At 39.0% G+C, this 72,089-nt stretch overlaps 4 protein-coding genes across 4 annotated transcripts; all 4 read right to left on the bottom strand.

The window, feature by feature from the left end:
- Positions 1 to 8,851: 8,851 nt before the first annotated feature.
- Positions 8,852 to 9,542, bottom strand: LOC106095768 (homeobox protein Hox-B1a). Its single transcript, XM_059361540.1, has 3 exons — positions 9,465 to 9,542; positions 9,221 to 9,371; positions 8,852 to 9,150 (listed from the first exon to the last, which is right to left on the bottom strand). Exons 1-3 carry the CDS (start codon positions 9,540 to 9,542, stop codon positions 8,852 to 8,854), a joined length of 528 nt encoding a protein of 175 aa, XP_059217523.1.
- Positions 9,543 to 31,338: 21,796 nt separating this feature from the next.
- Positions 31,339 to 32,683, bottom strand: LOC131994712 (uncharacterized). Its single transcript, XM_059361539.1, has one exon. The coding sequence runs from the start codon at positions 32,681 to 32,683 to the stop codon at positions 31,394 to 31,396; it is 1,290 nt and encodes a 429-aa protein (XP_059217522.1). The 3' UTR covers positions 31,339 to 31,393.
- Positions 32,684 to 33,843: 1,160 nt separating this feature from the next.
- On the bottom strand, positions 33,844 to 40,217 carry LOC106095801 (uncharacterized). The gene is made up of 3 exons (XM_013263174.2): positions 39,813 to 40,217; positions 36,974 to 37,274; positions 33,844 to 35,161 (listed from the first exon to the last, which is right to left on the bottom strand). Exons 1-3 carry the CDS (start codon positions 40,193 to 40,195, stop codon positions 33,899 to 33,901), a joined length of 1,947 nt encoding a protein of 648 aa, XP_013118628.2. The 5' UTR covers positions 40,196 to 40,217; the 3' UTR covers positions 33,844 to 33,898.
- A 9,841-nt stretch (positions 40,218 to 50,058) lies between these two features.
- Positions 50,059 to 71,848, bottom strand: LOC106095798 (uncharacterized). The gene is made up of 4 exons (XM_013263166.2): positions 70,540 to 71,848; positions 66,796 to 67,273; positions 55,805 to 56,132; positions 50,059 to 52,112 (listed from the first exon to the last, which is right to left on the bottom strand). Exons 1-4 carry the CDS (start codon positions 71,597 to 71,599, stop codon positions 50,877 to 50,879), a joined length of 3,102 nt encoding a protein of 1,033 aa, XP_013118620.2. The 5' UTR covers positions 71,600 to 71,848; the 3' UTR covers positions 50,059 to 50,876.
- Positions 71,849 to 72,089: the final 241 nt, after the last annotated feature.

Below are 72,089 nucleotides of genomic sequence, written 5' to 3'. Positions count from 1 at the left end.
TGCAAACTGGCTATATCGGTTTAAATTTAGATATAGTTCCCATATAAACCGATCGGCCAATTTGATTTCTTGAGCTCCTGAAAGCTCGAATTTTTTCCAACAACTGTGCCAAGTACGGTTTAAAGCATTCTATAACCTGACTTCCGATCTCCCGATTTGACTTCTTGAGCCTCTGGAAGCCACAATTTTTGTCCCATTTGGCTGAAATTTTGAACATAGTGTTCCGTTACGACAACAACTGTGTTAAGTATAGTCCAAATCGGTCTATAACCAGATATAGCTCCCATATTTTTACAGAATCCATGGTGGTGTGTTCCCAAGATTCGATCCGACCGAACTTAGCCCGCTTTTACTTGTTTTAATCTACCATATGGTTGAACTGTCTCCACATTGTAGATGATATTAATCTTGAGGCACCACATTGTCAGTAGTAGGGATGAAGTAGTGGCAAAGGTTGACCTAATTTTTGTCGTATTAGAACCTAAAATTCCGTCTCCTTGAATTTCAACATGGAAAAAATCTATTGACATATGCTATAAATCAATTTCTTTTTTCCTGAGGTTGGTTATAAATAGACTTTCGAATTAGAATCCTATTTTTACCAATACCAATACCAAATCCTTAGAAATAGAATGAAAGTTAAGTTGCCCTGTGTTTACAAGGTGGCAACAAAATATTGAATAAGTTGCATGGGAATATTACCATGTGTTCACTGCGTCCAATGTACAACTATTTCTTTTCTTCTTTCTTAAAAGTTTTCATTATTAATAGAGCTCTAAAATTTCTTAATTATTTTGAATTGGTTGGAAAAAAACCTTGAAAATTAAAAATTGTTTTTGTTGAAGTTTTTTTTTTTTGGATTTATTTTAATATGTATCGTGTGAATTTTTCCGGCAAACGATAATTATACTTTTTTAATTTCTTTTTAATGGGAAGATAAAATCTTTCCTCTCTCTATAATGTTGAAGTGTGTAAGAAAAGACTTGGATACATTAACATAGATATTGCTGCAGACCACATTTAACAGAAGAAACTGGGGATATTTTTAAGGTTGATGATGGGGGGCTAATTTCGATATATAGAAAATACTTTATCTCATTTTAGAGTAAATATTTAAGTATTGTTCCGCTCGGTTTTTTAGTCAGAGTAAATAGTATTTGATACGTGATAGGATAGTCATTTTTCAAGTTTTTTGCCATTAACGACCAAACAAAATTTTTATTTATAGCCTGTTTGTCTATCTCGAAACGAATTTTTCGCTTAGCTCAAGATTTTGTTTAAACTGCAATTCGAACAAAAAGGGAAGAATTTCAATGTATAAACAGATTGTTCAAAGTCAAAAGGGCCAATAACTCATCAAAAATAAATACTAAAATTCGTCTATATAGACGAATATAGATCGGAAAAAGAAGCCCAGACGAACGAAAAGCAACCGCTCGACATCGACAAACAGGCTATCAATTTTTATTTCTTAAATCTCATTTTAGTTCTCTTTCGAGGCGAGCTTAATAATCGAAGATTTTTTTGCAATTATTAAAGCTAGAAGATACCACAACACCAACCTACCAAAGTTTGATGCGTTTCGATTCTGGGCTAAGGAAATCTTATCGAATACTTTTATATCATTTATCATTTAATCGTCATGAAACATAAGGTGCGAAGGTTTCAAATGTCGTACAGGGATGTGTTGTATTCATCTCGGAATTCTAACAACGCTTACTAAGCTTGACACTTTGTCTTACTGGCTGTGTAATTTTTCCAATGCGTGTGTCTTTTATTGTAGCGTACATTTCTTTTCCCCATACCTACAATTGTTTCCAGGGTATACACATGGTTTTTGTGCATCGTTTAAAAGTTGTGTTGATGGGCCCGAAGGCTTAAGCGGCGGCAATAATTCATTGTTGCCCGTACATCGTGGGTTCAAACCACAATCTGGCTCAGTCGTATTTTTTTTATACCCACCACCATAGGATGGGGGTATACTAATCTAGTCATTCCGTTTATAACATCTCGAAATATTCGTCTAAGACCCCATAGAGTAAATATATTCTTGATCGTCTCGACGTTCTATGTCGATCTAGCCGTGTCCGTCTGCCGAAATCACGATAGAGGTCGAACACGTAGAGCTAGCCGCTTGAAATTTTGCACATATATGTACTAATATTGATGTAGGTCGGGATTTCAAATGGGCCATATCGGTTCGGATTTAAATAAAGTTTCCATATAAACCGATCTCGCGATTTGTTTTCTTAAGCCCCTAGAAGCCGTAATTTCCCAATCCGATTTGGCTGAAATTTTGCACATAGTGTTCTGTTATGACTTCCAACAACTCTGCTATGTACGGTCCAAATCAGTCTATAACCTGATATAGCTCCCATTTAAACCGATCTCCGGATTTGACTTCTTGAGCTCTTACAAGCCGAAATTTCATCCGATTTGGCTAAAATTTTGCACATAGTGTTCTGTTATGACTTCCATCAGCTGTGTTAAGAACGGTCCAAATCGGTCTATAACCGGATATACATAGTTCCCATATAAACCGATTTCCCGAATTATCTTCTTGAGCTCTTACAAGACGCAATATTTGTCCGATATGGCTGAAATTTTGCACGTAGTGTTCTGTTATGACTTCCATCAGCTATTTTAAGAACGGTCCAAATCGGTCTATAACCTGATATAGCTCCCATATAAACCGATTTCCCGAATTATCTTCTTGAGCCCTTACAAGACGCAATATTTGTTCGATTTGACTGAAATTTTGCACGTAGTGTTCTGTTATGACTTTCAACAACTGTGCCAAGTACGGTCTATAACCTGATATAGATCCCATATAACCCGATCTCCCGATTTGACTTCTTGAGCCCTTGAAGCCGCAATTTTTATCCGATTTGGCTGAAATTTTGTGATGTTTTTTTTCTTTGTAGGCACCACCCGTCTTTTGACTTGTCTTACTTGTTTTGCATGTAGTGTTTTATTACGACTTCCAACCACTGTGCAAATCGGTCTATAACCTGATATATCTCCCATATAAATCGATCTACCGATTTGATTTTTTTAGCCCTGAAGTCTTACATGTAGTGTTTCGTTAAGACTTCCAACAAATGTACCAGGTACGGTCCAAATCGGTCTATAACCTGATATGATAAAGTATAGTGTAAATCGGTCTATATCCTGATATAGCTCCCATATAAATCGATCTACCGATTTGGTTTTTTGAGCCCTTACAATCCCCATTTTTTGTCCCCTTTTGCTGAAATTATTAATTTTATTCCAACAATTATTTTGCTTCTCATTTACTTCTACCCATAAGAATATTCCCTGCACTTGTTCCAAACCATCTCATAGTAGAATAAAAATATTTTTTTTCAAAAGGCGGCAATAGCATACAACCAAATATAACTCAATTCCCAATTTATTTAATCAAACCAAAATCTAAGGCGTTTAAGATCAAAGAATGATTCTATTGCCCCAATTTCACATGCTCTTATTGCCGCCAAAGGAAATTATTAAATCAAAAGACCAACCGGCGCACTGACATGAAGCCAACCAATGCGGAAAATGGATAAACAGTGAAATGAATACCGCCGGACAGACAAAAAGCATTACAGCTACTGGGCTGAGTTAAGCGGATTTGGTAATTGTTTCTAATGTCTGCTACCTTTGGGCAATGTATTGTAGAAAAAAAAAAAAACATTATCCAAAATCCATGTGGTGATCTGTAGCCGCACAGAGAGTGCATGCGCATTTTCATGTTGTTTGTTTTCAAAACAAAAAACTATCAAATTACACACATCTTTTCACAAACATATCACATGGTCTGCCGCATTTTATATCCTTACATCCTTATGCTGATGGATAGACTACGCTCCCGTTCTCATTGCAAGAATATTAGAATACCAACTTATGCATAACTACTTCCGCAAAAAAGTTGACCTCCATAGATTCTTTCTTGCCATTGTCTTTAATCCTGTTGTAATACAAATGTTTCTCTTTTTTGTGGGCTCATTGGATCATGTTATGAAAGCCTACTTCATATGTAGGCCACTTCCCAGGGAAATTTTTTGCATTGTGTTGAGTTGAGTAATTTATTTAAAATGTAGCACAGCGCCTTTGGATTACATGATGTTGCCCATTATTTGCCCTTTCGGATCATGCATCACAATGCATACTCGTATGTGTGTGGGCTGGGTTTAAGGCCTAAGTGATCATCTCGTCTAGTTTAAATAAGTTTAAGCCAAATCTCACGTTAAGTCCATGCTAAACCGAAAGCTGAAAATATTTGCACATTTCGATGGCATAGAAAAATTTTTATTTGAAATTAGCTGAACCTTCTTTTACTTTATATGGAACAAAATTAGCCTTTGAATATTTTTTTTCGACAATTAAAGAGCTTTTAGTGAATACCATGCTAAGAACATAGTAAATGTATATCGCTTACTAACAGTATAACAATATAAATGACCCTATCTGTATCCCATATGACTTTTGTATCCCATATGATTGGTCTATGAATTCGCTCGGAGGGTTTAGGATCATTTAAGTTTGAATGTTAGATGTATTCCATCATGATAATATCGGGCTCAAATAAAGTTAAAATGCTTTATTTGAGCCCGATATTATCATGATGGAATACATCTAACGTTCAAACTTAAATGATCCTAATGAAGGCTTTTAACTTTATTTGAGCCCCGGGGCTGAGCTGGCCCCAGACAATTGGCCCTGAAAAAATATCAGCATAGTGCTGCGGTTGTTTTCCCCTCCTTATGCTGGCAACATTTGTGAGGTACTATGCCATGTAAAAACTTCTCGCCAAAAGAGTGTCGCACTGCTAAACACCATTCGGACTCGACTATAAAATGGAGGCCCCTTATCATTGAGCTTAAACTTGAATCGGACGGCACTCCTTGATGTGTGAGAAGTTTGCCCCTGTTCCGTAGTGGAATGTTCATGGCCAAATTTTGCAATTTGAATAGTGCTCTTCTCTCAAATATCATTTATTTGAACCCCATATTGCCATTGGCCACAAAATTGGATATCAATTTCGTTTTCTTATCTCAAATACCTTTCATTTAAACCCCTTAATGCAAAAGTCAGCAAATAAGTCCGGTTTGGAATATGGACCCTAAAAACTATCAATATGGAGCTCCACTCTCTTTAAGACCCAAATTGTCATGGTGAGCAAAAACGTCCTATTTGGGGGTTGTTATGGGGGTGGACTGGTCCCTAGACAGTTGGTCCCGAATGTTGATGTCAGATTCGGGGTCTGCTCCCAAATACCTTTCAAAATTACGCAATCCCCAATAATCTAAAGTAATAAGAAGTAATCTAATCTCTCTGAAACTCTACTATCTCTGAAAATTGCGTGAAAATCGCTTCAGTTGCTTTTGAGTTTACTTGGAACAAACAAAGCGCAACACTTATATTATATCCATCACCATAGGATGGGGGTATACCCATCTAGTCATTCGATTTGTAATACCTAGTCATACTGATCTGAGGTTCTATAAAGTACATATATTCTTAATCGTTTTGACGATCTGACTCGATCAAGCCATGTTCGTCCGTCCGCCTGTGAAAATTGCGATAGCGGTCGAACGAGTAATCATATACGCTTAAGATTTTCCACAAATATTTCTTATTGATGTCGATCGTTGGTGGTTGCAAATGGCCCATATCGGTTCAGATTTAGTTATAGCTCCCGTATAAATCGATCTCCCGATTTGAATTCTTGAGCCCTTACAAGCCGCATTTTTTGTTCGATTTTGTTAATTTTCTGCATGAAGTATTCTGTTACGACTTCCAAAAACTGTGCGAAGTACGGTACAAATCCGATCTCTCGATTATAAGCTTTAATTATTGCCTGGTTTGGCAGTAATTCGGTGCATAGAGTAAAATTATGTCCTTCAACTAAATTTATTTTGTACTTTTTGGTTTGTTCGGCTCGAGGTCATGAAAACAATTGTTAAAACACTGATGATATTGTGTTTGAAAATTGTTTTATTATTGAAAAATCCAATATTTCGAAAACCACCGGTTTTCTTTCTCAGGGACTTTCTTCTAACAATGTAAAACTTATACATTGTTAGGAGAAAGTCGTAAAAAAGTTAACCATCACAACACAGTAAATTTATTTTGTGTAAATTTCTAGCAGAATCAATGGAGGTTGGTTTCCAAGATTCGACCCGGTCGAACTTAGCTCGTTTTAAATTGTTTTCATAAAATAGATTAGCTACATCCGGCCCGCTTCACTGCGCCTTGATTAAAACCACGCGAAATATATGTTATTTCCAACTGCTTCTTCTTCACAAAATAATTTGTGAGGCCGGGATTGTGATTCATCTCCTTCTGGCACTTGTGTTCAAATTTGAATGTTAGGTTCGGTCTTTACCTAAAAATATATATCTCATTATCCCCACATTGTCATGATCGGTCAGTTAATCTTTTTGGGGTGATTTAAGGGGTAGATCGCCCCCTAGATACTTGGACACAAATTTTAATTTAATATTCGTAATCTACTACTAACTACCATACATGCGATCCCCATATTAGCATGATCGGCCATTTTGGGAGAATTTTAGGGAATTGGGGCAGTCCCCCATTACTTGGACCTCATTCTAAATGTCATACTCGCAATCTAATTTCGAATACTTTTCATTTGAGTCCCATGTTGATATCATCGTCCAATATACCTATTTGGGTTGGTTTTGGACTTGGGGGGCTCCCTAGGTACCTGAGTCCCATATTCTCCCGAACGGTCCACTTTTCATTTTGGGACTCGTACTCAGGTACTTGAACCCAAATTTTAATATTGCATTCATACTCTACTCCCCAATACCAAACGTTCAGAATTCGGTCAGAAGTCTGAGCAAAAGTCGTCCAATTCATCCGAATTCGAATCCGAAGTCTGTCCAAATTCTTAACGAAAAATATATGGTGTGGTTGACACGATTTCGAAACGAAATTGCGGAAGGAAATCTGATATTTTTGTCGTCACTTCGCACAGAATTCTGGTATAAATTGTGAGAAGGAAAATTAGAGCTGTCGTACAGATTTCCAACCGAATTCTGAAATGAACTCGGATGTATGTATTTTCCAACGTGTCGTATCAAATTCTCCCCGAATTCGGAAATAACGTCTTATAAAATTCGTATGGAATTTTGAAGGAATTTCTTGATCCTAAACATTGTAATAAGTTTCATAAAAAATCCTGTCTTCATGGATGAAAAAATACATACTTCTGCATCTTCAGAGCTCTCACATAAAACTAAATGATAAAAATTAATTTTTTAAGAAAAACACAAACATCTTTTAACGACTTTAAATGGATATCGATTACTTCCAAATAAAAAACCATCAGCCAAACAAAAAATAAAGAGAACACAACAAAATTCGCAATAAATACTATGCAAATGCAACATAGCAACGTAGTTACGTAGGGCCCTTGAAGTCATCACACCTAATATGGTTGAAAAGTCTTCTAACCAAATTTTTAATTTAATTATCTTCGCCCTAACAAACAAAAAAAATCTTCAAAATGAAAAAAAATCGACAGAGCCCGGCCGGGTTTCGAACCTGGGCACACGGAGCAACAGCGAGAGCCGTTGCCATTGTCCAACGTTCGAAGCCATCAATGCAACTTCCAACGGATGCACAGAATCATGTACATGCCATGGAAGTAGTGTAATTGTTGCAGAAAAAAAAATCTGTCATTACACGAAAATACAAGCATTGGAAAAAGTACAGCTAACAGACATGGCTGTCGAGCGTGGTTAATGTGGTATTGTATCATATAGGCGTTTTCGCAATAAATACGGTACAAATGCAACATGCCAACGTACGGCCCTTGAAGCCATCACACCTAATTTGATTGAAAAGTCTTCTAACCAAAGACGAAACGCGTCCCATAGTGGCTGGGAAAATACGAATTTGAGGTTTATGTTTGGGTTCATGATAGGTTTTTATGTCACGATTCTCAGGTTGGTTTATGATATTATAGGAACTTGTTAAATTGATAGCATATTCGACGAAAGTGATCATTCTTTGCAAAATTTGTTGTTCAATGTGTTACACGTAATTATTAAAAATAATTCTACTTAGAAGAAATTCTGACTCATAATTCATTACAAAATTCACATTCAACATAGTTCCTCCACCATCGATCGAATTTGTCAAGTTCTGAATGACTATTTTAAAATATGTATAAATATATATGGATATGGACCGTACGCGTCGATTGGAACTGATCCCAAAACACCACGTGCAAAATTTCAGCCAAATCGGATAAGAGTTGCGCCCTCTAGAGGCTCAAGAAGTCAAGAACCAAGTTCGGTTTATATGGCAGTTATATCAAAACATAGGTCGATTTGGCCCATTTACAATTCCAACCGACCTACTCTAATAAAAAGTATTTGTGTAAAATTTCAAGCTGCTAGCTTTGCTCCTTCGAAAGTTCGCGTGCTTTCGACAGACAGACGGAGGGACATGACTAGATCGACTTAAAATGTCATGACGATCCAGAATATATATACTAAATGGGGTCTTAGACGCATATTTCGAGGAGTTACAAACGAAATGCCGAAATTAGAATGCCCTTATCCTATGGTGGAGGGATAAAAATGTAAAAATTTCAATCCAAATGCGAAGATTTTGTGTTAGATATTTAAAAATATTTATTTTGATAACAATTATTTGTGGAAGGCCTTATTGATTGGAGTACAATTTCTCTTTTTACATTTTATAACATGACAACCTACGAAAAACTAATTAAATTATTTTATATACATTGCAAAATTTTTACATATTTACAAGAAAAAAAAACTATCACAACAACAAAACACGAAAAACACTTCATTTACACAATATCAATAACATCATCAGGTTCAGGGCTGGAGGCATTCGATGATAGAGTAGAATCATAGGATTCATCCTTTTCTCTACGATCCCGTCGCTCACGGGCTCGGCGATTTTGAAACCATATCTTGACGCGAGTATTGGTTAAATCCAATGAGTCGGCAAGTTTGTTGGCATCTTCGGCACTCAAATAATTCGAAGCTTTGTAGGCGCTTTCCAAAGCTTGCAATTGAGTGGGGGTAAAGGGTATGCGGGGCAGGCGACCGGGGGTACGTTTGGCAGGTCCTTGGCGTAAAGTTCCTTTAAAAATAGAAAACAAGAGTGTTAATTACTTGGTGAGCTTTCATTTTGGAGCCTCTGCAAAACCTACTTTGTAATTTGGGAGGATGATAGCGGGTATATTGTAACCAATCTAAAACTGGTATTTGATCCATAAATGTTGCCTGCTGATTGCCTTGCAACTGTTGTAGCTGATCATGTTGCTGTTCAAGATGCTGCTGCTGTTGCTGTTGTTGTTGTCGCTGCAAGCGTTGCAACAATTCCAATTTCTGTTCATGTCCATTGAAAGGCAGTATACAAGGATGATAACGCTGCTGAGGAAGCTGTCGTCTAACCACTCCTAACGATCCATTGGTACCATCATATTTTTCACCAGCTCTATTTAAAATATATTCAATGCTAAAATCACTCATATTGTCTTGATGCTCAGCTCTGTGCTAGATCCTTTGGTGGTGAATGCCAAATTTGCACTGTGCTAATTTCGCAAATGGTCCTTGTATTTAAGGGATCCTTTTGCCGCCATCATTCATGCACTTCATTGCCCGAAAATAAACTCCATTTTGTTAGGCCATCTCGCTCTGGCCTAACCACTCCCAAAGCATAAACACCATAACCACCACCGAAAAGCAAACAAACGATGTCCTTTTCTACTTAAATCATCTCATTCATGTAACGACCCGCCGGCCGAACCTTTGCTGCCATTCTTTATTGATAAATTTAAAGTCTCTCAAAAGGCACTTCATAATAAGGGCGTAACTGTGCCACCGTAGCAATTGCAACCACAAAAATACCACAAAGGATATGGAGTTAAGAATTTAAATGCTAAACATCTCAGGTAGTTAAAGGAATATGAAGGTCATATTGCACAGTGGTACAAAAATATTTTAATCGAAATTAGTAGGCAGTTTGAAATTAAATTATTTCAATATTCGCATTCAAGGCCTCTGTGTTATGGAAGATTCTAGCTTTAGGCAGAATGCCACCTGTACACTATAAATCCGTACAGTACATTCACACATAGATCTGTGCGGGGATCAAAACGGTGGATGAATGAATGAATGAATATCAGCTAACAAAGTGGGAAATCTGGTAACTGATACAGATTGTGTGATACAGAAATTTTTCCCCAGGTGCTAGTGTCCGACAATAGCGGCGAAGAGTATATCGCAGAACAAATTCCTGAGGATGCTATAGAATGTTTGCTTCATAGTCAGAATGTGGTCCAAGTAGCAGTGATACGACTGAAGAGCAATAAGGCAGAAGGAGCCGATGGGTTGCCCGCTACTATTTCCAGAGACCAGAGGCGACAAACTGATAAGGCGTATGCATCAGGGCGTCTGTGCGTTATGGCTAGAAGAACGATGACTGGAACCTCAGCATACTATGTCCCGTACACAAGAAAGGAGACAAAACGGAATGTGCCAACTACAGAGGAATAAGTCTCCTCCCCATCGCATACAAGATACACTCGAGTATACTGTGAAAGGTAAAAACCTAAAGTAGGTGAGATAATTGGCCCCATCAATGCGACCAGAAGCAACATACTGAAACGACATATGCACCAGCTCGTCTGCGCGATCTGCGGAAGACAAGAGGGGTAGATCAACTACCATCTACAAAGCCGCTTTCGACAGCCCTAGACGTTCAAAGGTATTTCAAGCCATGTGTGTAGGTAAATGCAAATTTGCCCATGAACATTCCACTAAGGAATAGGAGCAAACTTCTCACATATCAATGAGTGCAACCCGATTGAAGTTTAAGCTCGATGATAGGGGGCCTCCTTTTTATAGCCGAGTCCGAACGGCGTGCCGCAGTGCGACACCTCTTTGGAGAGAAGTTTTACATGGCATAGTACCTCACAAATGTTGCCACCATTAGGAGGGGAAAACCACCGCCGAAATTAATAAGACTCTGAATGATGATGCTTACTAATTGACGTTCCTCATTAAGAATAGGAAAGAATCTTTCCGAACCATTCAATATTAATCGTGGTTTCATACAGGTAATTAGGTTATGGTGTGATCTCTTACAAATCCTGCTGGAGGAGATTATACGAGATGCAGAAGCGAATGGCAATATCATGGGTCGGCCACCCGAAGTAGCAACTGCAGCCTTTGAAACTATCGACAGAGAATCAGTAATCATTCCAGCAGATCTTATATACCCTCTACCATGGATCGTATTTGTCAAGATTTTTGCCCAGTATTTCTTTATAGAGAAACAAAGGATAAAGGATAAAAATTTGCTATACTATTGAAGGTGTACCAGTTTATGGACCGACCATACATGGTTTGGATGGAGACCATAGTAGAAGTCATTCAGCCGTATCGGTTAGGAATTGCACCCTATAGGGGATCAAGAAGTAATATCAGGAGATCGGTTTATATGAGAGATATGTCAGGTTATGGGCCGATTTTAAGGTAAAAGAAGATGCCGTTTTACAAAATTTCAACGATATCGGTTAAGAATTGTGCCCTCTAGAGACTCAAAAATTAAAAATTCGAGATCGGTTTAAATGGGAGCTATATCAAGCTATGAACCGACTTAGACCATACTTAGCATAGGTTTTGGAAGTAAAAAAAAAAACATTTCATGCAAAATTTCAGCCTAATCGGATAATAATTGCGCTCTCTGGAGGCTCAAAAAGTATTATCGGTAAACCCGGATGGATTAAAAGAGGTTTCCGATTGTATAGTAGTAGTAATGCTATCACTTGCTGCACCGATTTTACATAAGTGAGCTCGTAGTCCTATGTGTCCCGTTATGATACCAATAGCCATACTGACCTCCTTCTTACTACCTTTCAGTAATAGCCTCGTCTTCTCACGATCTGGATCTCCCTATAGGATTTTCGCCGTCCTACCAACCATTTGCTGTTCCCCTGCGTTGCAGGCGCCTTTGTCGCCCACGCCCTCAGCTCGGACTGCGTCGACTCGAAAGGCTTCGGGTTAACCAGGTTTATTGACAGCAGTCCTCCGGCCTTCACCGCCTAATCATCTGTCCTTTCATTACATCTTATTCCGTTATGGCCCGGTACCCAAACGATGCGGATTTTGCCATTCTCGGATAAAGCATGAATCTCCTTCTTACACTGCAAGACTGTTCGTGACCTAACCGTCCTGCTTGTTATTGTTCTTATGCCAATTTTACTGTCCGTAAAGATGTTCACACTCGACGTCCTCGAGTTAGCACCACACCACTTCACACATTCCGTGATCGCCCGGATCTCCGCCTGAAGGACCATATTATTGTCAGACAGTCTATTACAGATCTCAGTCCCTGGGTTCTCAATGTAGACCCCCAGGCCCACTCTGTCCTCTAGCTTTGATCCATCCGTTTAATATGATCTTCCAGATAGCAATACTAGGGTTCCGTCAATCCAAGATTCATCTCAAGAATCCAATCGGAAACCTCTTCCCTTCCTTCCAGGTTTCCTATCGTCACCTTGATTATACCGCGATAGTATGAGCTACTCCCATCCTCAAACCATTCTCCCATCGCCTTAAGTCTCAGTGGCTGCCTCACACTTAATCTGTATGTCAATAGGTCGGATATCTAGAATAGTCTCCAGTTCCCTGGTGGGAGTGGTCCTCATCGCTCCGCTTATGCCAAGATAACATGTTCCTTGAACCTGTTGTATGGTCCTTATGTTGTACTTTTTCTCCATAGCAGTCCACCAAACTACTGTGGCGTATGTAAGTATTGTTCTAATCAGGCTCCTGTAGAGCCAGTGGACTATCCTCGGATTCAGGCCCCATTTCGAGGTACATAGTGTCCAACATCTGTGAGCCTTCTCAGTACGCTCCCGAATGTGACACTTCCAATTCAGTTTCCTCTCCAAGATCACACCTAAGTATTTGACCTTGTCAGATATCAAAATCGTTTCGTGCTTCAAATTGGCCAAACTTCGGCTTCCTCTTGAACAGGCATATTTCAGTCTTTTCTGGGTTAACATTGAGACCTCTGGGTCTAGCCCAGTCATATGCCATATTTCAAGACATTTTCGGCCCTTCTGCATAACTCGTACGGATCCTTACCCCTTAGAAGCATTATAACATCGTCTGCTTAGCAGAGGGGTTCAAATCCCTCCTCAGTCAGCATTCGTAATAGGTCATTTATGGTGGTTACCGATAAGAGTGTCGATAAAATGGTCCCAGAGGCGTGCCTTGTGCCACTTTCTCCCTTATATTTATGCCGTGGGACACACAAGTTATCTACCTGTTCCTTGGCATATGGTTTATCCAGTCTCTAAGGACCGGGTCCATCCGGTACTGGTTTAAGGATTGGATCAGTGTGTCGGTCCGAACATTGTTAAACGTCCCCTCGATGTCAATGCATACCGCTAGGGTGTACGTTTTGCAAAAATGCAAATTTTGCCCATGAACATTCCACTAAGGAACAGGGGCAAAATTCTCACATATCAATGAGTGCAGTCCGATTTATGTTTAAGCTGAATGATAAGGGGCCTCATTTTTATAGCCGAGTCCGAACGGAGTGCCGACACCTCTTTGGAGATAAGTTTTACATGGCATAGCACCTCACAAATGTTACCAGCATTAGGAGGGAAAAACGTTTTGGCATCGAAGGTTTCTTCTATTTTATGCACAACTTCGTGCAGGGCCGTCTCCACCGACCCTTGACATAGGTATGCTGTTTATATTTGAGCAGTTCGCTGTTGTCCTACTCTTTATCATGGTTTCCACAATACGTTCCATGGTTTTGAGTCGAAAGGGCGTAAACGCAGAAGTTAGAGTCGCTTGAAAATCTATTCTAAGTTCGTCTAATGCGACAAGTGTTCTTTCATAGCCAATTAAAGTAGAGTACCCACAATGAGTTTCTTTTAGTTGCTTTTACCAACGATAGGTGGCCGTCTATTTAGGATTGGAAACGAACCTTACGTACAGTAACTAGAACCTTTATAAAGGTTGAAAACGAATTTGCGTAGATCTTACATGACTGAACATGTCGCAATCGCACCACTAGAACAACGCAGAACATTCAATTCTGAGTGGTACACAACCATTTGTTTGCCAGTTGTCTTCCAAGCAATCAGGAAAACCAACCGCCAAAGACGGATCACTCTTCACCACGACAATGCGAGCTCTCACACATCGGCTCAAACAACTGCTATATTGAGCACTCAAAACATCGATTTAATGAGTCTTTGCCGTATAGTCCTGACTTTTTATTCCTGTACGTAAAAAATAAAATGAGAGGTCACCGTTTTTCGACACCTGAAGAAGCGGTTGTTGTATTCAGAATGCATGTTTTGGAGATACCTCAATCCGAGTGGCCAAAGTGTTTCGACTATTGATTGGTTCAAACGCATGCAAAAGTGTAAAGATCTAAATGGGGAACATTTTGAAAAACAATTAAGCAATTTCGGTGAAAAATATTTGCTTTTGTTCTCTAATCCCGAAAGTCTTTTAAGCTAAAAGACTAAAGTAGATTCTCCAAAATTATCATCGGAGCGTCATTTCCTCTTGCAGAATATAATTTCTAACTAAACACACTGTTTACATTTGTAATAAAACGAACATTCATTTCAACTCGAAAAGTACTTCAGTTGCAACAAAACATAATTTCGGAATTTGTTAAACATTCCCTTGATATTTGCGAACTAATGTATATATCAAACCCTTATCAACAACAAGATAGATAGCTCAACAATATTCGAGCAAAACAACACGAAACAATAGTCGAGCAAAACAACACGAAAAAAACGGAAAAACACACATCCGCCATGTTGTTTGCTTACAATAACATTACACAAATTTGTTGAATGTACTACGAGTTCACTTAATGATCTGATATGATAAAAAGCTACAATGCTTTTCTGCATATTTAAGTTATTTACTTTTTTTCAAATTTCAAATAAGTATTGTATTTAGTAAAATCGTTGTACCATTTAATTTTTTGCTCATGTTTGCCCTACTGAGATACTTTTCAACATTTCATCAGTTTGAAGTTAGTAGCAATGGATTCCAACCCCATTCCTTAATTCATTCAACAGAGCGTAGAAACAAAAGAAAACCATAAGTTTTTGGGCAAACATCATTCCACACTGCCTCTTGAGATGGGAAAATAAGTTGAACATTATATTTTGATATGTTTTGATTGAAAAGTAATTGTTTCATATGTCCGTAATCTGATAGTGAGTGAGCGAGTAAATGTAGCCATCCGTATCTGTTTCCATTTACAATGGACTTTCATAAATACCTTGAATGTTTTCCAACCCCTTAATGTGTTGATACTGATTTTCAGCTTTTTCCTTTTTTTTTTTGTAGGGCAGATGGGTGGTGAACCACAACAACAAGTATTGGGCGAGGATAATTATACTGGTAAGAAAATGTAATTATATTTGGAATATTTTGTTTTAATTCGTTTAATGAGTTTATTCTTTATTTATCCACTATACAATAATCAATACTTGAGTTTTATTTAGAAATATTTGGATTCAGAAGAGGCTTTTGTTAATTTGCATGCGCCATATTTTCGAATTTGTAGAAAACTAGCCGGCGCGGTGCGCTTCGCCACAAATTAAAATGTTTTTTCCAAAAAAAAATGTTTTCTTAAAATATTTTGAAACTGGTGTTAGACAATCCTGTGGAACCTGTCTCCTTGGGTGGAGAGAATGTTCCATTTACTGGAAGCGCAATATATCTGGGTGTGTTGCTGGACAGGAAATTAAACTTGAAATCCAACATTTTGGAAAGGGCAAGAAAGGCCACTCTTGCCCTATACACCTGCAAGAGAGCCATTGGCAAAAATTGGGGGCTTAGACCTCTTGTCATGCATTGGGTATACACTGCAGTTGTCAGACCTATAATGCTATATGGTGTTGTGGTCTGGTGGATGGCGCTTCAAAAGTCCACCTACTGCTCAATACTTAACCGGATCCAAAGGATGGCTTGTTTGTGCATCACAGCCGCACTGAGGACGACACCATCTGATGCACTGAATTTAATGCTACATCTTATGCCTCTGGACACTGTGGCTACCCAAATTGCAGCGACCACTGCCGTTAGGTTAGGGGGGATTGTGTTATCCTTGATACAATATCCGATGTTCCAGGCTGTGTGGATTACACCCTACCTGAGCCGCTTTTTGACAAAAGAGTACTTTACCACTCTTCCTGATGGAACCGATTGGAGCTACGATATGGCTGGTAACAGATGGAACATAGATTTCTATACGGATGGTTCCAAACTAAACGACCAGGTGGGCTTTAGGGTGTACTGTTAAGATCTAAAACTGGTCATATCGAAAAGGTTACCCGACCACTACAGTGTGTATCAAGAAGAGATCCTTGCAATCAAGGAAGTGGTGGAATGGCTAAGATATAATGTCATTACGATGACTGGCATAAATATCTTTTCAGACAACCAGACAGCCATTAAATCCCTGAATGTATTTCTGAACACAAAAACCGTCCTCGACTGTCGCAGATTATTCAAAGAGATGGCTGAACTGTGCAAAATTCACCTGTTCTGGGTGCCGGGCCACAGAGATATCCCTGGGGATTGTAAAGCGGACGAGCTTGCGAGACTAGGAACTATCCTACACATTCCAGGGATACTGTAATCTGTGGGTATGCCTCTAGCGACCTGTATGCTATGTTTACAGGAGCAAGCCCGAAGGACAACGAATGATAGCATTCCTAATCTAGACTTGAAGAGGTCTACTGCTTTGCTGTCATTGGTTATAACAGACGTCTCAGTCATTGTGTTCGTCATGACTGGTCACTGTCTAATCGGAAAACATCTGACAGACTGAAGGTTGCCAGGAACGACTTTTGCAGAAGCTGTAGGGACATCGAAGAGGAAGAGACTATAGAACACCTTCTGTGTGTGTATCTCGCACTAGCAATCAGAAAGAATTCCACTTTAGTTTCTCATTACTTTGAGAACCTGTCTGATTTAGCGGATGTGAACATTCGCAAGTTATTGGGCTTTTTAAAGCGATCTGCATGGTTCAACGGTAGGAACTAGAATGCATCTTCCTTCTTCTGTTCCTATGGTATCACAATGGACGAAAACGTCTACGTGAGTCTGATGGCAGATTGCCACTTAAATCTACCCTAAACTTGGGAATCAAGACATTCGTGTATTGCATTTCTTATTTACTGAGACCATCGAAGATCCATTTATTACCCGAATTTCGATGAAATCGGACCATATTTGAATATGGCTGCCATATAACCGATCTCCTGATAAAGTGTATTGAGCCTATAAAAGGAGCATTTTTCGATCAAATTTGACACAGCGCGTTCTGGAAGACCCATCCACCTATTTGTTGAAAATAGTCCAGATTGGACCATACAGACCGATCTTTCGATATAGAGTATTGAGCTCTTAAGAGGAGCATTTTTCATCCAATTTCGATGAAATTTGGCACAGTGAGTTTTGATAAACCTCTACACCTTTTTGTTGAATATCGTTTAGATCGGACCATATTCGAATATAGCTGCTATACAGGCCGATCTCCTAACATAGTGTATAGAGCCTATAAAAGGAGCATTTTCATCCGAATTTGAAACAGTACGTTTTGGTACTCCTCTGAACCTTTCTGTTGAAATCTTTATTTCAATCGATAGTACTGTCCATATAATTTAATTTTTGAAGATTATTTCATGCAAATGCTGAGCGTGACTGCGCCTAGAATGGTCCATCCGCTTAGTCCAATTTTGTCATATCTTTTCCAACATTTTGGCTGGTATCTCACGAATAAATGCTTCAATGTTGTCTTCCAATTCGCCAATTAAAGCGGCCTTGTCTGTATAGACATGGACTTTAACAAAGCCCCACAAAAAATAGTCTTAAGTCGTTAAATTGCACGATCAAGGGGGCCAATTGACCGGTCCCGAACATGAAATAAAATGTTCACCAAACTCGCCTCTCAATAAGTCTATTGTTACGCGTGCTGTGTGGCATGTGGCACCGTCTTGTTGAAAGCACATGCCAAGCAAGACAATCTCTTGCATTTTGGACAAACAAAAGTTGAATATCATCTTTGAAGAAGTACGGTCCAATGATGCCACCAGCTCATAAACCGCACCAAACTGTGCCTTTTTCTGGATGAATTGGTAGCTCTTGCAATGCTTCTGGCTGATCTTCACTCCAAAATTAACAATTCTACTTATTTACATACCTATTGAGCCAAAAATGAGCTTCGACTCTGAACAGAGGGATGAACTTTCTTAACAGAGCACGCATTTTGATAATAAAATTCAATAAATTGCAAACGTTGTACGTTTGTAGGACGTTTTGTGGCTAAATTATAGACCAAACTGAAGATGTTTGACAACAAAACTCGAAACGTGTGCGAGCTGTTTAAACCAGTGTTGACAAAAAGATAATAGCAAAAAAATCACCCTCTATATTCTGGAGCGTCTCGACTTTCCGAGTCAATCTAGCCATGTCCGTCCGTCCGTCTGTCGAAATCACGAAAGCGGTCGAACGCGTAAAGCACAGAAACTTTTTATTGATGTAGGTCATGGGGCCATATCGGTTCAGACTTGGATATAGCCCCCATACAAACCGATCCCCCGATTTGACTTTTTGAGCCCCTAAATTTTCATCCGATTTGGCTAAAATTTGGACCAAATACTTGTGTTATGAATTTCAACATCCATGTCTGATTCGGCCTATAAACAGATATAGCCCCCATTGGGTAAATACCCAATAAATACCTTTTTTGGGTATTTATAATTTTGCAGATATCTTGGGTATAAAAACGTTTTTTTTGATGATTTCGTATTCTATGTATATAAACCTGATCTTCTAATCTCATAAAATGGATTTTATTTATATATAGCCACTATATAGATCGATCTCCAGACTTAAAGTCTTGAGGCAATAAATTGGTAATTTTTCATCCAATTTCAATGAAATTTGGCACAGTGAGTTCAGATTGGACTATATTTGGATATAGTTGCCTCATAGACTTTAAGTCTGGAGATCGGTCTATATAGCGGCTATATATAACTAATATCCGTACGATGAGATCAGAAGATCAGGTTTATACACAAAGAATTTAAAATCACCAAAAATTGTTTGGAAAATGTTTTTATATCCAAGATATCAGCGAAATTATAAATGCCCAGCTATTGGGTATAAATGGGTAAATACCAGGGTATTTACCCAATTTACCGGGCAAATACCTTTTGGGTATTTACCCATCGCCCATCCCTACGAATGTATGATGGTAGAAGAAATGCTCAAGTATGCCTCTTTCCCACGGTATGTTACATGATGATTGTGGAAAATGGCCGCAAATGTTCGCGAGTTAATTCCATACACAAATGTTAGTCATATGTCAAAACGTTCTGAGTATGATTATGAAAATGACTAGAATATCAAATTGCACCTGGTATTACCTAGGCCAGAAACTTATATAGCAGCCCTCGTACTTTATGGGATTCAAATCAATATTTCTAAGTGTTATAAACAGAATTATTAGATTAGTACAACCCCTTCCTATGGTGGTGGGTATTATCACTATTTCTTTTTGAGTAGTTTTTTTTTGTGGCCCCTAGATACTTGCCCAAAAGTTCGGATATAAGTAGGCAACCCCTTTGGCGGTAAGTTTGGTTGTCAGATTCGTATATTTTTCATAATAGCCTTCATACGGTCTTTCTGGGGAGTATTGGACATCGAATGGCTCTAAATTTTGATGAAATTATCGGACTCATATTCTATTACCAAAAGTTATTATTGATACAAATTTCATGGTTCATTCATCTATCTTCGACTTGTCCATTGTATAATTCGCAACTAGGAAGGCATACAAAATAGCGGCTTTTTAAATGAACAAATTTGAGATCTGTATCCACAGTTGGTCCATGAGTAATTTTCAATGCGCCTGTGGCCTAAATATTGTACTCGTATCATTGTCTGCGAAACAGGACTAGATTAGTAACATAAACATGATTTAATTTGCAGGGCCTATAACAAGATGGTTGAACAAGACACACTATGAGTCTAAGCAGGAGGCTGGTCAACGGAATGTGCTAGACGATTAGTTTATAAGCTTAGGAATATATCCTCTAAAGATTTAAAGCAAATGCTGGCGTCTTTTTCAAACGGTGAAATGTGCAAGGAATGTCGGTATGTTGTAACATACCTTTCCGAAGGGAATTTTTTTAAAACGCCATCTGAATAAATTGCAATTTTAAAATACGCATAGTTCTTTTAGAACACCAACATCCTCAGATAAACTTCCCTTTTGTACTTAAACTGATCAACTAATCTTCTCGCTCCTTCTCGCACTGACCATCTCTCTACTTAGCGCAGATAATTCATGTAAATTTGCTCAATCGGCTTATGATTAGACCGACAAATGAAGTAATGTTTGTGTTTCTAATCTAGTCCTGTTTAGCAAACAATGATACAATGTTTAGGCCGAAGACGCACCCCTCAGACTCAGGATGGCTTGAGAGCAAACAAGTTATTTCATAACAATGTAGCCTTATTCGTTAGGGTGACATTCGCCTATTGTTAGAATAAACTATGAATTGAGAGAGTATAGCTGCTATTATGGAGAACAATTTGTGGCAGATAACTGATTAGATACGAAAGATATACCACAGATCTTTTCCAGATATGAGCAATAATTTAAAGAATGTTTATCAACAAAACAAATTAAAGTTAGAAAACCTTCTGGCTTTTCTTTGATGACTGATTTGAATGGTAAGGTAGATCGTTTGATTCATTTGTTGATATTTTTAACAAAAGTTTTTGTAATTCAATAGCTAAACAGTGACCATGTAACGCGCCTAAAAATCAAATAAAACTTTAATTTTAAAAAAAGTTATAAGAAGTTATGTCAGTTTTCTATTATAATCAAATATTTATAAAAATTGAATTTAGACAAAAATTTCTATGAAAATTTAATTTTGTCTGTTTACGCCTTCTTTTATGTGGTCTTAAAATCATTTCAACGAACTCTCACAAAGTAATGAAGTGAGTTTAACTAGTCTTTTATTTCATTTTAAAGCAAAGTAAGCTAGAAGTACCTCGTTTTATACAACGCTATTCTTTACTATGCTATTCTTTGAGGTTTGACAATATCTCGAAAGAAATTCTAAATTGCACTCAGAGAAATTTGTTAGTAAAAACAGCAAAAATGTTTACTGAAATAACAGAAAAATTGCTACAAATAAGACAGCAGCATTTGTTTGCTAAAACAGCAAACATTTTATTATGTTTTCAGATGATAAAAAATTTAAATTACCCTAGTTTAGGTTAGGCAAGATTTAAGTGGCAGTCTGCTATCAGACCCGTTTAAAAATGTCCGTCCATTGTGTTACCACAGGAACAGGAGATGGAAGTTGCCTTCTAGTTGCTACCGTTGAACCATCCAGATCGCTTAAAACAACGATCGGCTAAAGCAGACAAGTTCGCAAAGAAATGAAAAACAAAAGTGGAACTCCTGCTGACTGTCTTTTCTTCCTCGACGTCCTTACAGCTTTGGCAAAAGTCGTTTCTGACAAACTTCAGTCTGTCAGCATATTGACCTGTCTTGACGGACACAATGACTGAGACGTCGATTCTACCCAGCGAAAGAAGAGCGGTAGACCCCTTCAAGTCTAGAAGGGCCACATAGTTTTGGAGTCTTCACATTCACGACACACAGAGCAGGTGAATTTTGAACTGTTCAGCCATCTCGTTAAGAGGGATTTGATAGCTGCCTAGCTGTCTGAGAAAATACTTATGACAATTTTCATTCAGACATTATATCTTAGCCATTCCACCACTTCTTTAATTACAAGGATCTCCGCTTGATACGCACTACAGTGGTCGGGCAACCTTCTCGATGTGAGCAGTCGTAGTTCTTCAGAGTACACCCCAAAGCCCATCTGGTGGGCTAGTTTGGAACTATCCCTATAGAAGTCTACGTAGCTTCTATTACCAGGGATACCTGATAGAACCCATTGGAACTATCCAATGGGTTCTATCAAGAATAGTGGTACAGTGCTTTTGATCAAAAATCGAATCAGGCAATTTGTAGAGATGGGCGATGGATAAATACCCAATAGGTATTTTCCCGGTAAATTGGGTAAATACCCTGTTATTCACCCATTTATACCCGAAAGCTTAGGTATTTATAATTGTGCAGATAACTTGAGCATAGAAACATTTTCCAAAAAAATTTTGATGATTTCGTATTCTTTTTATATAAACCTGACCTTCTGATCTCATAAAATAAGATTTTAATCTGTATAGCAGCTATATATAAGCCATACGCGACCACCTTAGCACCTTTTTCTTTCAGAGACAATAACAAATTGTTAATGGCCAATGGTCATATTCCAAAGTAGAGGAGATAGTACACCTCCTTGAGTCTACAGATCCTAAGCTTGCCGTAGGTTATCCTTTAGTAAGTAAGTTATCAATAAAATTTCTTACGGCTGTGTTGATGCCTAGAGTCTCTAGCTCATGATTGACATCGGTTTTACATTATTCAAAGCAACTTCATTGGCAAGAAATGCTTTCATTGTATATTCCTTGACAGCGAGAGAAGCCTCTATGTAGCCGACTATGTCGTGAAGGGCTGTTTCAGTGGATTTGCCTTTACTATATGCATGCTACTGCCGAAACAGGTGATATCCAGGGATCTTTGCCCTAAGATATGTTTCTATCAACCTCTTAAGAGTCTTCAGCATAAAGGATGACAGACTAAAAGGGCGAAAATATTTCGCTTTCGTATGGTAGGGTTTTCTTGCTTTCGGAATGAAAATTACCTTTGCGTCCCTCCATTCCACAGGTATATACAACATGTTGATACAAGCAGAGTATATCTCAGTAAGCCAAGGTGTCAGTCTGTCGGACACAACCTGTAATTCAATCGGTGATACATCATCAGGACCTGGAGTCGAAACTTTTTATCGCTCGAGGATTTTCGACTCAAACTCAATTTCTTCAACAACCGCCGACAAGTGCATATTAGTAACACCTCTTCGGGCACCACATTATCCGTTTGAGAGTTCCTCAGGAAATATATATCTCACCGTAGTGGTTTCAAGGATAGGATCTTCCTTAGCCCTGAGGCCTGAGATGTATCCTCCACGGAGCTGCAAATTCCACCCAGGATTTGATCTGAGCCTTTCTCAGCTCGCCCTTATATTTTCTTAGCTCAGCCTTATAGATGTTCGAATCGTGTGGTGCTCTTGTGGCTTTCGCCCTGTTGAAGAGTTTTCTGCAGTTCTTCCTTAGACCAAGCAGCTCTGGGGTTCACCATGGCGGTCGCTGTTTGCCTCTTGGTTTGGCTGACAAAAGCGAGTCATTCAAGGCCTTAGTGATCCGCTTGACCACTATGTCGATAACCTCCACAGTTTCCACTTCATTTTCTAGTCTAGAAGGGATAGACGTGCAGAATGTGTGCCGAAATTTATCCCAATTCGCCTTTTTTCTGTTTAGCCGAGGGATCACTTTTGCAATTTTTCCTCCAAGGCTGAAGCTAATATAAAGATGATCAACAAAGCTGTGGTCATCCAGCAGGTCCTAGTCGCTTATTCTTCCGCTTATATTTTCCGATACAAAAGTAACAACTAATACCTCCTGTCTGCTCCTGGTATCAAAGGCCGGACCATTCACTTTATTACAAATCGTAAGGGATTTTTAAATAACAGCCGTTTGCAAAGTGCAAATTGCAAATTTTGCCCATGAACATTCCATTAAGGTACAGGGGCAAACTTCTCACATATCAATGAGTGCTGCCCGATTCAAGTTTGAGCTCAATGATAAGGGGCTCTCTTTTTATAGCCGAGTCTGAACTAAAAAGGAGGCCCCTTATCATTGAGCTTAAACTTGAATCGGACTGCACTGCACTGATTGATATGTGAGATGTTTGTTCCTGTTTCTTAGTGGAAAGTTCATAGGCAAAATTTGCAATTTGTAGATTTTCCTTAAAAGTTGTTCGCAGATGTCAAAATAATTTGATCCTTGCGCCCGTGACATGATATCCCTGCGTATCCGAGTACAATCGACAGTTATTGAATTTTTGCACAAAGATTTTTGTTGAGGACCAAGCTAGTTATCCAATCTTTCACATCAATCATCAAAAGAGAGCCAGCGGTTCTGTTTACTTAAACATGTTTTGTGGCCACTCTTTGTCACTCTCTCCTCTTTAAAAGTAGTTTGCTCATATCTAGAGGAGATCTGTGATACATCTTGTTTAATTATTTCCTATTCAATCACCATTCTGCCACAAATTGCTTATTTTGTCTCTCAATTCTTTGTTCATCTTTACAATAGCAGTATATCTACATAGCCATGTAGATTTAAGCAGTATATCTACATAGCATTTGTGAGGTTATGTAAAACGGCCACCATTTGTTTGCTCTTAAGCCATCCTGGGTCTGCGTAGAGCGCCTTTGGCCTAAATATTGTATCATTGTTTACTAAACAGGGCTAGTTTAGGAACACAAACATTACTTCATTTGCAGGTCTAATCATAAGCCGATTGAGCAAATTTACGTGAATTATCTGCGCTAAGTAGGAGCATGGTCAATGAGAGAAGGAGCGAGAAGATTAGTTGATCAGTTTAAGGACGTAAAGGAAGGTCACTTAATGATGTTGTTGCTGCTATAACAAAACTATGTGAGTTTGGAAATTTCATTTATTTCACATAAACTTTAACAGAGAAATCGCTAAGAAATAGTTGGTAACCATTACCAAGGCTTTGTACTTTTCGGCGTTAGAAAAAGACGCCAGCAGTGGCTTTTAGTCTTTACAGGATATACTCCTAAGTTGATCAACTAATCGTCTTGGCCATTCTTTTGACCAGCCTCCTACTTTGACAGGTAATATGTAAAAGTTCTTAGACAACCATCATGTGATAGGCCTTACAAATGCAATCATGTTTATGTTACTAATCTAGTCCTGTTTCGCAAACAATGATACTTTATTTAGGAAATGGCCATTGTACCAATTGTAGAAACAAATCCCAGTTTTATTTATTTGATAAACTGCTCTTTTAAAATGTTCTTTCTTGTTGGAATATATTAAAAATTGACCGTAAACACATTGAAAAAATGTTTGTGCTAATTTTAAAATGTTTTTCTCATTTTCAAGTTTTTTGCCTGTTAGGGCAAATATCATTAAATTTCAAAATTTGTGTTTGTTTCTCTTTTGAGACAAGCTCAATGATCGGAGATTTCCTTTGCAAATGGAAAAGGAAAGCCAGAGATCGCAACACACACCAACCACTATGAGACGCGTTTCGTCTTTCGTTTTTCAGCCATATTAGGTGTGATGGCTTCAAGGGTCGTCCGTTACATTTGTATCGTTTTTATTGCGAAAACGCCCCTATGATACAAATATCCCATTACCCAGCTCGACAACCCTGTCTATTAGCTGTTCGTGTTCGTGTAATGGCAGATTTTTTGTCTACGACAATTACACTACTACCATGGTAGCACATGATTTAGTGCATCTGTTGGAAGTTATATTGATGGTTCGAATAATAGACAAATGTTTAAAATGTTTTTTTTTTTTTTTTTTTTTTAATAGGGTTGCCTAATTTTTCAACTTTTTAAAGAATATGTTTTTTATTTAAAAATTTTTTTTACTTATTACTACAATTTTTATAGCCACAACTATAGGATAGGGGGTATATTCATATAGTCATACCGTTTCCAAAACATCGAAATATTTTGATTCCGTTTGTAACACTTTAAAATATTCGTCGAAGACCCCACAAATCATGTACATTCTTTAATATCTCGACGTTGTGAGTCGATCTTGCCATGTTCGTCCGTTGGTCTGTTTAAACCACGATACCGGTCAAACGCGTAAAGCTAGCAGCTTGAAATTTTGCACAGATACTAAATACTGATGTAGGTCGTTGGGGATTGCAAATGAGCCATATCGCTTCAGATTTATATAAAGCTCCAAATTAAACCGATCTTCCGATTTGACTTCTTGAGCCCTTACAAGCCCCAATTTTTGTCCGATTTGGCTGAAATTTTGCATGTAGTCTTCCATTATGACTTCCAACAATTGTGCCAAGTGCGGTCCAAATAGATCTTTAACCTAATATAGCTCCCATATAAACCGATCTCCCGATTTTACTTCTTGAGCCCCAGAAGCCGCAATTTGTGTCCTATTTGGCTGTAATTTTGAATGTAGTGTTCTGTTATGACTTCCAACAACTGTGCCAAGTACGACCCAAATCGGTTTGTAACCTGATATAGCTCCCATATAAACCGATCTCCCGATTTGCCTTCCTGAGCCCTTACAAGCCGCAATTTTTGTCCGATTTGGCTGAAATTTCTCATGACTTCCAAAAAATGTGCCAAGTATAGTCCAAAACGATCTATAACTTGATGTAGCTCCCATATAAACCGATTTCCCGATTTGACTTTTTGAGCCCCTGGAAGCAGAAATTTTTGTCTGATTTTGGCTTAAGTTTGAAACATAGACTTGGCTTATGATTTTCAACATCCATGTCAAGTATGATCCGAATCAGTCTACAAACAGATATAGCCCCGGTCCGAAATGAACCTTAATATTGATGATGGTCGTTGGGGATTGCAAATGGGCTTTACCAGTTCAGATTTAGATATAGTCCACATATAATCCTATCCCCCGATTTGAGTTCTCGAGCCCCTATAAGCATCAATTTTCATCCGATTTTGCCTAAAGTTTGGAACATAGACTTGACTTATGACTCAACATCCATTCCAAGTATGATCCGAATCGGTCTACAAACAGATATAGTCCTCCTATATACCGATCACCGGATTTGTCTTCTTGTGCCCCTTGAAGCCTCAATTTTCATCCGATTTGGCTGAAATTCGGTACAAAGACTTATGTTTTGACTTTCAACATCCATGTCAAGTTTTATCCGAATTGGTCGATGTGGTGACATATGTTCCTAAGTACCGATATAGGCCCCTAAGTAATTCAATTACAAACTCAGTTAATAAGGATAAATTTTTAGTTGAATCCATGGCGGTGGGTACCCAAGATTAGACCCGAATGAACTTAGCACGCTTTTACTTGTTTATTATATTGTGACAAAGAATTGATTTGTTTCATATTTTTTTTGTTATTATGTTACATAAAGACTCAACACGGTTTCGATTTTCACGAAATTATCACAGAATTCAGGTCAAAACCCAAGGTGTAAATAGTGTACTTCACTTTTCGGGGCGGATCCTCGCCCTTATCCAAAGTTTCAAGACCTTTTTATTGCGGAACTGGGTGCACAGATTTAATATTTAAATACAAAATAACTTTATGTCTATGCGGCCCCTTATTGCGTATTTTGGACGAGAATTCGTAATATGTATCAAAACATGGGGACAGGGGAATTCTGTGTTCGTGTGTGTCCAAAAAAATTTAACCCCACCACTGGGTGTAATTTTCGCTTGTAATAGTGTTGCCTACAGAGAGTTAAAAAATGTTGCGTTTCCTGCACCATGTACAGTCTGCGGTGTAGAATACATCTATTTAAAGCAGCTGTTATCATTTCATAGGTATCAAAATCAAAATAGCGGCGTATACTGAATATTAAGTTTACTCGTGACCGCCAATATTGTGCGTAGCTTTACTCATTAAACAGCTGATTGCCGATTGATGATTAAAAGCAAATTTAGTTAGAATGTTTCAAAATGTGTAGATTGTTTGTCCTCGATAGTTCAAAAAACAAAACAAAAACACATAAAATTCAGAAAAATATACGAAATTTTTATTTGAATCGATACGGTCGATTAAATTTAATGTTTGAAGAATATTTCATGCAAATGTTGACCGTGCCTGCGCCTCAAATGGTCCATCCACTTAGTCCAATTTTGGCATACTCTATCCAACATTCCGGACGGTATCTCAGGAATAAATGTTTCAATGTTGTCTTCCAATGCGTCAATTGAAGCGGGCTTGTCTGTATAGACATGAGCTTTAACATAGCCCCACAAGAAATAGTCTAAAGGTGTTAAATCGCACGATCTAGGCGGCCAATTGACCGGTCCCGAACGTAAAATAAAATGTTCACCGAACTCGTCTCTCAATAAGTCCATCGTTACGCCTGCTGTATGGCATGTGGCACCGTCTTGTTGAAACCACATATCATGCAAGTCAAGCTCTTGCATTTTGGACAAAAGAAAGTTGGATATCATTTCATGGTAGTGCTCACCATTCACAGTTACGCATCATCTTTGAAGAAGTATGGTCCAACGATGCCACCAGCCCATAAACCGCACCAAACTGTGACTTTTTCTGGATGCATTGGTAGCTCTTGCATTCTGGCTGATCTTCATTCCATGCATTTTGATAAAATATAAAATTCAATAAACATAAAATAAAATTCAACATTTTGCAAGCGTTGCACAGTGGGTTGGGAAAAAAGTGGGAATAAGTCTGCCATTTTGGAACGGATAGAGATAAATTCATGAAATTTTACATGGTTATAGCTGAGGTGTTATCCAGTTTATATGAAAAATTTCAGAGCCCTAGAAGTCCCAGGGCACTTAACTGGATAACCATGCTATAACCATATAAAATATAATGAAGATATCTTTATGCGTTCCAAATGGCAGACTTATTTCCACTTATTTTTTCCATCCCACTGTGCGTTGTTCGTTTGTTAAACGACTCGTGGTTAAATTATAGACCAAACTGATAATGTTTGACAGTGAACCAAAAGACGATACGTGCGTGAACTGTTTAAACCAGTGTTGCCAAAAAGGTAATAACTAAAAAAACACCCTTTATATACTCTATGCGGTAGCAGATCAATATTTGAACCAAGAAGTCAGAAAAATTAGCTTATAATTAAAGGCTTAATGCAGTTACTACTACATAATAGGAAAAATGCAAAAGGAGAAGTCATGGTTGATAAAAAGATATATCGAAGAGATCACAGAAGTGGATGAAATTCTAAGCAGCATTCTAAGGGACATCAGACAAAACCGATGTCATGGCACTTAATATAATCTACGCTACCTGTTGCAAACTGAAAGGCGAGACCAGTATTCCTCCCATATTTATTATTTGCTATGGTGATGGGTATAAATATTTTAATTTTCATAAATTGAAATTAAATAAAATTAACATATTGTCAGCGAATAATTTATGATACTCGTAACTAGAGATTAAAGACGAAAATCTAATGTTGATACTTAAAAATATATGGACTACATCAATAAACATAACAATTGTTTAGGTTACGGTGGTGGATATTTTGCAACCAAAACTAATCCCAAAGATAATTTAATTTTGGTTGTATTGAATGGCATAAATTTGGATTGAAATTTTAATTGTTGTTGTTATAGCAGTGTGTTGTACACTGAGGCGGCAGATCTTGCCGATGAAGAACTTCATCGGCTACATGGGATTTAATTTTAATTGTAATTGCTGACAGATCACCACTTATGATATTTACAAAAGATAAAATGAGCGTGTTGAGAACCAAAGAGTCCATAGAATACTTTGCAGCAAGGATATCTTCTTATATATACAAATCAATGTGTGTTTGTTTGTTCCGTATAGACACAAAAATGGCTGAAGCGATTACCTTGAAATTTTCACAAAGTGTATAGGTTGGTCTGGAGGGAAACATAGGATATATAATTTTTTAATATCGGAAGGGGAACGGTCCCTCCACTTACCCCAAAAGTACTATCCCCAATATAAAAGTCGACCGATTGGGACAATATGGGACTCAAATGAAAGGTATTCAGGAGTAGAGTACGAATTTCATATTAGATATTGGGTCCAAGTATCTGGGGGCCGCCTAAAATAGGTTTATTGGGCGAGCATGACAATATGGACTCTCATGAAAGGCATTCGGGAGAAGATTACGAATAGGGTCAGAGGGGAGGCATTCGGAAGAAGATTACAAATATAATAACGAATGAGGAATAAATAGCCTTTATAATTTGTTGATATCGGAAGGGGGCGGATTCTCCCCCGTTACCCCAAAAATATCACCCAAATTGAAAAGTGAACCGATAAGGACAATATGTGTATCAAATGGAAGTTATTGAAGAGTAGAATAGTAAAGTATTAAACATTTGATCCAAGTAACCAGGAAGTCGCCCTGACCACAAAATATGCCTAAAATAGGTTTATTGTGCGATCGTGACAATATGGACTCTAATGAAAGGCATTCGGGAGAAGATTACGAATATGGTCAGGAAGTAGGAATAAATAGGCTTTATAATTTGTTGATATCGGAAGCGGGCCATTACGAATTAGGCATACAAAATCGGGTCGAAGTATAGGAGGTCACCCCACCCCCCAAAAACGCTCCAAACGGGCATAATGGCCAATCACACCTAAAGGGGACTCGCTTTGTTTGTTTGTTCCGCATAGACTCCAAAACATCCGAACCGTTTTTCTCGAAATTTTCACGGATAGTGAATGTTGGCCAGGAGTCTAATGAAAGGCATTCGGGAAAAGATTACGAATATGGTAAGGAAGGAGGAATAAATAGCCTTTATAATTTGTTGATATCGGAAGGGGGCGATTACAAATCACGCATACAAAATCAGGTCGAAGTATCGAAGTATGGGGGTACCACCATGTAGAGCACAAAACTCCCATGCCATTCAGACTTTCCAGGTTCGAGTCCCACGGTCGGCAAAAAAAAATTAGTTTATTTTTTCATTAAACTTATTTTAGAAAATTCTACATAAAAAATATGAATTTCGAATTCAGAAAAAATTTTTTTAAGTGGCTTTTACACTTTTTTAAATTTAATAATTGAGACACTTATTACTGTGCAGCAATACTTATTGATTTATTTCATCATAAAGAAGATGATGTCGGTAGGTGAGAGGATGCGTGAAAGACTACCAAACATGACATCATGAGTTCAATACTCTGTGGCACCAAAATTATTAAAATTTGTTTTTAACAGTAATTGAAGAGAGTGACAGAGGAAAACCCGAGAGCAGCAGTAAAACGACCGAGGCAAAGCACGCGAGGCACACAAAGAAAACAAAAACACCACCACCCGAGGCAAAGCACATGCGTTGGCTGGTTAGATGGTTTTTTCCCTTGCTTATGGATATATTGTTGTTGTTGTTATATGTTGGCTTGCAAAGAGAGCATTTCGACAACAAATTTTTACTTTGGGTCGTTGAGATTCAAAATAAATTGTTGCAGGAAAATTTACAACTTTCGTAGTTGTTTTTCGACCAAAGTTGTTGTTTTTTTAATTTTTTTTATCTGTGTAGTGAGCGTTAAAGAAGGCGTTTGCTAGTACTTAATAAGAGCATAATTTGATCCTTACAAACAAACACACACACTCTACTCTACTCTACTTGAGGTTTTTTATCGGAATTTTCCAGCAAAGAACTTCTGCAAATGCAATACTTTTTTGCCTGCTTGTCATTCACACATTGTGCAGTTGAGGCATATTCGGACTGTCGGCTTATATCTTCAACATTTGCAATGATTCTTTGCTCCTTGACATCATAATCGACAGTGGCACTGAATTCTGTTAAAGGTTTGGTCTTGGGATTTGTAGTAAATTCAATTTTATAGGTGGGCAGAGTGGAGGTAGATACTACTGGTGTGCTTTCATTCTGACGCAACCAAGCATCTGTAATTTTCTTCAGAGATAATTCGCTGCACAGTGTGGATAGATTCCTGACCTGCAAATAATTATTCATTTCATTCAAAATGAGTTGTGTAACATTCTGCACAAGCACACTATTTTTCGCTTGCTTGATATAGGGCAGACAAGTGCACCAACTTTGCGGTATGCAGGCATCCTCACAGGTACGATTTTCAGGCACAATTTTTAGAATCGATTGGGCATTGGCACAATCAGAGGCCTGCTGAAACTTCAATTTGGGCAATGCCAATCGAGTCAAATGCTTAACGGTCATGTATATGTCAAAAGGTGTGGTTAAGCGTCCTTGATTCACTTCCAGATTTCTTACCAAATCTGGATAATCTTCCTTGATCCATTTTGGCAAAGAAATGTAAAACATGGGTAAACGCTCCTCCAGGAAACCCTCCTCTAAATGCAACAGAGGACCCCATCTGCGGCCATGATCGCTAAAAAACACCACCGCTGCCGTATCTAGAATGCCTTGCTTTTCCATGTCCTTGAAATAAGCCAATATTGTGGTATCCATAGTGGTAGCCGTATTAAAGAAACTATGACTGAAGGAGTTCGTCCAAAATAAGCCAAAATAGGATTGATTCTGATAACGTTTGGCAAATTCAATTCCAAAATTATAGATATATTCGCCAGCTTGATGTCGCCCAATGCAATAGCTGAGACCTGCTTTTTTAATTATTTTTAAATGTTTTTCTATTGCCATTGAAAAGGGGCGCAGGTAATGATCGGTGGGCGGCCTAAGAAATCCCCTCTTTTGATAATCGAAGGTGGCCATGTATGAAGTGTCTTCTGCATATGCGGTGGCAAATCCTTTTCGTCTTAATGTGGTCCATATGAAGTGGCAATTATCCAAGGAAATATAGCTAGGGTGACATTTCATAGATGCTGTATTTTCTGTGTAGCCTGTCAGAAGAGGCATCAAATTAGGGTAGGTGTTATCGGCCACGTGGAAGTAGAGAAAATCTAAATTCATTATAACTTTATATGTAGACAAGTAAAAGCGTGCTATATTCGGCCGGGCCGAATCTAGGGAACCCACCCCCATGGATTCTGCTAAAAATGTATACAAAATAAATTAAGTTGAAAGGCATAATTTTATTCTACATACCAAACTTCTGTCAAATCAGCAAAAATTAAAGGATCCGAACAGGGATGATCGAGAGACCGGTTTACATGGGAGCTATATCAGGTTACAGACTGAATTGGACCGTATTTGGCACAGTTGTTGCAAGTCATAACAGCATAACTCACGCAAAATTTCAGCCAGATTGTTTAAAAATTGCGGCTTGTAAGGACTCACAAAGTCAAATCGGGAGATTGGTTTATATGGGAGTTATATCTGGTTATAGACTGATTTGGACCGTATTTGGCACAGATGTGGAAAGTCGTAATATAGCACCGCATGCAAAATTTCACCCAAATCGGACATAAATTGAGGCTTGTAAGGGCTCAAGAAGTTAAATCGGGAGATGGGTTTATATGGGAGTTATATCAGGTTGGTGGGTTCCCAAGATTCGGCCCGGCTGAGCTTAGCAAGCTTTTACTTGTTTTTGCTTTAAGTAGTTGGTTGTCGGAATGGTCGCACATTCAACTGCTTCTCCTTACTATCTAATGAAGGACACGGTGGATTTTTTGGTTAACATCTTTATTAAATTTCTTGCAGCGAAAAAAGCTTTAAGATTGACAATGTCCACGGATGGATCAAAGCTAGTGGGCCTGGGGGTCTACATTGAGAACCCAGGGACTGATATCTGTTTTGGACTGCCTGACCATAATACGGTCCTGCAGGCGGAGATCCGGGCGATCACGGAATGCATGAGGTGGTGTGGTGCTAACGCGAGGACATCGAGTGTGAACATCTTTACGGACAGTAAAATTGCCATAAGGCCAAAGCAAAGCACATGCGTTGGCTGGTTAGATGGTTTTTTCCCTTGCTTATGGATATATTGTTGTTGTTGTTATATGTTGGCTTGCAAAGAGAGCATTTCGACAACAAATTTTTACTTTGGGTCGTTGAGATTCAAAATAAATTGTTGCAGGAAAATTTACAACTTTCGTAGTTGTTTTTCGACCAAAGTTGTTGTTTTTTTAATTTTTTTTATCTGTGTAGTGAGCGTTAAAGAAGGCGTTTGCTAGTACTTAATAAGAGCATAATTTGATCCTTACAAACAAACACACACACTCTACTCTACTCTACTTGAGGTTTTTTATCGGAATTTTCCAGCAAAGAACTTCTGCAAATGCAATACTTTTTTGCCTGCTTGTCATTCACACATTGTGCAGTTGAGGCATATTCGGACTGTCGGCTTATATCTTCAACATTTGCAATGATTCTTTGCTCCTTGACATCATAATCGACAGTGGCACTGAATTCTGTTAAAGGTTTGGTCTTGGGATTTGTAGTAAATTCAATTTTATAGGTGGGCAGAGTGGAGGTAGATACTACTGGTGTGCTTTCATTCTGACGCAACCAAGCATCTGTAATTTTCTTCAGAGATAATTCGCTGCACAGTGTGGATAGATTCCTGACCTGCAAATAATTATTCATTTCATTCAAAATGAGTTGTGTAACATTCTGCACAAGCACACTATTTTTCGCTTGCTTGATATAGGGCAGACAAGTGCACCAACTTTGCGGTATGCAGGCATCCTCACAGGTACGATTTTCAGGCACAATTTTTAGAATCGATTGGGCATTGGCACAATCAGAGGCCTGCTGAAATTTCAATTTGGGCAATGCCAATCGAGTCAAATGCTTAACGGTCATGTATATGTCAAAAGGTGTGGTTAAGCGTCCTTGATTCACTTCCAGATTTCTTACCAAATCTGGATAATCTTCCTTGATCCATTTTGGCAAAGAAATGTAAAACATGGGTAAACGCTCCTCCAGGAAACCCTCCTCTAAATGCAACAGAGGACCCCATCTGCGGCCATGATCGCTAAAAAACACCACCGCTGCCGTATCTAGAATGCCTTGCTTTTCCATGTCCTTGAAATAAGCCAATATTGTGGTATCCATAGTGGTAGCCGTATTAAAGAAACTATGACTGAAGGAGTTCGTCCAAAATAAGCCAAAATAGGATTGATTCTGATAACGTTTGGCAAATTCAATTCCAAAATTATAGATATATTCGCCAGCTTGATGTCGCCCAATGCAATAGCTGAGACCTGCTTTTTTAATTATTTTTAAATGTTTTTCTATTGCCATTGAAAAGGGGCGCAGGTAATGATCGGTGGGCGGCCTAAGAAATCCCCTCTTTTGATAATCGAAGGTGGCCATGTATGAAGTGTCTTCTGCATATGCGGTGGCAAATCCTTTTCGTCTTAATGTGGTCCATATGAAGTGGCAATTATCCAAGGAAATATAGCTAGGGTGACATTTCATAGATGCTGTATTTTCTGTGTAGCCTGTCAGAAGAGGCATCAAATTAGGGTAGGTGTTATCGGCCACGTGGAAGTAGAGAAAATCTAAATTCATTATAACTTTATATGTAGACAAGTAAAAGCGTGCTATATTCGGCCGGGCCGAATCTAGGGAACCCACCCCCATGGATTCTGCTAAAAATGTATACAAAATAAATTAAGTTGAAAGGCATAATTTTATTCTACATACCAAACTTCTGTCAAATCAGCAAAAATTAAAGGATCCGAACAGGGATGATCGAGAGACCGGTTTACATGGGAGCTATATCAGGTTACAGACTGAATTGGACCGTATTTGGCACAGTTGTTGCAAGTCATAACAGCATAACTCACGCAAAATTTCAGCCAGATTGTTTAAAAATTGCGGCTTGTAAGGACTCACAAAGTCAAATCGGGAGATTGGTTTATATGGGAGTTATATCTGGTTATAGACTGATTTGGACCGTATTTGGCACAGATGTGGAAAGTCGTAATATAGCACCGCATGCAAAATTTCACCCAAATCGGACATAAATTGAGGCTTGTAAGGGCTCAAGAAGTTAAATCGGGAGATGGGTTTATATGGGAGTTATATCAGGTTGGTGGGTTCCCAAGATTCGGCCCGGCTGAGCTTAGCAAGCTTTTACTTGTTTTTGCTTTAAGTAGTTGGTTGTCGGAATGGTCGCACATTCAACTGCTTCCCCTTACTATCTAATGAAGGACACGGTGGATTTTTTGGTTGACATCTTTATTAAATTTCTTGCAGCGAAAAAAGCTTTAAGATTGACAATGTCCACGGATGGATCAAAGCTAGTGGGCCTGGGGGTCTACATTGAGAACCCAGGGACTGATATCTGTTTTGGACTGCCTGACCATAATACGGTCCTGCAGGCGGAGATCCGGGCGATCACGGAATGCATGAGGTGGTGTGGTGCTAACGCGAGGACATCGAGTGTGAACATCTTTACGGACAGTAAAATTGCCATAAGGCCAATAACAACCAGGACGGTAAAGTCTCGAACAGTCTTGCAGTGTAAGAAGGAGATTAACACCTTCCCTGGGGATGGCAAAATCCACATCGTTTGGGTAGCGGGTCATAACGGAGTAAGGGGGAATTAAAGGGCAGACGATTTGGCGGCGAAGGCTGGAGGACTGCGGTCAATAGACATGGTTAACCCGAAGTCTTTCGGGTCGCTGAAGTCCAAGTTAAGGGAATGGGCGAGGAACCCGCTACAACCTTGTGGAACAGCGAAACGGTCGGTAGGACGGCGAAAATCTTATGGGGGAGATGCAGATCGTGAGAAGGCGAGGCTATTACTGAAAGAAAGTGAGAAGGAGGTCAGTATAGCTATTGGTATCATGACGGGACACATAGGACTATGAGTTCACTTATGTAAAATCGGTGCGGCAAGTGATAGCATATGTAAGGCATGCGCGCAAGATAAGGAGACGTTGGAGCATCTCCTATGTCATTGCCCGGATTTCGCGTCTAACAGATACAGGCACTTAGATGGACCAACTTAAGGGGGTGGCATGGAAAACAATTAAGGATTTTGTAAGTAGCACGGAATTCCTAACTTAGATTTTCTTTTTCGAGTTTTTTTTTTTTTTTGTATTTAGAGCGCACAAAAAGCCGATAACTAGCTTAGGTGTATGTCTATAGTGGCATGGTGCGGATTAATATCTGCACCCTCTTTTCAACCTAAACTAGAACGACTTCTGCAAAAATGCCAACAAAGTGAACGATAGAGAGTCAAGTGAAAGTCAGCTTGGTGATATCTTTAGCTTAAGGAACAAATTCTAGAAACAACCATAGTTTGTGCTTTTCTACACTTTTTGTCCACACATATAAATCAATTACCTTATTATATCCCCTTAACTCGTACCAATCATTGACCTCCAAATATTTGGCTGTCTCGGGCATAGTTCGTCGAAAATTACTGCGCGACAAGGAGTCAATTCCAATCATAAGTATACCCAACTTCCGTTGGTCCCTCACATGTTTTGCTTGTGTTAATTTTTTGTTTTTGACTTGTACAAAAGAGAAGGCATCCTGTTGTAAAAGTGAGTCATTCATTGATTTCGAGGTACAATTGACGATAATGCCACTAACATGGGTGGGAACAATGAAGCCTTGCTTGAAATTTGTGCAAGGATATAATCTGTAATAAAAGAACAAAAAAAATAGCAAAAAAAAAGTAAAAAATATTTTACTATAGAGAGTAAAGCAGGGTACTCTATTATGCTTTCAGAAAAGTTGTGAGAAACTTGAACAAAATATCTTAAACCTTCTGCCTAAGCTTATTTACAGACACATTCCACCACCAGCACAATCCTGCCTTTATACTACACTCATAGAAACTTGTTAGTAAAAATGGCAAAAATGTTTGCTATAACAACAGAAAGTCTGCTGAAAATTTAACAGCACTCATTTTTTGCTATAACAGCAAACATTTCTGTTGTTTTCAAAAGGTGACAATTTGAAAATAGCCTAAACTAGTAATAAATACATCAAACATTTTTTAATGACTCATCTTATCTTTAAATTTTTAGAGCATTTGTAGTAAAATTTTTTCCAATTTTGTAAATTATGATAATTTTTCTGTGATTTTAAACAACAGCAGACAAAATAAGTACTTTAATCATATTTAGGCTTTATACCAAACAAGCATCTTGGTCTACTCTTAAATATCATTTATTTAAACCTCATATTGCCATTGGATTAAGAACCCCCAGAAAATAGGTATCAATTTCGTGCTCTACTCCCTAATACCTTTCATTTGAGCCGCACATTGACATGGTCGGTAAATATGTCCGATTTAGGGAGCGTTGTGGTCCGCCGAACACTTAGCCCTGAAAATAAATCAGCATCGTGCTCTACTTTGAAATATCATTTTTCTGAACCCCATATTGTAATTGACCTCAAAATTGGATATGAAATTCGTTTCCTCAGCTCAAATACCTTCCATTTAACCCCTTATTGGAAAAGCAAATATGTCCGGTTTGGGATACGGGCCCTAAAAACTATGGTCAGCAAATGCGTCCTATTTGGGGATGTTATGGGGGTGGGATGTCTCTCAGACAGATGGTCCCGAATGTTGAATTCACATTCTAGGTCTACTCCCAAATACTTTCATTTGAGCCCCATATTTCCATAGTCGGCAAACATGTCCGGTTTGGGGACGGCCACTCAGTGACTTGGCCCTGAAAATATATCTCAGTTTCGTGTTATACTATAAAAAACCTCTTATTTGAGCCCCATATTGCTATGATCAGCAAATACGTCCTATTTGGATGGTGTTATGGGAATGGGGTGGCCACATAAATTTCCTGCACTTTTCCCGAATATTGACATTAGATCCGTGCTTTACGTCCTATCTGGTTGGTGTTATGGGTGTGGGGTGGCCCCATAGGCACTTTTCCCGAATATTGACATCAGATTCGTGCTTGACTCCCCAAGACCTTTCCTTTTGAGACCCAAATTGCTATCGTCGCAAATTTGTTCTCTTTGGGGGGTGTTTTTGTAGAGGGGCGGCCTTCAAATATTTGGTAACCCTCATTTGGATATCAGATTCGTATTCTACTCTCAAGTACCTTTCATTTGAGCCCCATATTTCCATGTTCAGTAAATAAGTTCTATTACGGGGTGTTTTGGGAAAGCGGTGGACCCCCAGAAACGTGATCCCACATTTGGATATCAGATTCGTATTCTACTCGCAAATACCTTTCATTTGAGTCCCATATTGGCATGGTCAGTAAATATGTCCGATTTGGGGGTCTTTTGGGGGTTGGGGTGGTCCCCCTAACATTTTGTCCGACAATTGGATATCAGATACGTTTTCTTATTCTAAATACGCACCACCCATCACCGAGATCTGGTGTTTCCGAAAATGAAGGTAAGGGGGAGGGTCCCTGAAGGGGGGCGGACCCTCCCCCTTACCTTCGGTTTTTGAATTTATAAGGAACACACAAACAAACACAAATTAATTTTTATATAAAGGGTGATTTTTTCAGGTTAGGATTTTCATGCATTAGTATTTGACAGATCACGTGGGATTTCAGACATGGTGTCAAAGAGAAAGATGCTCAGTATGCTTTGACATTTCATCATGAATAGACTTACTAACGAGCAACGCTTGCAAATCATTGAATTTTATTACCAAAATCAGTGTTCGGTTCGAAATGTGTTCAAATTTTGACAAATTTTGTTCAGCGATGAGGCTCATTTCTGGTTGAATGGCTACGTAAATAAGCAAAATTGCCGCATTTGGAGTGAAGAGCAACCAGAAGCCGTTCAAGAACTGCCCATGCATCCCGAAAAATGCACTGTTTGGTGTGGTTTGTACGCTGGTGGAATCATTGGACCGTATTTTTTCAAAGATGCTGTTGGACGCAACGTTACGGTGAATGAACACATTTCGAACCGAACACTGATTTTGGTAATAAAATTCAATGATTTGCAAGCGTTGCTCGTTAGTAAGTCTATTCATGATGAAATGTCAAAGCATACTGAGCATCTTTCTCTTTGACACCATGTCTGAAATCCCACGTGATCTGTCAAATACTAATGCATGAAAATCCTAACCTCAAAAAAATCACCCTTTATAAGAAGAAGATGTAGCAAGTGCTTACATTTCATTCAAAAGTTAAAAATTTTTAAATTAATATCAGCAGACGGAGTTTTTTAACCAAAAACTTACCGAAATCTTTTATCAGCATAAGCACCCGTTCCTGCCCTTTCTATTTTGCTAAAACAACAGCTCAAATCATCCATTATAGTTTCTTCTGTGGAATTTTTGATAAACGTCAGGGCCACCGTATAATTGATATGCAATGAATATTCTCTATTGACATCATCATAGTTCACGCTAACGATGGCCTCATCCTTAGTACAACCAGTCGAATTTGAACGTTTAAATAGTTTAAGAGCTTCCTTAGTGAAGGGATTCACATTGGGTATATGACATCTGGAAGTGCTGATGTAGTACTTGCGCTGCACTCCTAATTGGTGTTTGAACTCATCGTAGGTTGGTGGCTCAAGCATTTGTTGTTGGTTGTTAAAATAAAACAGCTTGCCATCCATATGAATTGTGGATTTTGATATATTGACAATTAGATTTAGAGCGGAAGCTTAAATTAAATTTGAAATTTTTGTAAGAGAACAAATAATGATAGCTATTTAGAAGAGTATAGAAACATAATCCGGTTAACAATTGAATGGTTGACGTTAAGCGGAATAGACTTCAAAGTGGAATATGACTTTAACTTTAATTGTAATAGAAATGATGTTATAGCCAGGATTCGAACCCAGAGTCATATGCCGATATGGTAACCTATGCGCCACGAAGGCTTCCGATCAATGCTATCTACATATTCTAATTTCAGTGCTAACAAACATTTTACAAAAATTTTTTCATGGTGTCAAAATCAATATATGATTAATGCAAGCATGATCATCGCCTTACCTCTCTATTGTATGTACCTTTAAGAAGATACAAACATTTTAAGTTTTTCAGGCGAAATTTTCAAGGAGGCTTGCTTGCCCTTTAGGTTAGGTTAGGTTAGGTTAGGTTGAAAAGAGGGTGCAGATATTAATCCGCCCCATGCCGCTATGTACATAAAGCTAAGCCAGTAATCGGCTTGTTGTGCGCTCTAAAAACTATAAAATAACCTCAAAAGAAAATTTTATGTTAGGAATTCCATGCTGACTTACAAAATCCTTAATTGTTTTCAATACAACTTCCCTAAGTTGGTTGGTGTTCCCACCTAAGAGCCGGTATCTGTTAGAAGGGAAATCAGTGACAAAGGAAAAGCTCCAACGTCTCATCATCTTCCCCGCATGCCCTACACATGCAATCACTTGCCGCACCGATTTTACATAAGTGAGCTCGTAGTCCTATATGTCCCGTCATGATACCAATAGCTATACTGACCTCCCTCTTACTTCCTTTCAGTAATAGCGTCGACTTTTCACGATCTGGATAGGGTTTTCACCGTCCTACCGACCGTTTCGCTGTTCCACAATATTGCATGCGCATTCGTCACCCACTCCCTTAACTTGGACGGCGTCGACCCGAAAAGCTTCGGGTTAACCAAGTTTATTGACGTCAGACCTCTGGCCTTCACCGCCAAATCGTCTGCCTTTTCATTCCCATTACTTCGTTATGACCCGGCATCCAAACAATGCGGATTGTGCCATCCTCAGAGAAGGATGGCACAATCCTTCTTACACCGCAAGACTGTTCGTGACTTTATCGTCCTGGTTGTTATTGCCCTTATGGCAATTTTACGACGTCCTCGCGTTAGCACCACACCACCTCACGCATTCCGTGATCGCCCGGATCTCCGCCTTCAGGATCGTATTATGGTCAGGCAGTCTAAAACAGATCTCAGTCGATGGGTTTTCAATTTAGACCCCCTGGCCCACTCTGTTCTCTAGCTTTGATCCATCCGTGTAACATGATCTTCCAGATGGCAATACTAGCGTGCCGTCAATCCATAACTGTGCCGATGGAAGCACTGTCTCGCACTCAACTTCAAGGTTCATCTCAGGTATCCGATCGGAAACCTCTTCTCTTCTTTCCAGGTTTCCTAGCGTCGCCTCGATTATACTGCGATGATATGAACTGCTCCCATTCTTAATCCATTATCCCATTGCCTTAAGTCTCATAGCCGCAGTGGTTGCCTTACATTTAATTGAATGTCAACGGGTCGTGGTCCTCATCGCTCCGCCTATGCCAAGACAACATGTTCTCTGAACCTGTTGTATGATCCTTATGTTGCACTTTTTCTCCATAGCAGTCCACCAAACTACTGAGGCATAAGTAAGTATTGGTTTTATCACGCTCCTGTAGAGCCAGTGGACTATCCTCGGATTTAGGAACCATTTCGAGCCAAAGCGCCGTCTGCATAATGCTCAACATCTGTGAGCCTTCTCAGTACAGATGTTGGGCACTATGTAGGCGACCCGTTGGCTCGAAATGGGGCCTGAATCCGAGGATAGTCCATTGGCTCTAAAAGAGCATGATTACACCAGTACTTTCTTACGCCTCAAAAGTTTGCCCTCTAAATAAGACATTTTTTCTTTAGCTTTATTTACAATACTAGATGGACCAGACTCGCTCCGCTGCGCCTTCTTTCAATGTCTAAAATCTTTTACTTTAGCCTTATATGGGCATGCATATTCCTGTGGGATGGAGGGGCATAAAGGGACATTTTCATTTTAAAAGTAGGAAAACCTTATAGACCCAATTGGTCTATCATCCTCTATGCTCAATACTCTAGAGAGAATGATGGAAACATATCTTAGGGCAAGGATCCGTGGAGAGCACCTGTCTCGGCAACAGCTCGCATATAGTAAGGGCAATTCCACTGAAACATCCCTTAACGACCTGGTGGCCTACATAGAGTGTTCTCTCACTTTCATGAAATACACAATGGTAACATTTCTTTACATTGAGCGTGCTTTCAATAATGAAAAACCTACATTATTGGTATAGAACGTTTACCACCTAGTCAGAACTAAGCCTACGTAGCAGTAACCCACATGAAAAACAATAAGGTTGCAGGAGCCGATGGGTTGCCAGCTGAACTATTTAAGACCGAAGGCGACACCCTAATAAGCCGTATGCATCACCTCGTCTGTGCAGTTTAGCTAGAAGAACGCATACCCGAGACGGTATGTGCCAACTACAGAGGAATAAGTCTCCTCCTCTTCGTATGAAAAATACTACCGATCGTACTTTGTGAGAGATTAAACAACATAACAACATATTTGGGCCCTATCAGTGTAGCTTTAGACCTAGTAAATCAACCATAGACCAGATATGTACACTGCACCAAATCCTGGAAAAATCCCGAGAAGGACTAATCAACACATACTATCCGATGATGGTCGCCATAAGTATACCGCAGAACAAATTCCTATACGTTCAAAGGTATTTCAAGCCGTGTCTGAGTTTGTTTTTCCTGCAAATTGTCTTATCAATTTTGTAGGAAAACAGGATGACACTTGCTAATACATGCTCCTCATATAATATCCTGCTGGAGAAGTTTATACGAGACATCGATATCATGGGTCGGTTACCGAAATCCTTAATTGTTTTCCATACCACTCCCCTAAGTTGGTTCATGTCTGGTATTGTGTCCCCACCTAAGTGCTGGTGTCTTTTAGCAGCGAAAGCCAGGTAATGACATAGGAAATGCTCCAACGTCTCATCATCTTCCCCAGGCACTGCTGCTGTCACTTGCCGCACCGATTTTCCATTAGAGAGCTCGTAGTCCTATGTGTCCCGTTATGATACCATAAGCTATACTGACCTCCATCTAACTTCCTTTCGGTAATAGCCTCGTCCTCTCATGATCTGAATCATCAAATAGGATTTTCGCCGTCCTACCGACGATTTCGCGGTTCCACAGTGTTACATGTTCGTCGCCAACGCTCTTAACTCGGACTGCGTCGACCCAAAAGACTTCGTGTTAACCAAGTTTATTGACGGGAGTCCTCTAGCCTTCACCGCCAAATCGTCTGCTTTCTCATTCCCAGTTACTCCGCTATGGCCCGGCACCAAACGAACGAGGATCGTGCCATCCTTAGAGAAGGCGTTAATCTCTTTCTTATATTCCAACAGTGTTCGTGATCTTATCGTACCGTCCTGGTTGTTATTGCCCTTATGACAATTTTACTATCCGTAAAAGATGCCACCGTAGCGCAGAGGTTAGCATGGGTTCGAATCCTGGCGAGAACATCATGCAAATTTTCAGCGGTGATTATCCCCTCCTAATGTTGTCGAAATTTGGGAGGTACCATTTGGTAGGGCAGCCATGTTAAAATTTCTTCATAAGGAGATGTCGCACTGCGGCACGCTGTTCGGACTCGACTATAAAAAGGAGGCCCCTTATCATTGAGCTTAAACTTGAATCGGACACCACTCATTGATATGCGAGAAGTTTCCCCTGTTCCTTAATGGAATATTCATGGGCAAATTTGCATATTTGCAAAGATCTTCACCTCACGCATTCCGTGATCACCCGGATCTCCGCCTGCAGGACTGTATTACGATCAGTCAGTCTAAAACAGATCGCAGTCCCTGGGTTCTCAATGAAGACCCCCAGGCCTACTCTGTCCCCTTTGATCCATCCGTATAACACGATCTTTCAGATTGGAATACTAGGGTTCCGTCAATCCAAGACTGTGCCGATGCCAGCAGTGTCTTGCATTCGACCTCAATTGTCGTCTCAGGTATCCGATCGGAAACCTCTTCCCTTCCTCCAGGTTTCCTATCGTCGCCTCGATTATGCCGCAATGGCATGAACTCAATCCACTCTCCCATCGCCTTAAGTCTCATAGCCGCAATTAATGTCTCACACTTAATGATGCCGCAATGGTATGAACTCAATACACTCTCCCATCGCCTTAAGTCTCATAGCCGCAATTAATGTCTCACACTTAATCTGTATGTCAATGGTTCAGATATCTAGAATAGTCTCCAGTGCCCTAGTGGGTGTGGTCCTCATCGCTCCGCCTGTGCCAAGACAATATGTTTTCTGAACCTGTTGTATGGTCCACTTTTTCTCCATAGCAGTCCATCAAACGACTGAGGCGTTAGTAAGTATTAGTTTGATCACGCTTCTGTAGAGCCAGTGGACTATCTTCGGATTAAGGCCCCATTTCGAGCCTACGGCCCGTCTACATAGTGCCCATCAGCTGTGAGGCTTCTCAGTATGCCCCTGAATGTGACAATTCCAATTAAGTTTGCGGTCCAAGATCACACCTAAGTATTTGGCCTTGTGAGATATCGAAATCGTCCTATTGAAGAATCGCGGTGCATCAAATTCTCCCACCTTCGTCTTCCTCGTGAGCAGGCATATTTCAGTCTTCTCTGGGTTAACATTGAGACACCTGGTTCGACACCCTTCTGCATAGCTTGTTCGAATCCTTAGGGGTAAGGATCGGAACCCCTAAGTATCTGCATATCATACTGGTTCAAATCTCTCCTCAGTCCGCATCCGTAATTGGTCATTTATGGTGGTCACCCAAGGGAGTGGCGTTAAAATGCCCCCCTATGGCATGCCTTGTGCCACTTTCTTCCTTATATTTATGTCATGTTCCTTATCATATGGTTTATCCTTAATATGGTTGCCACATAAACCGATCTCGGAACTTGACTTCTTAAGCCTCTGGAGGCCACAATTCTTATTTGATTTGACTGAAATTTTGCATGAGGTGTTATATTTTGACATGCAGAGTTTAGCATGTCCGTCTATGTCGCTGAGCGCCTGGGTTCGAATCCTAGCGAGACCATCAGAAAAAATTTTTCAGCGGTGGTTTTCCCCTCCTAATGCTGGCAACATTTGTGAGAAGTACCTCTCTAAAGAGAGAAGTTTTACGTTCGGATTCGTTCGGAAGTTTTTAAGTTCGGATTCGGCTATAAAAGGAGGCCCCTTATCATTGAGCTTAAACTTGAATAGGACTGCACTCATTGATATGTAAGAAGTTTGTCATTTAAAGAACATGTCAAATCCGTTCTATTTTGGAGGGTATATATGATTCGGTACGACCGAACTTGACGCGCTTTTATTTGTTTTATGTTTTTTTTTTAAGTGTTAGACACGTTCTACTGTAAACTGTGTATCGAAGCTACATATATAAATTTGTTGAAAGTTTTGCAAATACTTGGGTTCTGATTGTTTAAGTTCCGCTAAAAGAAAAATCTTATACCACTTTTCAGTTCAACAATTCAATTTATTTTATAATCCACACTAAGAGACACTTATCTGCGAAACAAACGTCCAAGCTTACCCTGAGGTATTGATGTATTAAAAACATTAGTTAGATTCGGGTCGGTAGTGGCTGTAGTGCTTAAGTCCTTCAAGGTTTCGCTTGTTGGCAATGCGGAATCCTTATGTCCATCCAAGTTTATAGTTACTTGAATGTTATTATGATAGGTTCTTCGATCATTATGTATTTCTGATTTGTCATCATCATCATCGTCGTCGTCGTCGTCATCATCATCATCGTCGTCATCATCATCGTCTTCGCCATCATCTTTTGCTGCTGTAGAATTTTGATTTTCCTCAAATCTAAGAAAGTCTTTTAAAGCCGTACAGTTGCCATTAGGACATAGATCCGAGAGTGTAGTTTTATGTCCTCCGAACAGCTGATATGACACATACACAACTTGAACAAGTAAAAATATTGCAATCGCTATTTTCAAAGACCGATTTATACGAAACTGACTTTCTGTTCTCCCGGCATTATAATACTGATCTTCATCATTATGTTCATATGTATATTTGGGATCATCCACGTCATTATTTGTTATGGGTTTGTAGCAGATATTTGAAGTTTGCATTGAATCGGTTTGGATATCCATATGCAAAAGATTACATCCAAGTTTATAGTTGATAATTGAGGAACTTTAGTTATTTACACTATAATTTAATGATTAATTATCAGTATTTCTAATCTGGTATTCTATAATTCGTGCTTAGCTCGTTGTATAGCGATCGTTAGTTAATATTTTACTAAGCCTTCTTTCTCCATTCTGTCTATAGAAGTTGTGTGGCGTGGATTTTTTTTTGCTGCGTCAGAGTCAGAATGCTTATAAAACACATGTTTCTATGCCTTTGTACAAAACATATGTACATTTATTTACCTTTATAGAATATGCAATATTTTAAATTCCCATAACGTTCTTAGTGATGTTCGAACTCACTTATCTTGTAGGGAACAAACAAAGCTGTTTGCTAAATATTTTGCGCAAATACTTTGTATTGATGTAGGTCGGTTAGCTTCGATATAATCCAATCTTATAAAAGTTGCCTGGAATGTGATGTTGTGTTAAGACTTCAAACATCCCTGTTATTTCTAGTGTAAATTGATACAAAATTAGATTTAGCTTTTGTATAATCTCTCGACTTGATCTCTTCTCACATATCCAACTATTCTCCGGTATAGCTGGAAGTCGTAGCCTGTGCACGATTAGTAGTAGGTGTCATTGTTAGTGGAAAACCAGGGGTCGATTTACCGCATTATATATCCTTTCTTCTTTTGGACGGGAATTTTTAAAATTTAAAAATGCAAATTTTTAAATCGACCAATCTCTATAAAAACTTTGACATAAAAATTTATATGGAAGTGCAATAACTTCCGAATTGAAATTTCATTTGATATGAAAGCGCATTCGTTTAATAATGTACGGACCGACACATTGATCCAATCCTTAGACCAGTACTGGGTGGACCGGGTTCTTAGAGACCGGATAAACCATATGTTGGAATAGGTGGATAGATTGCGGGCCCCATGACCTAAATTTAAGGGAGAAAGTAGCACAGGACATGCCAGAGGGGGCATTTTATCGCCACTACTTTCGGTGACCACTATAAATAACCTATTACGGATGCTGACTGAGGAGTGATTTGAGCACTCTACTATGCAGACGATGTTAAAATACTTCTTACGTGTAAGAATCTGAATCAGATATGCAGAAGGACCGAAAGGGTCATGCAGATGTCACACGACGGGGTTAGACCTAGGGGTCTCAATGTTAACCCAGAGAAGACTGAAATATGCCTGTTCACGAGGAAGACAAAGGTGGGACAATCCGAGGCACCAGGTTTCGATATCTGACTAGGTCAAATACTTAGGAGTGATCTTCAATAGGAAACATTATTGGAAGTGTCACATTCAGGAGCGTACTGAGAAGGCTCACAGATATTGGGCCTCATTTTGAGCCTACGGCCCAAAATGAGGCCTGAATCCGAGGATAGTCCACTGGTTCTACAGAAGCGTGTTAAGACCAATACTTACTTACGCCTCAGTAGTTTGGTGGACTGCTATGGAGAAAAAGTGCAACATAAGGAACATACAACAGTTTCAGAGAACATGTTGTCTTGGCATAGGCGGAGCGGTGAGGAGCACGCCCACTACGGCATTGGAAACTATTCTAGATATCCAAACCATTGACATACAGATTAATTATGAGGCAACCACTGCGGCTATGAGACTTAAGGCGATGGGAGCAACTCATACCATCGAGGTATAATCGAGGCGGCGATAGGAAACTTAGAAGGAAGGGAAGAGGTTTCCGATCGGATACCTGAGACGACACTTGTGCTCGAGTGCGAGGCACTGCTGCCAGCGGCACAGTCTTGGAACCCTAGTATTGTCATCTGGAAAAGCATGTTACACGTATGGATCAAAGTTAGGGGAAAGAGTGAGCCTGGAAGTCTACATTGAGAACCCAGGGACTGACTGTTTTAGACTGCCTGACCATAATACGGTCCTGCTGACAGAGATCCGGGGATCACGGTATGCGTAAGGTGGTGTGGTATTGACGCGAGGGCGTCGAGTGTGAACATTTTTACGGACAGAAATATTGCCACAAGTGCAATAACAACCAGGACGGTAAGGTCACGAACAGTCTTGCAGTGTAAGAAGGAGATTAACGCCTTCTCTGAGGATGGAAAAATCCGCATAGTGTGGGTGCCGCGCCATAACGGAGTAAGGAGAAATGAAAGTGCAGACGATTTGGCGGTGAAGGCTGGAGAAGGCTGGAGAACTGGCGTCGATAAACTTGGCTAACCCGAAGTCTTTTGGGTTGACGCAGTCCGCTTTAAGGTAGGACGGTGAAAATCCTATGGGATGATCCAGATCGTGATAAGACGAAGCTATAACTGAAATGAAGTAAAAAGGAGGTCAGACAATTTGGCGGCGAAGGCCAGAGGACTGCCATCAATTAACTTGATTAAACCAAAGCCTTTCGGGTCGACGAAGTCCGAGTTAAGGGCTTGGGCGACAGTCGGTAGGTCGGCGAAAATCCTATGTGATGATCCAGATCATGATAAGACAAAGCTATAACTGAAAGGCAGTAAGAAGGAGGTCTGTAAAGCTATTGGTATCATGACGGGGCACATAGGACTACGAGCTCAATTATGTAAAATCGGTGCTGCAAGTTATAGCATGTGTAGGGCATGTGGGGAAGATGATGGGACGTTGGAGCTTTTCCTTTGTCATTGCCCGGCTTTCGCGTCTAACGGATACCGCCACTTAGGTGGGGACATACTACATACATACATACATACTAGACATGAACCAACTTAGGGGAGTGGTTTGGAAAACAATTAAGGATTTTGTAAGTAGCACGGAATTTCTAACTTCAAATTTTTTAGAGCTCCCAACAAGCCGATTACTGGCTTGGGTGTATGTCCATAGTGGCATGGGGCGGATTAATATCTGCACCCTCTTTTCAACCTCAAGATCTCAAGAAGTCATATCGGGATATCGCTACTTAGGGGGCCTATATCGCCATATTGACCAATTCGTCATAACTCAGGTAAGGTAAGAACCTGAGTTATGACTTTCAACATCTATACCAAGTATGATCCGAATCGGTATATAAGCAGATATAGCCCCCATATAAACCGATCTCCGGATTTGAATTCTTCAGCCCGTAGAAACCTAAATGTTCACCTGAAATTTGGCCATAAACCCTATCTTATGCCAAGTTTTATCCGAATTGGTCAATATGGCGATATAGGCCCATCTAAGTAGCGATATCCCGATATGACTTCTTGAGACCAAAAAATTTTTAGCGGAATCCATGGCGGTGAGTACCTAAGATTTGAATCAGCCGAACTTAGAACGCTTTTGCTTGTTTACCGTGGTACGGGTAAACTCATGTCCCATTTTAGCTCTATACCTTGATAAGAAGTTAAAAATATCTACCCAGTTCGCACCGCGGGGTGGTTTGAGATAAAGGAAGACCAAGATAAACCTGGAGTTGGCCAAGTTAAAACCAATCAGAACCGTTGCTTGGTTTCCAACATCCCCAACTCACCGACCTCCAGCTCAACATTACCCAAACTTCTAATCTTTAGACTTATTTTCTTGATGTACTTACTTATCCTTCATTAATTTCCATTCGCCCAATTGAATAATAAATCTTTTGGAAATATTTTCATTTATTTAAAATTAAATTTCCTAATACATTTATTCCCTGTAGGCAATTCATAAGCATTTCTCGTTTTTCCTCGTGAATAGGAGGGATAAAGTATAACAAACAATATGTTATTTATAAATATTTACAATATAAATACAAAAGTAACTCCTCTTTGTAGGTCTAAAGATAAGCATGCACTTTTGTTATCCTCGAAAGGATAACACACGCTACATTAGCTCAGGTACTCGGGGTGACATCGTTTTTCCTCATAGACCCAAGCAAAATCGTCTGCCATTGGAGGATGTCGTCAGAGGATTCAAAGGTGGTTACATTGATGTTGATGATGATAATGGTGGTGTCTTAACTACCGCAATTAGAATTCTATGCCACGATTCATACCTTCAAAGGCAATTAAGTAGTGAAATTGTTCCGGTTTTGTGAGACTCGATTGATATTGGAATTTGGTTGACAGATTTTTACTTCCGATAGAGGGCAATTTGAATTGAAGCTCGCCAATGTGCCATGGTAATGGGCCTGACAATTATCACATCCCCTAATTAGGGTGGCATATGGCAATGACCAACGAGCGGCTGTGGCTAAAGATTTCATCTATGCCGCCATCAAGAGATAAACAATGCTCCGACCATCACACCCATTACAGCAGCTTGTGGTTTTGTTGCCAGCAACGACTTTAGAAAAGCGACGGGCTAACACACACACGCTCACACACTCTCTCTATTGCACATTATAGTATACGTCCCCAAAAAGAACATAGGCCGCCCATGGGCTTGTATAAAATGTGCAAATGTGTGAGTACGCCCATCAATGCTTAAGAGCATTCTTACAAATGCAATACTTTTTCTGCTGCTTATCCTCTACACATTGGGCAGTCTTCTCATATAAAGACTGCCGGCTTATATCCTCCACATTCACTATGAGCTTCTTTAGTTTTGTATCATAATCGACTGTGGCACTAAATTCTGTGAGCGGTTTTGTCTTGGGATCTGTGGAAAATTCTATCTTATAGGTGGCTATATTGGGCGGTATATGGGCTGGCACATCCACATCGCGCAGTTGGGCGCTTGATATTCGGCTCAAAGATAGTTTGCTACACAAGGCAGTTATGTTTTTGGCCGCCAAATAATTATTCATTTCATCCAGTATCAAATGGGCTACCTTCTTTACAATATCGGATTTCGTTGACTGCGTGATGTAGGGTATGCAGGTGCACCAACTCTCCGGTATGCAAGCATCATCACATGTACGTCCTTCTGGTATGACCTCTAAAATCGATTGGGCTTGAGCACAATCATTATCTGTTGTGGTATTCACTGTGTGATCTACCAAACGCGCCAGATCCAACAGTGTCACATGTATATCAAAGGGTGTTATTAAACGTCCCTGATTGACTTCCAGATTCCTCACCAAGGCCGGATATTCATGTTTTATCCACTTGGGCAGAGATATGAAAAACATGGGTAGTCGTTCTTCTAAAAAACCCTCCGGAAGCTTAAGCAAAGAACCCCATCTGCGGCCATGATCGCTGAAAAATAAAACCACCGAGGTTTCCAATATACCATGCGACTCCAGTTCCTTTAAATAAGCCACCATTCTGTTATCCATTGTGGCTGCCGTATCAAAGGCATTGTGACTAAAGGAGTTTGTCCATAGCAGGGCAAAATTGGATTGATTCTGATAGCGTTTGGCAAACTCCACTCCAAAGTCATAGACATACTCGCCCGATTGATGGCGACCCACGCAATAGTTGAGCGCAGCCTTTTTTTTCAATTTCATGCTTTTTTCGATGGCCAATGCTATGGGATGATAATAATGATCGGTGGGCTGTTTGAGAAAGCCTTTCTTCAAGTAATTGAAAGTTGATATGGTGGGAGTGTCTTCGGCATAGGCAGTTACAAAACCATGTTTTTTCAATCTATTCCATATGAAAGTGCATTTATCTAAACCACCAGGTATTTTAGGATTGCAGTCATGCATAGACCTATTCAGTCCATAGCCAGTCAGAAGAGGCATTAAATTGGGAAAGGTATTATCGCCAACCTTGATTTCGAAAAAGAGATAAAAACAAAACAACTACAAATTAAAGCGTTATACGGGACAAATAAAAAAGGAAAATAGAGTAAAAGGGACAAATAGATTTTTTTTGAAAAAAATTTTATTTCGGTACAAAAACAAGTAAAAAGGCGTTAAGTTCGGCCGGGCCGAACTTTCGGGTATGTACGTAAACCACCTTTCGTAATAATCCGCAGCTATATCGAAATATGTTCCAATTTAGACCAAATTCGACGGGGATATTGAGTGGTCTAATAAATAAAAGTCATTGTTCAATTTTGTGGAACAAAATATTGGTCTTTTTGGTAGCCATATCCAAATATAAACCGATCTGAATCATATACGACACGGATGACGAAAAGCCTAACATGAGTCACTGTGTCAAATTTGAGCGAAATCAGATTATAAATGTGCCTTGTATGGAGCCAAAACTTTAAATTGAGAGATCGGTCCAAATCTGAACCGATCTGGGCCAAATTGAAGAAGGATGTCGACTGGCCTAACACAACACACTGCCCGAAATTTCAGCGAAATCGCACAATAAATGCGCCTTTTAAGGGCTCAAGACCTTAAATCGAGAGATCGGTCTATATGGCAGCTATATCCAAATCTGGACTGATCTGGGCCGTATTGCAGAAAGATTTATATGGGTCTTACTTAACTCACTGTCCCAAATTACGGCGACATCGGACAATAAATGCGCCTTTTATGGTCCAAACCCTTAAACCGAGAGATCGGTCTATATGGCAGCTATATCCAAATCTTGACCTATCTGAGCCAAATTGAAGAAAAATGTCGAAGGGTATAACACAACTCTTTGTTCCAAATTTTGGCAAAATCGAACAATAAATGCACCTTTTATGGACCCAAAACCTATATGGGGGCTATATCAAGATATAGTGCAATATAGCTCATCTTCGAATATAACCTGCTTATGGACAAAAAAAGGTTCTGTGAAAAGTTTTAACTTAATATCTCTATTTTTAAAGACTGTGGCGTGCTTTCAACAGACAGAAGGACAGACGGACAGAAAAGGGTACTAAAACTACCTTTCCCAAAGAAAAGGGTACTAAAACTACCCTTTTCCAAAGAAAAGGGTACTAAAACTACTATTTCCCAAAGAAAGGGTACTAAAAATAACCTTTCCCAAAACTACCCTTTCCCAAAGGAAAGGGTACTAAAACTACCCTTTCCCAAAGGAAAGGGTACTAAAACTACCCTTTTCGAAGGAAAGGGTACTAAAAATAACCTTTCCCAAAGCAAAGGGTACTAAAACTACTATTTCCCAAAGAAAAGGTACTAAAAATAACCTTTCCCAAAACTACCCTTTCCCAAAGCAAAGGATACTAAAACTACCCTTTCCCAAAGCAAAGGATACTTAAACTACCCTTTCCCAAAGCAAAGGGTATTAAAACTACCCTTTCCCAAAGTAAAGGGTACGAAAACTACCCTTTCCTGAAGCAAGAGTACTAAAACTACCCTTTTCCAAAGCAAAGGGTACTAAAACTACCCTTTCCCAAAGCAAAGAGTGCTAAAACTACCCTTTCCTAAAGCAAGAGTACAAAAACTACCCTTTCCCAAAGCAAAGGGTACCAAAACTACCCTTTCCCAAAGCAAAAGTTACTAAAACTACACTTTCCCAAAGCAAAGGGTACTAAAACTACACTTTCCCAAAGCAAAGGATACTAAAACTACCCTTTCCCAAAGCACTTTCCCAAAGCAAAGGGTACTAAAACTACCCTTTCCTAAAGTAACGGGTGCTAAAACTACCCTTTCCCAAAGCAAAGGGTACTAAAACTACCCTTTCTCAAAGCAAAGGGTACTAAAACTACACTTTCCCAAAGCAAAGGATACTAAAACTACCCTTTCCCAAAGCACTTTCCCAAATCAAAGGGTACTAAAACTACCCTTTCCTAAAGTAACGGGTGCTAAAACTACCCTTTCCCAAATCAAAGGGTACTAAAACTACCCTTTCCCAAAGCAAAGAGTGCTAAAACTACCCTTTCCTAAAGCAAGAGTACTAAAACTACTATTTTTCATAAGAATAGGGTACTAAAACTACCATTTCCCAAAACAAAGGTTACTAAAAGTAGCCTTTCCCGAAGCTAAGGGTACTAAAATTACCCTTTCCCAAAGAAAAGTGTACTAACACTACCCTTTCCCAAAGAAAAGGGTACTAAAACTATATTTTCACAAAGAAAAGTGTGCTAAAACTACCCTTTCCGAAAGCAAAGGGTACTAAAACTACCCTTTCCCAAAGCAAAGGTTACTAAAACTACCCTTTCCTAAAGAAAAGTCTTAGACTTCCCTTTCCCACAGCACAGGGTACTAAAACTACCCTTCCCCAAAGTAAAGTTTACTAAAACTACCTTTTCCCAAAGAAAAGTGTACTAAAACTACCCTTTCCCAAAGCAAAGGGTACTAAAACTACCCTTTCCCAAAGAAAAATATACTAAAACTACCCTTTCCCAAAGTTACTAACGCTACCCATACCAAAGCCATAGATCTATTCAAGTTTAAGTTGGACCACATGATCATGAAATATTCTCAGTCCCGAATTTTTGCCCATTTGTCATTAGGCACCCTTTGGACCTTATTTCAAAGATTCGGCTAACATGTCGCGGGAGGCATGCGAGTTCCCCTTGGAATGAGTAAGCTTGTCCCAGCTCATATGCGTTACAGTTCTCTGGGCCTGGCAACCAGAACAAATGAATTTTGCCATGTTATTGCTTTAATAGATTTTTCCATACAAAATATCCTTAAATTTTACTCTCCCTTTGCACAGTGATAAGAGGTACCCTATTATTTCATATGTGTGAGGTACATTCATAAAAACAATCAATCATCGATCTCTAATAGCAACAGTGACAAATTTATTGCCAACCGATGGATGGTTTTATTAGTTCATGCTTTTTATGATACCGTTGCCTTTATAGTGCCATCATATCAGAAAGTTGATAAAATCTACTTCACTTTTTAAGCTCTAGCCCATGGGGAATATTTTAATTAGATAAAGTTACACACGATATGATGATATGATGGCTTTAATTGAAATTTTGCACAAAGAAGGCTTCACATACACATTTAAAAGTCGATCAACGACGGTAAAGATATCATTAAGCAATTATGATATCTGGCCAAGTTTATAGAGAATTAAATGTGAGTTTTTAATTATATCGATAAAGAAATGTTATCTAATGCAAAATTAAATTTTTTAAGAAATATTGCACTTGAATATGTGATAAAACTTTCACACACATGTTAAAAGCCAAAAGTTAAATTTATGGTGCTTTTTAATGAAATTTTCTTTAATATACTTTTGATATTTATTAACGTTATTGTTTCTCACAAAGAGATAGAAAGTCGAGGGAATTTAATTAGACCAAGAGAATGAACTTAACAAGAAATAACGGATTTTTTGTTGATAACTGAAGAGAAATTGCCAAAATTTGGATCTAACTTCGTACTCTTCTCCAAAAGACGTTTATTTAACTTTGATGAAATTTTACATAAACCAAACGTTAATGAAATTGAATTTGGACTTAAATTAAATTTTTTCAACCGTTAAACTCCCAGACGCTAAGAACAAAAGATGTTTCCAATTGGTTACTCCCACTTTTAGATTCTAGTTCTAAAACATCCATTAACATACTGTATGTAGAGTAGAATTCGGTACAAACCTTATTGTATCCTCTCAATTCATACCATCCTTTTTGATCCAAATACTTTGCAGTTTCAGGCATAGTCCTACGAAAGTTAATGCGAGACAATGAATCAATTCCAATCAAAAGTATGCCCAATTTTCGTCCATCGTTTTTCTCTTCTGTGACATTGGATGGAGGTCCTTTCGTATTATTCTTATCGCTGGCTCCTTTCACTTGTATAAATGTAAAGGCATCCTGTTGAATGACCGCGTTTTTCATCGATTTCGATGTACAATCCACAATAACACCCTTTATGTGAGTGGGAACCACAAAATCTTGATGAAAATTTGTACAAGACAGTAAACTGCAAAAAATATAAAAAATAACTTTTCATTCTTAATATATGTATGTATGGTTTTGGTAGAAAATAATTTTTCATAAAATACCATAAAAATTAATAAACGAAGCGCAAACAGACACACCAAGCAAATCGACCCGTCGCTGTGCTAAGCACAACTAGAAAAGCGTGTTAAGTTCGGCCGGGCCGAATCTTGGGTACCCATCACCATGGATTCCGCTAAAAAGTTGCCCTTATTAACTGAGTTTGTATTTGAACGGTTTTGGTCTCAAAAAGTCATATCGGGATATCATGGGGGCTCAAAAAGTCAAATCGGGGGATCGTTTTATATGGGGGCTATTTTCAAATCTGAACCGATATGGCCCATTTGCAATCCCCAACGACCTACATCAATAGAAAGTATCTGTGCAAAATTTTAGCCGCAAAATTTGGACCGCTATCGTGATTTCGACAGACGGACGGACGGCTAAATCGACTCAGAATATCGAGACGATCCAGAATATATATACTTTATGGGGTCCTAGATCAATGTTTCGAGGTGTTACAAAGGCAATGACTAGATTAGTATACACTCATCCAATGGTGTTGAGTATAAAAAGCAGTGAAATTCAATGAATGTTCAAGTGCACAACAAAAAGAGTTTGGCGATGTTGATGTGTTTATTGTTCTTAGCATTGATGATATGTTTGTATGGGAATAATGGAAGGTAAGGCTTTCTTCTCTCTTGCTGCGCTAAGGACAGTTAAATGATTTATTGAGCCCTGTTTCAAAACAAAAGCGTGCTCTACACCCTACTCAATAGTCGTTGGGTATGTAGAGCACCTTAACCAATTTGACAAAGGCAAAGATGCAGATACATGGCATATCAGAAATCGCGATCCACCATGCCAGTCCAAGTGTTTTGAAAACAGCACACGCTTGCCTAACTTTTACAAGTTCTTTGCTATGTTATTCTTTGAATAGAAAGCATTGAAACTCGAGCTGGAGTATGTTTGAAAAATCACGAAAATGAATTTAAGAACTTTTAAAACTTTTTTAAGCTCAATTTGTTTAAGAGTTGTATTGGTGCTTTTGTGAAAAGAGACTAAAAAACCCTTTGAACAACAAAGCGATTGGCTTTCTAGGTCGGCTTTACCTAATCAAACAGGCCTGTAAGTCATAGTGTTTTAATAACCACCACTAAAGGATGGGTGTACACTAATCTAGTCATTCCCTTTGCAACACCTCGAAATATCGATTTGAGACCCCATAAACTATATATATGTCAAGTTTTGTATTCTGTTAAGTTTTGTATTCTATTGGGTTGCCCAAAAAGTAATTGCGGATTTTTCATATAGTCGGCGTTGACAAATTTTTTCACAGCTTGTGACTCTGTAATTGCATTCTTTCTTCTGTCAGTTATCAGCTGTTACTTTTAGCTTGCTTTAGAAAAAAAGTGTAAAAAAAGTATATTTGATTAAAGTTCATTCTAAGTTTTATTAAAAATGCATTTACTTTCTTTTCAAAAATCCGCAATTACTTTTTGGGCAACCTTTCGTTTGAATCCCATATTGTTCCGATCGGCCTACATGTTCGTTTGGGGCGATTTTATGGGTTGGGGCAGTACCCCTGACACTTAGCCTTAAATTTTTATATAGGTTTCGTATTTTACTCCCAATTACCTTTCATATGTCATATTTGGGCGGTTTTTGGGGGTTGGACGGGTCCCCCGGAACGAAAGGTGGTGGTATCAGGTGGTATCAAGTTCTTACTCTACTTTTAAATACCTTTTATTTGGGTATTGTCCCAATTTGTAAGATCTGGTGTTTTTGCAACTAGAGTAAGGAGAAAGGTCCGGGTCAAACTACACCATCCTTGAAAATTTCATAAAAATCGGTTCAGTCGTTTTTGAGTCTATTCCGAACAAAGAAACAAACAAAGCGCATCACTTTCATCATCATTTTTATATAATAGACCCGGTGCGCTAGGCTACACTAAAAATTGGCTTTTTGAAAATTGATTTTTTTAAGCATTTTCAAGCTAGTGATGAAGACATTCATAGCTGCTGGTCTCGTTCAGATCCAAACTAATTATTTTTTTTTAAACCCTTCCCCATAGGATAGGGGTATACTTTCGTCATTCCATTTATAACAACTCAAAATATGCGTCTAAGACCCCCTAAAGTATATATATTCTTGATCGTCATGACATTTTAAATCGATGTAGCCATGTCCGTCCGTCTATCGAAAGCACGCTAACTTTCGAAGGAGTAAAGCTAGGTGCTTGAAATTTCCCATAATTACTTTTTATTAGCGTATGTCGGTTGGAATTGTAAATGGGACAAATCGGTCCATGTTTTGATGTAGCTGCCATATAAACCGATCTTGGGTCTTGACTTCTTAAACTTCTAGAGGGTGAAATATTTAGCCGATTTGGCTGAAATTTAGCATAAAGTGTTCTAGTATGGCTCCCAACAATTGTGCCAAGTATGGTCTAAATCAGCCCATAACCTGATATAGCTGCCATATAAACCAATTTCCTGATTAGGCTTCTTGAGCCTCTAGAGGGCGCAATTCCTATTTGATTTGGCTGAAATTTTGCATGACGTGCTTCGTTATGACTTCTGTGCCATGGTATGGTTTAATTCGGTTCATAACCTGATATATCAGCCATATAAACCGATCTTGGGTCTTGACTTCTTGAGCTTTTAGAGGGCGCAATTCTTATCCGATTTAGCCAAATTGAAGTGTTTTATTTTAACTTCCAACAACTGCGTCAAGAATGGTCTAAATCAGTCCATATCCTGATAGCTATATAAGCCATGTAAATCGATCTCCCGATTAGACTTCTTAGGCTTCTAGAGGGCGTAATTCTTATCCAATACGGTTGAAATTTTGCATATGTCGTTTTGGTTTGACTCCCAACAACTGTTCCAAGTATTCTTTAAAACGGTATTTAACCTTATATAGCTGCCATATCAACCGATCTCCGAAACTTTTTGAGACTCTGGAGGGTGCAATTATTATTCGATTTGCCTGAAATTTTGGAGGTGGTCTTTTTTTCTATTTGAAAAAGTCATTCAAAGAACTTGACATTTGCGATTCATGGTGGAGGGTATATAAGATTCGGCCCGGCCGAACTTAGCACGCTTTTACTTGTTTTTGTATTGGTTATCTACTTTCAAAATCATATTTCCAAGCTACCACTTGGAATAGCACCTTTTTTAATATCCGCAGGTCCTTCCTGTATCTATCCCAATTTAGGGGCAAAAAGTGTACTCTAATACCAAAGACCTTTTATTGTTGTTCTTCCTATCCTGATCGTCCTTCATAAATTATGTTTCATTGCTTTGGTTTTGCATAGGACGGGGGGAGGAGATTACCCTCTGACACGTCCCTTAATTTGTGTAAAATATGTTCTCAGTCGTCCAACATGACAGTTTGATGTTGTTAATAATGGGAGGAGAGGGTCAGTCCGCCTGCTGAATGGCAGGACGTGACGCAGATACTTGGATCCTTATATCAATATTAGATTCAAACTCTAATGTCATAGACCTTTCTTTTAATTCCCATATAATCCCAATCGAACTACACATCCTATTGAAGGGCATTTAGTGGGTGGGCCGGTCGAAGACTCTGCCAAATGTGTATACCTGATTCGTAGTCAAAGAACTTTCATTTGATACCCAAAGAACTTTCATTTGATACCCATTTAAAGGTTAGGAACACCTTGAACCAAACTCTTATAACAAATGTGTACTCAACTTTCAAATACCTTTCATTTGATACCCATATTGTCCCAATTGGTATATATGCCCTGCTAGTTGGTTTTAGGGGGTGGGGACCCCTCAGATACCAAGGAATAATGCTTTATGTTAAATTTGTACTCTACTTTTAAATAAATGTCCTGTTGGGGAATTTTTAGGTGGTGAAGGACCCCCCGAAATTTGTAATTGTATTCGTACTCTGCTCTTTAATACCTTTCATTTGATACCCATATTGTTCCAATCGGTAAACATGTCCGTTCGGGTGGGTTTTGAGATGGGGCGTCCCCCCAGGTTATTTGACTCCAAAATTGTATACCAATTTCGTGTTTTTAGGTACCATAAGGTGGCATACAAAATTCGCTTAAATCAGTGCACCCATCTCCGAGAGCTGGTGTTTTGGAAAATTGGGTTAAGGAGGAGGGTTCATACCATATTTTCACTGGGGCTCAAACTCTACTATCTTGGAAAATTTCATTAGAATCGGTTCAGCCGTTTTTGAGTCTATACTAAACAGACAAACAAACAAACAAAACCCAACAATTTCATTTTTATATAATAAGATGTTCTAACTTTTACTTGTAGATTTATATAATAAAGGGGTCACTACGGATGAACTGCTCAGAAATATGGGAAGGGAAGGCATTGATGGACAGCGGTTACGAGATAACAAAAGTAGTGATCGCAATTTGAAACTCATCTCTCTTCTAACTGAAGGTAAGATTAGAAGCTGAATCGTATCCAGTAGAAAAAGCCTAACTTATTTCTCGTTACAGCAATGAGTATTCAACGGTAGTGGGCCTGTGGGGGCCAAGCATGGCATTACTAGTCCTGGACTATATATACCTAGTGTATAATGAGGGTAACCCTCCGACAAATATGGTCCGGACCTTGCTCAGTTGGTACGGAACCTCCCTATATGGGTACAAACAACAAAGGTGAGTCGCTTTTTGAGTACATTTTTTCCACGAACTTTGTCATATACGCCATGATACCCCAACATTCAACAACCTGACTTTTTCGACTATGGAAAAATGTTCTAGTTTTGATTTAAAAAATCAATTTTTTGAAAAGTTTTATCGAAATCGAGAAATATTGACGAGATTAGTTGACTTTTTAACCATGGAAAGTCAAATTTTCATGTAAAGCCTAGTACTGAATTTGGCTTTTGGTCCGAACAACAATCAGAACGCACTCTAAATAACCAGTAAGGCAAGGCAAAAGTCGGGCGGAGCTGACTATATAATACCCTACACCAACGAGTTCACGTACTGTTATTTATGGAACCTATGTTCAAATCTAGTCAGACTTTAATTTATCGTACCTATTGAAATATTGAATAGAAATTTGTAAGATCTTCTTACGGCATTATCCAAATTGTGGCCATTACAGCCTTAAAGAGCCATAACGGATGAGAGATATATATAGGCGCTATATCTACCTCTGGACCGACTTTAATTAAATTTAACACACGTACTAGGACGTCAAATAAAACACCTCACGATACCCGTCTCGAACGATGTGTATACCACCATGGTACATTGTACACCATTATAGGAGTTCTAAGCTGGCACTCTATACGATAGGCCAGATGGGGCTACCAAAAGTGGTCTAGTTAGAAATCCGTGCAAGACAGAAGTAGTCTTTTCAGCAGGAGATACTAGTTGCCTATAGTGGAACCTGTATCCTTGGGTGGATAGAATGTTCCATTTACAGAAAGCGCAAAATACCTGGGTGTTTTGCTGGACAGGAAATTGATCTTCAAAGCAAACGTTTTGGAAAGGCAAAAAAAGCAATTCTTGCCCTTTACACCTGCAAGAGAGCCATTGGCAAAAGTTGGGGGCTTAGACCGCCTGTTATGCATTGGGTATATACTGCAGTTGTCAGACCTAAAATGCTATATAGTGTTGTGGTCAGGTGGAAGGCGCTTCAAAAGTCCACCAACTGCTTAATACTTAACCGCATCCAAAGGATGGCTTATTTGTGCATCACAGCCGCACTGAGGACGAGACCATCTGATGCACTGAATTTAATGCTACATTTTATGCCTCTGGACATTGTGGCTATCCAAATTGCAGCGACCACTGCCATGAGGCTAAGGGAGCTTTCTCTTTGGTCATGTGGCGGCTACGGACATTGTGTTATCCTTGATACAATATCCGATGTTCCAGGCAGTGTGGATTACACCATACCTGAGTCGCTTTTTGATAAAAAGTACTTTACCACTTCCTGATATAACAGATTGAATCTACGATATCTCTGGTAACAGATGGTACACTGATTTCTATAGGGATGGTTGCAAACTAAACGACCAGGTGGGCTTTGGGGTGGACTCTAAAGATCTGGAACTGGTCATATGGAAAGGTTACCCGACATCTGCAGTTCGTATCAAGCGGAGATCCTTGCAATTAAGGAAGTGGTGGAATATCTTAGCCATTTCCATAATGTCATTACCACGATTGGCATAAATATCTTCTTAGGCAGCCATGCAGCCATTAAATCCTTGAAGAACTTATTCCTGAAAAAAAATCGCCCTCGACTGTCGCAGATCTCTCAACGATATGGCTGAACAGTTCAAAATTCACCTATTCTGGGCGCCGGGCCACAGAGATAACCCAGGGAATTGTAAAGCGGACGAGCTTGCGAGAATAGGAACTATCCTACACATCCCAGGGATACTGGAATCTGTGGGTATGCCTCTAGCGACGTGTAAGCTAAGTTTTCAGAACCAGGCCCAAAGGACCACGAATGATAAATGGTCCCAAAGAGGGGGCTGTGAACATTGCAAAACTATGTGCCTTATCTAGACTTAAAGAGGTCTACTGCTTTGCTTTCATTGGCTAGAACAGACGTCTCAGTCATCGTGTCCGTTATGACAGGTCACTGTCTAATCGGAAAACATGCTGACAGACTGAAGGTTGCCAGCAACGACTTTTGTAGAACCTATGAGGACATCGAAGAGGAAGAGACTATAGACCGCCTTCATGACAGGTCACGGTCTAATCGGAAAACATACTGACAGCAACGACATTTGCAGAACATCAAAGAAGAAAAGATTATAGACTATAAAAGAAGAAAAGACTATAAAACACCTTCTGTGTATGTGTCCCGCACTGGCAGTCAGAAGGAGTTCCACTTTAGGTTCTCATTTCTTTGAGAACCTTTCGGATTAGCGCCTCTTCGTCTTGATATGAGGATTTTCAACGTACTTCGGTATAGATTAAATAAGACTACAATCGAAAATAATTAGAATTTTCCACAAAGATTGTTAATCGTCTTACCAATCATTTCACCAATCTCCCATTTCAACCATCGAGAAAAAACCAAATCATTTTGGGGTTAAATCGTCCTTAATTTGTCAGTCTAACATGGATACCCTCTTAACTTATTGCTCACATCTAGAACAGGTCTGCGATACATCCGATCAATAATTTCATACTCAGTCACCAAGAAAACACAAATTGTTTATCCGTAATCGCAACTATTGTTCATTGTTCATCGCAACAATGAAAGAATGTCACCATAGTGATTAAGGCTGTATTGTGTGGTTATGAAATGAGACGACCATTTTATTGCTCTTAAGCCAACCTGAGTCTCAGAAGTGCGCCCTCGGCCTAAATATTGTATCATTGTTTGCTAAACAGGACTAGATTAGAAACACAAACATTACTTCATTTGCAGGTCTAATCATAAGCCGATTGAGCAAATTTAAATGAATTATTTGTGCTAGGTATCGTGGTGGTTAATGAAAGAAAGAGCAAGACGCTTAGTTGATCAGTTTACGAATGTACAGGAAGTTCACTCAATGATGTTCATACTGTTACAGAACTAGGGAATTTTGAAATTTCAATTTATTCACATGGTTTTAAGGAAGTGCCTAAAGAAGAAGCGACAGTCTTTGCACACTTTGTTGCCGGAAAAAGACGACAACATTTGCTTAAATGCTTACAGGATATATTCTTAAGCTGATCAACTAATCGTCTTGCTTATTCTTTTGGCCAACCTACTGCTTTAGACAGATAATTTGTCAAAATTCTTGTTCAACCAGCTTGTGATAGGCCTTGCAACAAAATTCTATTTATGTTACTAATCTAGTCCTGTTTCGCAAACAATGATTCAATATTTAGGCAAATGGCGCGTAGAGGATTACCAATGAACCAATTGCCAATACAGGTCACAGTCTTATTCATTCAATAAGCTGCTCTTTTAATACGTCTTCTATGTTGAATATGATAAATAGACTGGAGACATTTGGATACACATATCACTTTACTTATCACCGAAAAAAGTTTTGTCATAATTTGATCAATTTTCCAACTTTTTTAAACGAACATTGCCTTTAGGGAAAATATATCCTTTATGTCAAGAATTTTTTTTTTAATTTTAAATGGTAGGTCAATAAATCCTTTCTTTCCTTTCTGCTTTGTTATTAAAAAGAAAATTTTTAAATGAAGATCAAAATATCGTTGAAAGTTAGGAAATAGACCTTGGGACAGACAACAGTGAATCGTAGTCAACAAAATAGACTTACAAATAGGAGCGTCTTTAAATGCTTATTTTTTGTATACCCTTCACCATAGGATGGGGGTATACTAATTTCGTCATTCTGTTTGTAACATCTCGAAATATGCGTCTAAGACCCCATAAAGTGTATATATTCTTGATCGTCATGACATTTTAAGTCGAACTAACCATGTCCGTCCGTCTGTCCGTCCGTCCGTCCGTCCGTCCGTCTGTCTGTCGAAAGCATACTAACTTTCGAAGGAGTAAAGCTAGCTGCTTAAAACTTTGCATGAATACTTCTTATTAGTGTAGGTCGGTTGGGATTGTAAATGGGCCATATCGGTCCATGTTTTGATATAGATGCCATATAAACCGATCTTGGATCTTGACTTCTTGAGCCACCAGAGGTAGCAATTCATATCCGATTTGACTGAAATTTTACGTGAGGTGTTTTATTATGACTTCCAACAACTGTGCCGAGTATGATTCGAATTGGTCCATAACCTGATATAGCTGTCATATAAACCTATCTGTGGTCTTGACTTCTTGAGCCCCTAGAGGCCGCAATTCCTCATGACTTGGAGTCATGACTTCCAACAACTGTGTTAAGTATGGCTGAAATCGGTCCATAACTTGATGTAGCTGCCATATAAACCGATCTGGGGTCTTGACTGCTTGAGCCTCCAGAGAGCGCAATTGTCATCCGGTTTGGCTGAAATTTGTCATGACGTGTTATGTTCTATCCAATTTGGCTGAAATTTTGAACAACGGTTTCTCCCATGACCTTCAACATACGTATCGAATGTGGTCAATGCGGTCTAAATCGGTCTATAGCCTGATACAGCTTCCATATAAATCGATCTCCCTTTTTTACTTTTTGAGCCTCTACATGACGCAATTCTTATCCGATTTGGCATGACGTGTTTCGGTATGACTTTCAACAACTGTGCGAAATATGGTTCAAATCGGTCCATAACCTGATATAGCTGTCATATAAACCGATATGGGATTTTGACTTTTTGAGTTTGCTTCTAGAGGGCGCAACTATTATCCGATTTGATTGAAATTTTGTACAACGGCTTCTCCTATGACCTTCAACATACATGTCAAATATGGTCTAAATCGGTCTATAGCCTGAAACAGCACAACAGAGATGCCGGGAAAAGAACTCGACAAATTTGATCCATGGTGGAGAGTATATAAGATTAGGCCCGGCCGAACTTAGCATGCTTTTACTTGTTTTTAGTTAGGATGCTAAGTTCAAAAAGAGAGTTTTTAAAAAAATAATAATTGGATAGTCATCTATGACTGCCCAATAAGAATCAATTAGCGATCTAAATTTTAAGCTAGCATCTTTATTTTAAAGTATTGGTTCTTTGGCTCGTTTTCACTGCTAAAGTTCTACGATGAAGGAAAAATCTTCCTATTGGTAGAGATGGGCGATGGGTAAATACCCAAAAGGTATTTACCCATTTATATCCAAAAGCTGGGTATTTATAATTTTGGACATATCTTGGGAATAAAAACATTTTTCAAAAAATTTTTAATGATTTCGTATTCTTTGTATGTAAACCTGACCTTCTGATATCATAAAATCGGATTTTATTTATATATAGCCGCTATATAGACCGATATCCAGACATTAAGTCTTGAGGCAATAAATTGATCATTTTTCATCCGATATCGATGAAATTTGGCACAGTAAGTTTTGGTACCACATGTGACAGGAATGAGTAGGGGTCTACCAGAACACACTGTGCAAAATTTTATCGAATTCCGGTAATAAATTGATCTTTTATGGCCTCAATACCCCATATCGGGTGGTTGGTCTAAGGGCAGCTATATCCAAATATAGCCCGATCTGAACCGCACTTCACAGAAATGAATAGGGGTCCACAGAACTCACTGTGCCACATTTCATCAAAATCGGATGAAAAATTATTATATTGCGGCTATATATAACTAAAATCCGACGTTTTGAGATCAGAAGGTCAGATTGACATACAAAGAATACGAAATCATCAAAAAATTTTTGAAAAATGTTTTTGTACCCAAGATATGTGCAAAATTATAGATACCCAAAAAAGGTATTTATTGGGTTGGATATTTACCCGGTATAAACCTATCTCTACCTATTGGCTATCTTGGCATTTGGTAACATTTTAGTCTGCTGATAAGCCTTTGCTTAAGCCACGATACGAAAAGCTTTCGACTTTTCAAGCTGTTATTATGGCGGTATTCACTATGTCTTTGCTTTTGGTTTTAAATATGACGCCAATCCCTCAGAAACTCTTAACGTTTTGGTATCCATAAAAAAAAAAAAACATTTAAAATTTTTAATTTTACTAATATTCACCCCATTATATAAATACTCTTTATAACATGGATGCTGTATGTTTTTTGCTATTTTTATTCAAAACTTACTGAAATTTACTATCAGCGGAGCCGCCACTTCCGGCTCGTTCAATTTGACGATAACAACAGCGCAAATCATCAACAATTGTTTCTTTGGTAGCTTTTTTGACCAACGTCATAGCCACCGCATAGTCAATGTGCAAAAGGTATTGCCTGTTGAGATCATCATAACGCACGCTGACAATGGCCTTGTCCTTGGTGCACCCGGTTGAATGCGAGGGCTTAAATAGTTTCCGAGCCTCTGGTGTAAAGGGGTTGACGTAAGGCATATGGCATCTGGAGGTGTTAATGTAGAATTTACGTTGCGTTCCCTGTTTCTTCTTCTTGAAAGAAGGGGTCGTCGGATGCTGCCTTTGCGTGCTCACATGCATGACAGTGCTGCTGGTGCTATTGTTGGGGCTGAAGCCGCTGCGGCTGCTAGTATTGACTCTGGCCTTAGTTGGGGAAGTTGGAGCTTTGGTAATTGATGTGATGTTCATTGTTGATGCTTGAAAATCGTGAGATTTTTTCAGTACAATGCTCATTAAGTAACTCGTTGATTTTGAAAGTGGTATAAGACTCTTTGGGTTGAATTATTATTTATTTACGAAGATAAAAATTTTAAACAACAATAGCTATCTACTTTGGAACTTAGATCAAATATCCCCTGGTAACGCCAACTGATAACCATTAGGTTGTAGCTAGTATGTAAAGGCTCCCTTAATATGGAGATTGGCTGCCTAATTCATAAAAAATGCACCATATATTACGGTAGAGGAAGAAATTTATAAACGGATTCCTTTCAGTTCACTACTTTACCAACGTTTTAAGGACCATGATTTACGAATCTGCACTTAAAATGTTCGAACTTATGTAGAGTAGGAGATGTACTTCTCTAGCACATCTGTCAGTGCATTGGACAGATGTGCTAAAGAAGTACAAGTCCGATATTAGAGCCATATAAGATAGGCAATGGAATGCTGAAGGTGGTACCTTAAGGCTCCTCTGCGTCTTTTTTCACTCTCTAATGTCTTTTATTTGAGCCTTATATTGTCATAGCCAGTAAATAACTCGGGTGTTTCGGAAGGTGAAACTGTCCTCAGTGATTTCGCCCCAATATGGATATAAAATTCGTACTCTACTTTCTTTGGGCCGCATATTGCAGAGCCCAAAAACCGAGGAGCCCCCGGTTTGGGGGGTATATTGGGGGTGGAGTGGACACGCAGCAGCTTATTCCCGGTAGTTTTATAAGTACAATAGTATTATTCCTACTACACTTCCAAATTTCTTCCATTTGGCCCAATTTTGGCATGGTGGGTAAATATGTCCGATTTGGTGGGGCGACCACATATGTATACACTTGGCCCCACAATTGGATGTCAGATTCATTTTCTACTCTCACATTTCATTTGAGTTAGTCTGTTATCCTTCATGCTAAAGACTCTTCAGAGGGTGATAGAAACATATCTTGGAGCAAGGATCACCGAAGATCGCCTCTATCGGCAAAAACATGCATATAGTAAGGCAAGTCTACTTAAACAGCCCTTCACGACCTAGTCGGCTATATAGAGCTGTTCTCTCGCTGTCAAGGAATGTACAATGGTAGCATATCTTGACATTGAAGGTGCTTTCAATAAAGTTAAACCGACGTCAATTATAAAGGAGCTGGAGTTTCTAGGTATCAACACTACCGTAAAAAAGTTTATTAATAACTTACTTACTAAAAGATGGATTACGGCAGGCTTCGGATTTGTTGATCTAAAAAGATGGGTCAGCAGAGGAACGCCTCAAAGTTTACTGTCTCCTCCACTTTAGAACATAACCATAAACAATGTGCCAGTAAAAAATAAACATTTTGCCCTTGAGCATTCCACAAAGGAACAGGGCAAACTTCTCACATATCAATAAGTGCAGTCCGATTCAAGTTTAAGCTCAATGATAAGGGGTCTCCTTTTTATAGCCGAGTCCGAACGGCGTGCCACAGTGCGACACCTCTTTGGAGAGAAGTTTTATGTGGCATAGTACCTCGCAAATGTTGCCAGCATTAGGAGGGGAAAACCACTGCTGAAAATTTTTCTGATGGTCTCGCCAGTATTCGAACCCAGGCGTTCAGCGTCATAGGCGGACATGCTAACCTCTGTGCTACGGTGGTCTCCAATATATGCCAATATGCCAGTAAGGAAGGAAAAAAGTCGGGTGGTGCCAAATTTCATCAAAATCGGATGAAAAATGCTCCTTTTATGGGCTCAATACTCTATATCGGGAGATGGCAGCTATATCCAAATATGGTCCGATCTGGACGATATTCAACAAAAAAAATACAACTAAATTTCATTGAAATAGGATGAAAAATGCTCCTTTTATAGGTTCATTACACAATATCGGGAGATCGGTATAATGACAGCTATATCCAAATATTGTCTAATCTATACCACATGTGACAGGAATGGTTAGGGGTCTACCAGAACACAAGATACCAAATTTCATCGTATTCGGGTAATAAATGGATATTTTATGGCCTCAATACCCTATATCGGGAGACCGGGTGGTCGGTCTATAGGGCAGCTATATCCAAATATAGTCCGATCTAAACCGCACTTCACAGAAATAAATAAGGGTCTACCAGAACTCAATGTGCCAAATTTCATCGAAATCGGATGAAAAATTACCAATTTATTGCCTCAAGACTTTAAGTCTGGAGATCGGTCTATATAGCGGCTATATATAACTTAAATCCGACTTTATGAGATCAGAAGGTCAGGTTTACCCGGTAGAAACCCATCTCTAGTGATGAGAGTTTTTGCTGGGAATGGTTCCAAACTAGACAACCAGGTGGGTTTTGGGGTATACTCTGAAAAACTAGAACTGATCATGTCGAGAAGATTACCCAACCACTGCAGGATGTATCAAGCGGTGATCCTTGTAATTAAAGAAGTGGTCGAGTGGCTAAAATATTGCAGCTGGCATAAATATCTTCTCAGACAGCCATGCAACCATTGAATCACTGGAGAATGTTCTAAATTCAATATTCACCAGCTCTGGATCCCGGGCCACAAAGATATCCCAGGGAATTGTAAAGCGGACGAGCTTGCGAGACTAGGAAATACCTTACACATTCTAGGGGAACTGGAATCTGTGGATATGCCTCTAGCGACTGTGTGCGTGTCCCACATTGGCAGTCAGAAGGAGTTCCACTTTAGGTTCTCATTTCTTTGGGAACTTGTCTGATTTAGCGGGGTGAACATTCGCAAGTTGTTGGGTTTTTTATCGATCTGGATGATTAAACGGTAGGAACTAGAGGGCTTCTTCTTTCACAATGGATGAAAACGTCTAAGCGAGTCTAAACTAACCTAAGCTATACTCGTTCGAAAGATACCGTGCTTTCGACAGACAGACGGAAGGACGTTGCAAAATTGACTTAAAATGTCAAGACGACCAAGAATATATATACTTTGTTGGGTCTCAGGTCAGTATTTCGATGAGTTACAAACGAAAGACGAAATTAATGTACAAATGGTGTACAAATTTGTTTAAGACAAAATGTTGACAAAATTTTCTATTGAAATTTAATTTTGACAACTATTTCTTTAGACTTTAAACATTCATACTATTGTTTTTTTTTTTAATAAACAACGTTGTATACTTTTAGATTAAAATCCACTTTCAAAATCAATGATATAATTTTTTGTGTTGTGTTTTTTCTTTTGTTTATCAAGATTGATTATAATTGTGGAGTTTAGTACTATAAATAAGATTGTAGCCCTCCTTACATACCATGGCGATTGATTGACTCATCACGATTAATTGTAGTCAAATTTATAGCTTGAGGCAATTTTTGGGTGAAATAATTCAATGAATTTGTGGTTGAATTGGCTATAATAGCAGCAAAAGTTGTTGAGGTAGGTGCAGAAGACATTTTTGACTTTGATAGAGCGGTTGTTTTTGTCGGCAGATTTGTTGAAGTTTCTGTTGAGTTGCCTACTGAGACGATGTCTGTTAAAATATTTGCTGTAGTTGATGAATTATGATGATGATCATCATCATGTGGTGGTTTAATTGTTAACAAATTAGTTAACGAATTATTGATTTGTTGACTTTGATGATTTCCTTCTACCGTCGTTTCTTCATAACTGACATCTTCATCAGATTCTGTGGTATAATGATCATCAGTATATGTCTCCATGTCAAAGCTTTCCAACGTAGTGGTTTCTTGATGCGGATGTTGCTGCATTTTTGACATTGATAAAGTTGTTGTTGACTGATTTGTTGAAGTTTCTGTTGAGTTGCCTACTGATATTATGTCTGTTAAAATATTTTCTATAGTTGATGAATTATAATGATCATCATTTGGTGGTTTAATTGTTAACAAATTAGTTAACGAATTATTGATTTGTTGACTTTGATGATTTCCTTCTACGGTCGTTTCTTCATAACTGACATCCTGATAAGTCTCTGTGTCATAACGATCATCTGTATATGTCTCGATGTCATAGTTTCGCAACGTGGTTATGTCTTGATGCAGATGTTGCTGCTGTAAAATTCCATGTGATTCCTTATATTCCGAATAAGTGTCATTATCATAGGGTTTTACAAATGTTGTACTATTTCCATTTGCTCTCAATAAGCGATAAGCTCCACTTTCGTATGACACATATACCAGATGGGTGAAAAAAAATGCTAAACATAATAGTTTCATAGACCAATGTATGTGAAAAGGTTCTCCAACCTCCGCACTTGGATGATGTCCAGCGCGATTGCGATGCGTGGGACAAAGATCTTGCAGATCCTCATCCTCTTCAATATCCTTTATGGGTTTGTATTTGATATTCTGCATTTTGATTTTTGTAAGGACTTGTTTTTTTCTTCGAAGCGCTTAAGGCGCCTAACTACTATATATCACATAAAAAGCTAACTGAGGACCTGCGAACTGGTAGTCTTTACACTAGAACTAATTTCTTTATCATTAACGCGAAAATTCGTTGTCGAAGGAGCGATACCAATGTAGTCCACCACCGTAGGCACTGTATTGGCAATCACATATTTTCCCGCTCAGCATGTTGTGCTGCGATCGTCAACGTTCTCTAACTGAAATTTGATTATTTGCATTGGTTCTATGGAAGTGCTTTGGCTTCGTTCCTTGGACATGACACACAAAGAAACAACTCTCTTATCGATAAATAAATAGCAAAACACACATTTTTGTATATTTTTTTTTTGTTGTGGAACGTTTATGTTTTGTTTCCTTCGAGGCTTCAGAGCTAATAGTCATTTGTTCCCATTGGCCAGTAATGTCGATAAATTATCTTTCTGTTGTATTATTTTTT

Source organism: Stomoxys calcitrans, chromosome 2 (genome assembly GCF_963082655.1).
Source record: "Stomoxys calcitrans chromosome 2, idStoCalc2.1, whole genome shotgun sequence".
NCBI classification, from domain to species: Eukaryota; Metazoa; Arthropoda; class Insecta; order Diptera; family Muscidae; genus Stomoxys; species Stomoxys calcitrans.
Note: the sequence above shows the minus strand (reverse complement) of the source record. Positions and strands in the feature narration are given on the sequence as shown.

Coding starts and splice junctions, on each gene's coding strand:
- LOC131994712 (XM_059361539.1), bottom strand. CDS start 32,683: ATGAATTTAGATTTTCTCTACTTCCACGTGGCCGATAACACCTACCCT.
- LOC106095768 (XM_059361540.1), bottom strand. CDS start 9,542: ATGAGTGATTTTAGCATTGAATATATTTTAAATAGAGCTGGTGAAAAA. Junction 9,372..9,464: donor CCAATGGATCGTTAGGAGTG/GTTAGACGACAG, acceptor CAACGCTTGCAG/CGACAACAACAACAGCAACA. Junction 9,151..9,220: donor TCATCCTCCCAAATTACAAA/GTAGGTTTTGCA, acceptor CTATTTTTAAAG/GAACTTTACGCCAAGGACCT.
- LOC106095801 (XM_013263174.2), bottom strand. CDS start 40,195: ATGGATGGCAAGCTGTTTTATTTTAACAACCAACAACAAATGCTTGAG. Junction 37,275..39,812: donor TATGCTGATAAAAGATTTCG/GTAAGTTTTTGG, acceptor CTTTTATTACAG/ATTATATCCTTGCACAAATT. Junction 35,162..36,973: donor AGTTAAGGGGATATAATAAG/GTAATTGATTTA, acceptor CTCTACTTCCAC/GTGGCCGATAACACCTACCC.
- LOC106095798 (XM_013263166.2), bottom strand. CDS start 71,599: ATGCAGAATATCAAATACAAACCCATAAAGGATATTGAAGAGGATGAG. Junction 67,274..70,539: donor TGAGTCAATCAATCGCCATG/GTATGTAAGGAG, acceptor ACGATTTTCAAG/CATCAACAATGAACATCACA. Junction 56,133..66,795: donor TCCGCTGATAGTAAATTTCA/GTAAGTTTTGAA, acceptor TATTTTTTGCAG/TTTACTGTCTTGTACAAATT.